The sequence below is a fragment of the Humulus lupulus genome, chromosome 1 (genome assembly GCF_963169125.1).
Source record: "Humulus lupulus chromosome 1, drHumLupu1.1, whole genome shotgun sequence".
Classification (NCBI taxonomy): Eukaryota; Viridiplantae; Streptophyta; class Magnoliopsida; order Rosales; family Cannabaceae; genus Humulus; species Humulus lupulus.
This window is the reverse complement of record NC_084793.1, coordinates 103369728-103441816: the sequence shown is the minus strand read 5'-3', so window position 1 is coordinate 103441816 and position 72089 is coordinate 103369728. Positions and strand designations below refer to the sequence as shown.

At 38.7% G+C, this 72089-nt stretch overlaps 2 protein-coding genes across 2 annotated transcripts; both read left to right on the top strand.

Annotated features, from left to right (window-relative positions):
- The first annotated feature begins 33900 nt into the window (after nt 1-33900).
- Nucleotides 33901-35945, top strand: LOC133819058 (uncharacterized). The gene is made up of 4 exons (XM_062252216.1): nt 33901-34349; nt 34488-34783; nt 34979-35160; nt 35340-35945. Exons 1-4 carry the CDS (start codon nt 33901-33903, stop codon nt 35943-35945), a joined length of 1533 nt encoding a protein of 510 aa, XP_062108200.1.
- A 769-nt stretch (nt 35946-36714) lies between these two features.
- On the top strand, nt 36715-40923 carry LOC133796616 (methylthioribose kinase). The gene is made up of 6 exons (XM_062234211.1): nt 36715-37068; nt 37834-38143; nt 38581-38755; nt 38841-39042; nt 40185-40399; nt 40560-40923. Exons 1-6 carry the CDS (start codon nt 36883-36885, stop codon nt 40726-40728), a joined length of 1257 nt encoding a protein of 418 aa, XP_062090195.1. The 5' UTR covers nt 36715-36882; the 3' UTR covers nt 40729-40923.
- The last annotated feature ends 31166 nt before the right edge of the window (nt 40924-72089 follow it).

Below are 72089 nucleotides of genomic sequence, written 5' to 3'. Positions count from 1 at the left end.
AAGTATCTTAGGAAAACTAGAGAATATATGCTTGTATATTCAGGTGGTGACCTAAACCCCACTGGTTACACTGATTTTGATTTTCAATCAGGCAGAGATAGTCGGACAATGACTTCTTAGTGGACATCTTAGTGGAGCTACTTTGTATAAAGTAGTTATGCATGAACGAGACGCGATATGTTATTAATACTTAACTAAATACCGTTTGTTTTATAAGTACTAATTAAACATATCAATAAGATGATCATATACAAATTAATCATAATCCTAAAGTTATTATGAACTCTTGTTTATGTCATTTGGGTTCTTTGATTCACTCATTATGGTTTGTCAAAATGATCAGGCTGAAAACTTTTGTTTTGGGAACTCATTGGTGTAAATGGCTGGGGACATAATATACAGATATGGAATCTATACCTTTATGAGAGGAATTGAACAATGGTTATCTTAAGGGTTAGCTTTTGGAACTGAAAGGTTATTGAGCTCAAATTCATAAAACATTTTATGAATTCACCTTCACTAGTAAAGTTAATAGTACTTAAGGAAACGCGATATAATTAAAGAGGTAAAATGGTATCTTAACTCTACTTTAATTATGAACCATTAAAAGAGGATTAAATTTTATGTAATAATTTAATCAATGGACGCCTTTTATATTTAAATAGTACTCAATAAATAAATGTCTGTAATTACAAGAGTGCAGTCTCATATTTTTAGTGAAATAATATTAAGATTAATAAATTAATGTTATTATATTAAAGAATTTTAATTAATAATCTAAATTTATCAGAGCTTGAAATTATAGGTCCATCGGTCCCCGAGATGGCTCTATCAACACTATTCAATGTAAGCGTTGAAACTGGGAAAAATCAGGGAAATGTCATATTTGGAAGGAATTTGTTCTTCGGGTCAAATATGTAAATGAGGAAAATTAATTAATATAATTTTTTTTTTAATGAAAATGGTTTTTTTCGAAATTGGAATTTATATATTTAAGATAATTAACTTTGAATTAATTAATTTTATTTAATTAAATAATGTGAAAAGATAATTCAAATGATTCAAAATGAGTTTGAATTAATTTGAAATTTATTCATTAAATAATCTGACAAGATTAGTTATCAAGTTTAGATATTTTTAAATAAATGATTATTAAATAATAATTAAATGAAAGTGGTTAAGACACATATCCCTGAAATTAGGATATGCTACACGCCAATCATAGTAGCACTGTGATTGGCGTGTGACTAGTTTCAAGACCACTCTTATATATTTCTTTTATTTATTTAATTAATTAATAATTTGTTTATAATTTGCTTTTTGAATTTATTATTCTTTTATAAATCTATCTGATAGAAATTTACTTTCTACTAGATTCTAGAGAATTCTAAGTCTTTCACACAAATAGAAATATATATCGTATTATTTTTCTCTACCCTAAAAATTGTCTCAGACTTGAAAAATTCCAAGATCTCATGTGTTGAGAATATCTTGTGAATCACAAAATTTCCACCAAAACTCTACGTGCCCACACGAGTCTTGAGGTCTAGAGATACATCTTGGAAGATCTTGGTTTGAGAATTTTGGAGACTACTTTGGATTGGATGTTCGTAGGAGATACAAAAAGATAGCAAGGATTCTTGATATTTCTACAACTTGTAATTCCTTATCTTTTACTATCTCATTGATTAATGTTTGCATATTAATGGATCCAGTTATTTAAATCTTGCTTAAATAATTTTTTTGAAATACTTGGGCCCACCACCCCTGCATTCTGCTACGCACATGGTAAACCAGTTACCAGCACCTTCTGGCCTTGATTAGATTTCAGCTCGAACAATTAGTTGACCTCATGGGGGGTTGGAGGTTCCCATTTGTGGTGGTAGTATAAGATATATAATGTCGAAATCATTAAGTACCCATTGGGAGTAATTTGGAATGAGGCAATGTCGAAGTACTCTGCTATTTTCCTAAAGTACTCATGAAGTGAAAAGGATGTGCCAACCGGTATTTGAAAGTGTGACCAGACAATGAAGGCTCTACCAGGCAAGTTAGGGTGCTGGTCAGCTCGAGGTGTGACCATGTTAATCCCCCGAATACCGTATTTTTCAGGGTAGTCTTCCAATGTGCTACTTGAAAGAGTGATTTCTGATACTATGTGCCAAGTGACATTTTTATTTTTCCAAGGCGTTAGCTTTACTCGAATTCGAATCATATTTATGACCTCCACTGCTGGTTCAACCCTCATAGGCTGCTCGTTTTGCCCTGGCTAATGATTGTTATTTTTGCTAGTCATTTGCCTTGCGACTTCTGGATCCCGGGATGCCCTCTAGCAGGTGGTTTTCTTTACACTAGCCATATCTGCAGAACAAAAAGCAAAGGTTATAGCTTGTTCAACCATGGAAGATTTGCTCGAAGTGTCAATAGTATTGGAATGAACAATGTATGTCTAATCACTTGGAATGAATTTCCTTATTCCTTGATTAAATGCATCAACCTTACAACGATACTCTTGGTCGGGGTAAAAATGAAAATGATAATGATGATTTTGAACCCCTGGTCAAAAGGATGGTTCAGGATTATCTTGGTTAGAATTTGTCACTAGTTGATTCTAATCAAAGTCATCGACCAGCGTTTGCACTAAATGAGGGTCTATGGAATAATCATTTTCCCATTGATCACGTGGATACATCTTGTTGATTGCCTTTTTTGCTATAAACTAACTAAAATAAGCTTAAAGAAATTGTAAAAAGAAAACACATATTTTAAGTGGTTCAGGTTATTAATTAACCCTAGTCCACGTGTCAAATGTATTAGGAATGCTCTGAAGACAAAAATTGGGGGTCCTTTACAATGTGTGCCCTAGCCTTATTTATAGAGGCTGGGGAAAATTAACTTCCTTAATGGGGATTTGTTAAAAAAAAACATTCTCATTTAATGGGGTATAAATGCTATTAACTACAAAATCCCATGATTAAGGAGATGGTGGGCCCAGGCGTATCACACGGGACTCATTTATGAGGTTACAACCCACAAACGTTTAGGGTAACACATCCCTGATAGTGTTAGGGGATAGCAGGACATTTTACAATATCTAGCGGTGTCGTGGAACATGCCGCTTGTCGCCCGTTCAGACTCGACACCACGACTTGGGTAACAGTAACATGTCAGGCAGCTACTTGTGGTCCAAGGTCGCTATGCTTGACACATGGCACTATGCTCCAATTTTGGAGAATGCTTCTCCCAGACCTGGAGAACTTGGATGGAGGAAACGAAAAACATCATAATTGTTGTCCTTGAGGCATAGCTTGCTTGAAGACCACCTTCTCCAGGGGTGGTGTATGAGGATGGTGAATGGCCTACCAAGGAGCTCTGGCGAGCTCACCATCAATTCCTTAACTTCCACGGAGTTTAATTACTTTCTAATGATTGCCACACATCAATTAGCAAAAACAAGGACAACACATCTGATAAAAAAGTTAAAGGGGAAGTAGGTTATTCGACCGTTGGATCACCTTCAAGTGCCTACTCCCTAGGTGATCAATGATCGAGAATTGATATTCTCCTGCCCATGTACAAGTGTATAAATTCAAGATTCTGCTCTTCATACCCATTTATATTCATTTGAAATTTACACTAGAACTCAGAAACTCCCTTGCCAAAAACTAATTCCCCAAATGGCTAGGATACGAAGTTGCGAGTTTTGAAGCGAAGAAATACCCCAACAAGTTAAAGAACCCTCTTGCCTTGGAGTGCATCGTGAGGCATTATGGGATTGGAGATGACTTTTTGGTGCACCTTTTCCAAGAGTCAAAGAGAGCACATCGTAGTGTGCACGACCTTGAGGCATGGAGCCAATCCCACCAAATGGCAGAAGCTGCCCTGCCGCTGCACCAGTACTTCGTGAACTTTCTAAAGTATGTGGGGATCACTCTTTTGCAGCTGTCCCCCAATGGGTATAGGGTCCTTACGAGCATATATTTCCCATATCGGAGAAAGAATTGGCCAGTACCTTCTCCGACAGAGATCCTATTCTTCTATAGGTTCCGCGCCACACCGAGAAAGAAACAAAATGACCTTGACAGGTACTGCTCATTGATGAAGTACGACCATCCTTCGCTGACATACAAGGCACCACACAACAATGAGAATCTCGAGCAGGACTACAAGGATCACTTCTTTTTCATGAATGGCTTCCCAATGCGTACTAACCCTATGCTTATACTCGAGTTCTCCAAGGTTGGTGAGTATTATCGCAACTAGGCGTTTTCGTTCTTGTTTTCATAGCTTGTCCAATACTCAGTAGTTTTCGTGATATAGGACCTTTTCATCAGACTCCATTCATTCAGGAATACAAAGACCACTAGGAGATAAAGACTTTTCCAGACATTGAGCCTGAATTAAGCTACCTGGTCACAAAGGAGAACTTGAGGGTCATGGGCCAGCTCTAGCCAGGACAACGTATAAGCAACGTGGACTTGACCAGTTTCTGGAACTCCACAAGTCCCATGAACTGGCTTCCCACCACATCAACTACATCGATGGACGGTCCATTGAGATATTCTACCAACGACTATTGGAGGAGCTGTTCGAGAATGTTCAAGTTGTTCGAGCAGATCAAGAAACTCAGGAAGACCAGGATCTCAAGGAAGAGCTTCAGGCAGGGATAGAGAGTTCGTCCCTTGACCAAGGTAAATCTCCCATGACTAGTTATAATGCTAGAGTAGTAGGAGATTGTGTAAGTCCTGAGCACACGTGAGCTTCCCCATCGCTTCTCTGGTGTGGGCTAACATCTAACCACCATTGCACCATGGATGAGCTTCAAGATTATCAAGATTAATCAATGCGTACCTCCATCACCCGCAGAGATACCTACCTCCATGGGGATTTTTGCCCCTAGATGATGTGACATTCTTCCACACCAACTAGTTTTGTCAATATGAGACTAACACTTCTCAAAAGATGGGAATGTTCATTAGGGACTTCGTGCGCTCAGTTCTTCACCTGGAAGAGCCTAGCAGTGGGGCTTCTGAGAAGCCCTCGTGCTCTTGACTTGCACTTTTACTTTTCTGTCTAAATATATTATTCTTTAAATTTTGCAAATGCTAACTGTTTGTTTTGAATGTGCAGAACATATAGGGTTGGTTGACATTGCAGGAGGATCACAGCGGCCTCCCCCCCCCCCCCCCCTTCCGGCCGCCAAGGAGACCCCGAGAGCGAACATGGAATTAGTGACTTATCCTCAACTCCTGGTGTACCATGAGAAGTATGAGGGTGATATGCTTAAGTGCTTCCAGGCCATACTCTAGTATTTTTATGCGCGAATGGAGAAGGACAATAAGGCTCTACACGAGACCACAGAGGCCCTTCGCAGCGACCTCAGGAGGAAGTGGTACCTCCCCTGCTGGCAAAACAGCAACGAACCTCCTCCCCCCAGGGAGAGGTTCCCGGGAAGAGGACACACCCGTGTATGAAATTTCCTCCCCACCCCCCTCTCCAGCTGCCGAGGAGACCCCGGGAGCGAAGAACATGGAAATAGTGACTTATCCTCAATTCCTGGTGTACACATAGAAGTATGAGGGTGAGATGCTCAAGTGCTTCCAGGCCATGCTCCAGTATTTTTAGGTATGGATGGAAGAAGGCAATAAGGCTCTGCACGAGACCACGAAGGCCCTTCACCAACTGAAGCCTTCAAAAGAAACGCATGTCGAGCCACCAATAGGTCACGCTGAACTAGAGACCTTGTTCACTGACAAGTTGGGAGATGTGGTTGCTCCACTGGAGGCGACGCTCCCCAATAGCCACGATATGTTCGGGTATGTTATCTCCTTCCACCAGCCATCCCTTTTTCTATTTTATGATACAAACTAACCAATCAACTTGTCTTGAATGCCAGTCGCCAATGCCTTGGGGATATCATGATGGAGAAATCCTGCGAACTTCAACGAGCCCATACCAGGGTGGCAATAGTGAAGGATAAGGTGCTCCCAAAAGAGTTGACCCATCTACAGATCAAACTAGAGGAGGAGCAAGCTCGCACCCAGGCGCTCAAGGAGGCGGCCGGGAAAACAGCCAAGGAGCTCTAGGTTGCTAAGGAAGAGGCCCAGAGAGCCTAAGAAGAGGCTACCAAGGCCAAGGAGGAGGCAACACGGATTGCGGAAGAAGTCACCAAGGCCCTTAGAGAAACCATGAAGGCCCTTGATAAAGCCTGGGCCAGTGAAGGCAAAGCTCTCCAAGCTTCGGAGAAAACAAAATCCCTTCAGCAGAAAATGGTCAACAAAATTGTAGAAGATGCCTTCTATGTGGCTTGGTTCCATAATCAGGAGATGAGCTTGGAGTTCACCAGGGAGGCGGACAAGACCCAGCTACTCTTTGAGGACGCCTGCGGGCGACGAAAGCTGCGAAAGTTGCCAACACCGCAACCAAGGAATCTGGATTGGCTCTAGAGACAGACTCCATCATCGAAGTCATCGAGGAAGTTCCTCTAGACCAAGGCTAGTCTGACTATCCTTGTTTTAGATTTTAGGCCAGTGCGCTGTTGACGCCATTTTTCGTCAACTAAAATTTGAAGAGCACTAAATAATATTTCAAAAAAGAAGAAAAGAACAATAGAATTTTTACATGGTTCAACATTTAAAATCTGCCTAGTCCACGAGTCAATATTATTAAACTTAACACTCTCTCAAAGTTCTCTTAGAACAATTTGATAGAGTATTCTCACTCTCAATTTCTACATGTCTACAAATTAAAATTTCCAGGCTATTTATAAGCCTGGTTGGGAGAATATCTTCCCCTGATTCAGGGAAGTTACAACCAATTATTCAAATATAAAATAAATGTAAATAAATAATTTATATACATAATATCCCATGATAGTTGGGATTTAATATCAGATAACAACAAATCCCTAAGGAATAGGGATCTCCTGACATCTATTGTGTACAAAACGCATTGCTGACCTCGAATGCAAGGTTAGCACACTTTCGAGATCAACTAATACTTCGAACTTGTTATTCCAGTCAGCCTCCTCTTCAGCTAGTGGTTTCATCAAACTCAATCTTCAAAGACCAATATCTTCGAGCTTACAACTAAGGCTATAAGAACACCCATATGCGTCGAAGAAGATTATTTCTTTCAATCTTGAACCTTAAGCTCGAGCCTTTTAAACTTGTGCTCGATCGCCAACAAGAATAAGTCAGGAATCATGTATATTTATACAAGTGTTCGGCCACTACTTGTTACTTTCAAACTTACGCTTTACTAGCCTACATTTCGAGACTCATTTATTCATCCTTGAAATTCGGGTGTGACATTTTTCCCCCTCAAAAGTGTTCATTTGAATCCTATGAGAAGGAAACTTTTGAACTCCACTTTTGAGAATCGTGTCACCTACCACACTCGAGTGCGGACACACATCACTTGGGGATTGAATACCCAGAGTACTCGAGTACTCTCTTTTTCTTCACACATCCCTTCCAATTCTTTTTGCCGCCATACTTCGGGAATCAAACATGATCCCTTGGATCTTCTTCTAATGCAAACCAATGGTCCAGTTCAACTTGACCTTTGAAATGCTGACTGGGGTATATATATATATATACCCTCTCTTCATCTTCTTCGTTCCCACTTTTACCATTCAAAAAACACGAACCAAAGAAAGAAAGAAAGAAAGAACCAAAACTCTTTCTGCATGTTTTCTAAACCAAAAAAGCAAATCCATTCCAGTACATTCGGCTCCGTGAAATCATTCTTGCTTCCACTACTTTAGTCAACGATCTTATCATATCCACAATCCGATTCGCGTAAATGCTCTGATCTTTCCTGGTTATATACGTATCTTTTCTTATTTATGCATTTCTTTCGTTCGTGAAGATGGCTTTCTGGTTCTTGCCAAATTTTATGGCTACGTTCTTACATTAAGCAAGTTTCCTCCTTCTTCTTTTTCTTATTGGAGTAGATTTGGTATGATTAGGATCACAGTTTAGACAAAAAAAAAATTTGGTGAAAACATGTAAAAATGGAGTTTTTTCTGGTAATAGGGTTTTTTGGTCATAGGTTTCGTGTAGTTTTAAAAATAGGTTTTTGGTTTAGGGTTTTAATGCATGAATCTCGAAAATATCGCCTTTTTGGGCAACTTTCAACTTTTTCCCTGGAAATTTGAGATTCTTTTAAACTAGTAATAACTGTCCCACTCTCGCGTGGGCACAGGCTCGATGCCCAAACTTTGAAATACTTCGAGATAGACATCCGAGTCAATCTCCCCTTTTCCAGCCTTCAAGCTCGATTAGGGTAACCTCGTTATCTTGAGCTTTTGAGCTCGAGTTATCAAAACTTTAAACCCTTTCTCTTTTATTATTTTTTATATAATGGGCCCTCACATTTTTCTTCCTTGCTAGATGTCATAGTACTCTGAGAATTGGTGGGGGCCCAGATTTGATATCCCTTACCACCCATCAACTCCCAGTCCTGAATCGCCTTTCATCCAAAAATAGCGATATATCCGCGAGCACAAAGAACGGTGTGAGAAAGAGGATATACAAGACCACTTTCATTGTTAGATCAACGAGGTTGAAGAGAGAGAAAGGAAGTGACTCCAAGTGGCCGTCTATCCTGACCCAGATCCCAAGATTCGATCTATTCCATTAGACCCGAAACTTACATTTACCATAGCCTTTCCACCTGGTGAACTTGTATTCATCCTTATGGAGGGTCCTTCTAACCAGCATCCCAAAGCCCACAAATCCCTTTCTATCCCGGTCTCAAAGAGTTATTTCTTCAAGGATAAACACTACCAGAGTTCTATTACTTTGACCCAACAAATTTCTGAGCTACTCTCTTGTCATAGGTTGAAGCTTTATGGGAAGTTAGTCTGTCACTCTGCCAGCTACGACGAGAGGAGCTACTCTGCCCCTGGAGAAGACAATCCAGATAGAAAAGTTAAGCTCGCGTCTTGGAGTCATGAGAACTTACGAGCTGGGGCCTTACGGCACCTAAAAGACTACTTCCAAAGCTTTTTGGACTACGCTGGCATAGCTCCATTCCAACTCCAGACAAACTCTTGCAGGGTTCTGTCTGCGTTGAAGTTGTTGTATAAGGAGATGAAGTGGGAGGAGCCCACATCACATGAGATCTTGTACCTTTTTTGCCTCAAAAGCAACCCCTGCAAAGCTCATGGTGGGGATGGGTTCCACTATCTGTCCAGCTATCCAAAGGAGAAACGACTGTTTGAGGACATTCCAAACCATCCTCTGAACTTCAAGATTTGCTTCTTCTGTACTGACGGTCTCACTCCCTCTTATTCAATTCCTTTTGGAGAATTTGTAAGTCCCTTATGTTTTGTGATTAAATTTTCCTTTAATATGTGAGACCCAACTGACTTGCTCAAACCTTTTATATAGCCACCTACCATCATCCCCAGCCTACGGATGCCATGAGGGAGCACAGGGAAGCCATCCTCAAGCTCCCTTATGGTTGACACCCCCTCTCTTATCTTCTTCACGAGGACAAGCTTCGGCTTTGCAACCTTCTAGAAGAAGGTGAGACTACTCACGACTCCAGAAACCAGAAATATGTGAGGTGGGGGGTAAATACCAAACCATGTATAGCTTAAACAAAGTTTGGGATGAGGTAGCAATGCAATACGGCACAAATGATTATAGGGACCTCTCGAGGATGTCCCCCACCTTCAGGGAGGACACTCCCATAGCCTCGTCAGAAGACATGGGAATTTCTTGGTCCCCAAGTTTGAGTTCTAGTGAGTCTTCCTATTAGGTTCTTGACACTTGTAAACATTTTTTTTACTTATAAAAATGTGTATGACTTTTTTCTTTCTTGGCTTGACCAATATACTTCGTGCTTTTCAGGTTCATGGAGTCAGATTTGGACAGCCTCTTGGGACAGCCCCCTAAGCCTCGTGGAACCAAACAAGGTCGCGTAACCTCGAAGAAAGGGGTCGCCTAGAAGTCGGCCAACATCATTGAGGGCTCTTCTCCCTTGATGCCCTCCTCTTCCGAGCCCAAAGCCCAGGCTCTGGTATCCACGAATGTGGCTTCTGACACAGTTCTCATGACCTCAACAGCCGCCACCACTTAACGTCCAAAGGCAATGCCACCTCCCCAACCTTTTGGAGACAAGGGCTAACAAGTCGTGCCTCTGGCTCTCAAGCCTACAGGTGTCCCAATTATGGTTTGCAAGTTTGTGGCATCCTCCCACGTGCGAGAGTACCCTATGGAGAATGTGGCAGGGACCTTAGGAGCCGACATGTGCTCAGATATGTTGTCTCGGGCAGGCCAGGCTTGCAGCAACCTTCGCGCCAATGTGTGGTGATTTTTGAAGGGAAAAAATCCCACACACCTCACTGACCAAATGGTGGAGCTCAGGGTTTCAGTAAGTCTATTTCTCTTGTCTTCTACTTTCTTGGTCATTTGTTTATTTTCTAACCCTTGTAAACATTTTTTGTTCCAGGCCCTTCTTGGTGCTCTTCACCAGAGTTTTATTTTCTCCTCAAAGATGGCGATGGGGAAAACCCTAGTTTACAATTCAAACTAGGCTCGCATTCGAGCTGAAGATGGTCTGAAGGAGGCTAAGGGAGCTTAGGTCAAAGCTGAGGAGGCCCGATCCAAGGCCGTGGAAGCCCTTAAGCTTCTTCAAGCTAAACTTGATTCCTCTAAGGCTACTGCCAACAGCCTAAACCCAAAACTCGACACCAAGATAGCAGATTTTGACGCGACCAGGGCCGAGATCGATCGCCTGAAGGTAGAGACAAGCGTTGCCAAGGCTGAGGTTGAATGCTTGAAGGAGGAGAAGGATTTCGCCTTCAGAATTCTTGAGATGAGAATAAGCGCCTCACCGAGGAGTTCAAGACCAAGAAGGATTGGGCTAATGACCAAGCTATGTACATGATATGGTCTCTGAACCCCGACATTGACATTTCGTTCCCTCAGGATAAAGAAGAGGATTTCATCTCCAAATGGAAGGCTCAGTTGGTTGAGGAAGAGGTCACAGCCACCACCCAGGATGGAGGGAATGGGGATGACAAAGGCGAGGAGGCCGAGTCTGGTTCAGTCGACCAACATTGAGCTATCTCGAATAGGGTTGCGTCCCTTATAATTTTTGTAACTATATATTTTTTGTGTTCTTGGGGCAAAGACAATTTACAGCTCGAGTATGAGCTATTATGATTATCTTATGAATGTTTATATTTTAACAATAGTTTTTATGCTTTTAACTTTCTAGCTCGAAAATCTTTATGCACATTATGTACCTTTAGCTTTCTGTCTTAATATTATACATCATATTACTTTGAGCATGCTATTATTAAGGACTTGCTTTTATACTTGTTTATTCGTACAAATATACGTTGGGTTTAAGTTCGAATTTCAATACATTCATGCATAGTTTATTCGAAATGCCCATGTTCGACTTTGTTATTGTCAAGGTCGAACTTTACTTTTACCACATATTTAAAAAATACTCATATGGTATGTAACCTTGTTAGTCTACTTATATTTTGTTTTTCCAGTTACTTTTCCTCATCCTCGATTATGACCTCAAGGTTGCAAGGTTGAAACTAATTTGTAAAACTTTCCAGCTCTAGTCTTGACTTATGTTTTTAGGTTGGTTTATCTAGAATTCCAACTTTTGACTGTGCCGATTAGGTTTTGCTGGTTTGTTCCAGACTTGTTTAATTCGTGTTTGGTTAATAATCCATACACTTATTTTTTTTCTTGATGTTAGGTTAACAATCCAAACATTGATATTAGAGTTAATTTTTATTTATGTTATATTTTTTTGAGCCTATGGTATGATTGTATATAGCACTTATGCCCCCTTAATATCCTATGATTGCGAGCTTAGGTTATTGAATTTTGTGGGCTTGCAAAAAACTATAACAATTAAAAAAACAACATTTAATGAAATTCAATACTTTATTGACAAAAAGCAAAAATCAAATACACGCTTGGTTAAAACGAATAAACATCATTCCTATATTACTGATAGTAAGGTCATAGATGTTCACTATTCTAATCTCGCGGAACCAATCCTCCATTTAGCCTTGCTAGTTTATAAACTCTGAGTCGAATGATGGACTCGATCTGGTCGGGTCCCTCCTAATAAAGCCCAAGCACCCAACCAGATGGGTCTCATGTGGCCAGAAGCACGTGCCTTAACACCAATTCTCCCAATCCGAATTTCCTATCTCGGACCCTTTTGTTAAAATATCTCGTAGCCCTTTGCTGGTATGCATCATTTTTCAGTTGGTCTTCATCTCGTCTTTCTTCGATAGGTCCAAACATTATTCGAGTTGGGATTGGTTCGAGGCTTGATCATATGTGTCGCGCCATATAGTTGGGATTTCGACCTTCATTGGCAACATGGCCTCACATCCATAAGCCAGGGAAAAAGGGGTATATATGCCCACAGGACTTGGGGTAGTTCCTCCGGCCATCTCCCCTTAGCTTCTTCTAGCCTTTTCTTCATAGAACTCTTTAGAGTCTTATTTACTGCTTCGACCTAGCCATTTTCTTGTGGATGGGCCATAGAGGAAAAGCTTATAATTATCCCATTTTTTTCGCAGAAGTGTGTGAAAAAATCACTATCAAATTGGGTCTCATTATTTGATAGAATCTTCCTAGGCATCCTATATCTACAAATGATGTTCTTTACTACAAAATCTAGGACTTTCTTCAAGGTGATAGTTGCTAAGGGTTTGGCTTCGGTCCACTTTGTAAAATAGTCAACGGCGACTACTACGTATTTTACTCCACCATTTCCTGTTGGCAAGGAGCCTATGAGGTCGATCCCCCATACTGTGAATGGTCATGGAGAGCTCATCATGGTAAGCTCGGTGGGTGGGGATCGCGGTATTGAAGCAAACCATTGACACTTATTACAATGCTTAACGTACTCGAAGGAATCTTCCTTAACTGTTGGCCAAAAATATCCTTGCCTAATCACCTTTTTTGACAGGCTATGCCCCCCGATGTGGTCTCTGTAAAATCCTTCATGGATTTCTTCTAAAATCTTCTTTGCCTCAAGGGGAGTTACACACCTAAGTAGTGGCATGGAGTATCCCCTTCTATACAATTTTCCTTCCAAGAGGGTGTATCTTGGTATTTTGTACATTAGCTTTCTAGCCTCGTCCCGGTTTGTTGGGAGACTCCCGGTTTTGAGGTAGTCAACTATTGGGGTCATCCAGGTGGATTACAAGTCACTCATGTCTACATCTTCTTCCTTAGGCCCAGTTATGCTCGGAACCAGTAGGAATTCTACTGGAAGCATGTTGAGCGTGTCACTTCGTTGGTCGTGGCGAGCCTGGCCAATGCATCTGCATTCGAATTTTGTTCTCGGGGAACTTGTTCTATAGCGTAGAAACCAAAACTCCCCAAATGTTGTCTTAACTTTCTCCAGGTCGGCCGCCATTTTTATGCCACGAGCCTGATATTCACCCAGGACGTGGTTAACGACCAATTGAGAGTCACTGTAGCAGTGGATGGCCTTTGCTTTGAGCTCGGAGGCTATCCGAAGACTTGCTAACAACGCCTCGTACTTAGCCTCGTTATTTGATGCCTCGAAACCAAACCTTAATGCTAAATGGAAGTGATTCCCCATCAAGGTGATCAAAATGATTCTTTCCCCCGACCCATTTTCATTAGAGGACCCATCGATGTAAACGATCCACAGCTCGTGGGTTGGGATTATGACTTCCTCAATTGAGATCCCTGTACATTCGATAATGAAGTCTGCCAAACCCTGTCCTTTGATCGTTGTTCAAGGATGATAGGTGATCTCGACTTGTCCGATCTCGAAAACCCATTTCAACAATCTCCCAGATGCTTCAGGCTTGGATAATACTTGCCTTAACGGTCGATCAATTAACACATGGATAGGATATGCTTGGATATAGGGTCGAAGCTTTCAAGATGCATGCATTAGGCTCCAAACTAGTTTCTCCATTAATGGGTATCTCAATTCTGCCCTCAATAACCTTTGCTGACATAGTATATGGGTTTTTGTATTTTCTTATCCTCCCAAACAAGTACTACACTAATCGCATGCTCTGTTGTGGTGAGGTACAAGTACAAGACTTTCCCTATGAGTGGTTCATACAAGATTGGTGGCTCGTTGAGGTATTTCTTAAGGTTCTGGAATGCGAGTTCACACTCGTTTGACCATTCAAACTTCTTGCCTCCTCTCAAAAGATTAAATAATGAAAGACATCGATTTGTGATTTTGAGATAAACCTACTTAAGGTTGCCATTCGTCCAGTTAGGCTCTGAACATCTTTATGTTTTTTAGGTGAGGGCGTGTCAATTAATGCTTTAATCTTGTCAGGATTAGCCTCTATACCCTAAGCATTCACTATGAATCCGAGAAACTTTCTCGAGGATACTCCGAATGAGCATTTCTGTGGGTTAAGTCTTATATTGTATTTTCGAAGCACAATGAAACATTCAGCGAGATCGTCCACATGGTTACAGCTATGTTTAGACTTGACTAACATATCGTTCACATAAACTTCCATATTATTCCCTATCTGCTCAGCAAATATCCTATTCACCAATCTTTGGTATGTGGCTCGTGCGTTCTTGAGCCTGAAAGGAATTACATTGTAGCAATACAAGCCCTTATCAATCACGAAGCTCGTATGTTCTTGGTCGAGTGCGTGCATGGCTATCTGGTTATATCCAAAATAAGCGTCCATGAATGACATGATGTCGTGACCTACAGTGGCATCTACAAGCTGATCGATACGAGGAAAAGGAAAGCAATCCTTGGGGCATGCCTTGTTGAGGTCTGAATAATCGATGTAGGTTCGTCACTTGTCATTGGATTTCAGAACTAGCACAGGATTGGCTATCCAATCAGGGTAGAAAGCATCTCGGATAAACCAATTTTCCTTTAGCCTTTCAACCTCCTCTTTCAGGGCTTTCTTCCTATCATCGTCCAGGAGCCTCCTTTTTTGTTGCTTCGGAGGGAAGCTCTTATCTATATTGAGTGCATGAATTATAATACTCGGACTGATCCCTACCATATCCGAGTGTGACCATGCAAACACATCCTAGTTTTCTCTCAAGAAGCGAGTTAATAGTTATTTTTCATTTTCGAAAAGATTTCTCCCTATTCTTACCACTCTCATGGTATCTTTCTCATCAAGCTTCACTTCTTCAAGCTCCTCCATTGGTTCAAGATCGGCCCTTTCTTCAACCCTAGGGTCGATCTCTTCTTCAATTTTGAAGACAGATCCGTCCATTTCCCAAATAACTACAAGTGTTTGTGCACTTGTTTGGTTCTTTCCTCTCATGGAAATGTTATAGCATTCTCGTGTGGTGAGCTGGTCTCCCTTCAGTGTCCCGATGTCATTAGATGTTGGGAACTTGATGGCCAAATGCCTAACAGACAACACTGCCCCCAGCCCAATCAGGGCCAGTCTCTTGAGCAGTACGTTGTAGGTCGACGGGGTGTCCACCATTATGAATTCCATCATCTTAGTCACCGAGAGTAGATAGTCTCCCAAGGTTATGGGGAGCTCAATGGATCCCGTGCTAGCAATCCCTTCTCCTAAAAATCCATACAACATCGTTGCACAAGCTTTCAAATCTCAAAGCGTGAGTCCCATCTTTTCTAGAGTGGCCTTATAAAGGATATTGACTGAGCTCCCGTTATCGATCAGGACTCTGCACACCCTTTTGTTGGCAAGCTGAAGTGTGATGAAGTGAGTCATTGTGGGGAAACTGAACATGTGAAGCATCTTCTTCTATAAATGTAATGGGTTGAGATTCAACCCTTTGTTGCTTGGAGCTCGTGGTTCAGGCTCGTAGGGAGAACCGTCTCTAGTCTTGAGCTCGTTCACATATCTCTTTTGGGCATTTCAGCCTGATCCAGCAAGGTGTGGTCCTCCAGAGACGGTTACCACATCTTCCCCATCTTGGGGGAGGTTAATCATCTTCCCTTGCTCGGGAGGTGTTATTCTGTTGGGCAGGTTGCACAGAAGATGCCCTTTGTTCAGCCGACACTTGAGTGATATTTTGGTTTGTAATATATTTTCTGAAATATCCTCTTAAGATCAGGCCTTCGATCTCATATTTCAATTGTTGGCACTCATTGATGGTGTGTCCGACGTCCCTGTGGAACTTGCAGTACTTGTTGGTGTCTCTCTTTGACTTCTGATTTCGCATTGGGTCAGGTCGCCTAAACGGGACCTGATTCTCATTTGCGACAAATATATGCTCCTGAGTTTCATTGAGCTCAGTGTAAACCGTATAAATGGATAAATACTTGTCTCCCTTCTTTTTTTTCCCCCCGTCCACCTCTAAGTTATTACCTTCATTTTTCTTTCTTTTCAAAGGGTTATCTTCTGAGGGTCGAGACGTTGATTTAACATTCGTCGTTGTAGTTATAATGAGCTGAGGGATCAGTTTTAATGCTGACCTTGCCTCTTCTACATTGACGAATCTCTGAGCCCTTTTGTTGAACTCGGTTATTGTTCTTATCGGTTTTCTCTGCATATCATCCCAGAGGGGACTTCCCGGAAATATTCCAGCTCAAACGGCCATAAGATGACCATTATCATCAACATTACAGGCTTGCGACACCTCTATGTTAAACCTCGCATGGTAGTTTTTTAATGACTCTCCCGGCTGTTGTCTGACATTGGTCAAGGTCAAGGCCTCGGGCCTAACGCCTACCATGGCTTTGAATTGTTTTTTATATTCCTTTGCCAATTGATCCCAAGACAAGATCGAATGTCTTCTGAATTTATCGAACCAGTTTTTTGCCAATCCTGTCAAAGTAGTTGGAAATAACATGCATCTGAGCTCGTAGCCAACGTTGCTGGCATGCATGATGGTGTTACATGTGCTCAGATGGTTCTACATGTAACGCCCTGGTTACTCCAAGACCGTTACTGTGAACTTTAAACAGTGCTTAACTTGCTAAATGAGTCATTTGGTTATAAACGTGCATCTAGGTGTTATTAATAGGCTAAGGAGAAAAATCTCAATCAAAAGGAATGGATCTATTTTATTTAAAACATAAAACTGTACATGGGCCCATAAAAATGTTTACAAAGTTATTTACAATCCAAAATGGACATTACAATGTAAAAGTTACAACCCGCCGACCTAAGTGGCAAAAATAGGGTTAACCCCTAGTTCCTCTGAGAAACACCTTGGCCGTGGTGGTCAAGCGATCGCATATGTACACATCGCCACCTAAGCTCTCCACTCAAGGCTGGGTGAGCTTTTCTTTTCCTTTACCTGCACCACATAGCACCCGTGAGCCAAGGCTCAGGAAGAAAACTTATTACTGCATATATGTAATATCAAGATTCTGGTAATCATGTTGGGGCTTGTAGTCTTAATTAGATAAGTGAATAACACTTTAAGATTATGGTAATCATACTGGGGCTTGTATCCCTAATCAAATAAGTGACTATGGAGTCACGAACTTGAACTAGATAAGTGACTATGGAGTCATGAACTTAAACAAGATAAGTGACTATGGAGTCACAAACTTAGGCTCTGCACCCTTAGCCATGTGACGTTGCAGTCACCTGAGCCTTTTGGCCCTGGCTCTAAATAACTAGCCTTTAGACTAGACAAGCGCTTTTGTTTTCATCAAACTTAAGGTCGGTCAAGCATTTCATGCTTATGATGATAATGCTTATGTCGATTAGATCTAATCTTTTTGGCTTGCGTTAAACATGCTAATACTGTTCTTGACTCATAAGCCAATACCATACGACTCGTACCGTTTCCTAACTCATAGGTCAGTGCCATACACAGATAAGCAAAGTTGCTATGCATTTACTATGCAATCAATGTCAATATATAGAGCACTCAACATGATTCATCAATAACCATGCATGTCACATACTGGGTGCAGTTTTCTTACCTCTGGTTCGAGTGTGAAATAAGTTAAAAACGACCCTTGAGAATGATCCCGTCCTTAGGCACTTAGTGGTCACCTAGTCACAAACATAAATGGTGTCTCAATAAGTTTGAATTCCAAAACCTAATCCCAGGACCAATCCCATGCTCTCAAGACCTCCAATTTCACCATACAGGGTGGTGGAATCGTCCCCCGAGCCCTCGGGCCAAAACCTTAAAAAGTACCCAAAAGCATGCCCTGAAAAAAAAAATAGGGCAGCCACTACAGCACTGCCTTCCAGGCGCTATGGCACTACAGACAGAGCTGCCAACACCTGACTAGCGCTGTAGCGCCCTAAATTGGGCGCTACAGCTCCAGAACAAGAGTTCCAAACTCTGGGTTTTTCTCTTTGTGTTCTCCAAGTTTCAAACCTCAAAAAATGACCCCAAACCTCAACCAAACCTACAAATGAACCCAAAACCAGTTCTACATGTCTTAGACATCAAAACCCAAACTTTGAACCATTTAAAACTACCTCAAATAACCACTTCTAAAATTAAAACTTCAAGCTTAAAGCTAACTCAAAACAGAGCAAGAAACTAAAAAATCATGGCTGAAATCTTACCTTAAACTCAGGATTAAACCCCCTTCAATGGCTAAACACTAGCCTAGAACCTCAAGCTTTGATCTCCTAGCTTGAATCCTCAAATAGAGCTTCAAAATTTCAAAGGAAAGGAAAGAAAGAGATGATCAGGAGCGAGCGAAAGATGAGTACTCTGTTTTGGCTTATTCTTCTACAACCATTTAACTTAACATACATCCCTAAGGTCAAAAGACCAAAATGCCCCCCATGCCTAATTATTTCCTTAATAGCCCCCAAGGGCAAAATCATCATTTCCCGTCTATCTCGTTAATTATAATTAACATCCTCCAATTCTCATTATTCCCAATATTCTCAAATAATAATTAAATCATATCCCATTACCCTTTAATTCTCGGTAATGTACTAATCATCAAATTACCCCGAGACTCACCCTGAGACTGGTAAATAACACCGTTATGACTAAACCGCTAACTTACATTCTAAGATTGTCTCATGCCGAATAGCTCGAACATATCCACATAATAATGTGGCCTCATCCATAAATCACCAACATGCATGAAAATATACAAATATGCCCTCAACAGGCCAAATTACCAAAATGCCCTTATAATGAAAAGTGGACCCACATGCATGCATTTATCATCATATAATAATATAACTCATATAAACATGCATATAATCACATAATTGCATAATAAATCAATTATGGCCCTCCCGGCCCCCTAATCCAGGATCTAAGCCACAATAGGGATTTTGGGTCGTTACAGTACGGGTCTGAGTTCCCATCAAAAGGAACTACATGGGGTATCTTGAATCCATAAGGGAATGGTATGTTTGAAATATGTGGAGCGAAAGGCTTAATCTCCTCATCGAAGTCGTTGTTCTTGACCTTGTTCCTTTCATCCTGAAGGAGCCTGAACGCTCTCTCGAGCTAATTAATTCTCTCTTGGACCAAGTCCACTGGAGGTTGAACTTGTGTGTGGGGTAGCTGGTTATTGTTTATAAAATATCCAGCTCCATGTCCTGGTATAGGGTTATACTGGTTCCCATATACTGGTTGCACAGGTTCCTTTCGGTTATTAAGATGTTCATGTAAATCGAGGTTCGAGTGATTGGCTTGCCCCCGATTCTGGTTCAGATGATCTCGAAGATTAGGATTATTGTCATAATTCCCAGTATTCCTAAGTTTCGTATTATATACGCTTACCGTCCTAGTGAGGTCCAAACTCCCACTTATAAAACTAACATTTCTTTCTGGTTGAGGGGTTCGATGGTTGTGAGGCGGATCTTCCATCGGCCCTCTTGCTCTAGTAATTTTTTATATCGACATGTGGCTACCTTCTAGTTAGGCAGTCCTATGTCCTCAGGTTGCCTCTCGCTCGCCCCTATTTTCAGGTCAAATTCGATGGTTCCCATCTCGGCTGCCACTTCTAGATGGCCTTTGTGGTGCATGCTCCCCTGCCCGGTTCCTATCAGGAGCTGGCTGGGGTGCCTCTCGGAGTGGTGAGGGGTGTCTTGTAGGAGACGGTGGAGTTCTTCCATTGTTGGGCCTGGAAGGTCAAGAATTGGCCCGAACTAGTTTCAGGTTATTTCTGGTAGACTCAGGGTTAGTGCTCCGAGCTGCTGGGGGAGCTCGGTTATTCCTTGTTCCTGTAGTTACCTCTACCGTAGGATTACCAACAGTATTAGCTTGAGTATTCCTCCTAGGGAGATTGTCACCAGTATTTTCCCTAGACCTTGGCTAGGTCTGTTGGGCCCCTTGTTCAGTCCTCCTGACGACCATGCTCCCGCGGGGACGCCCTCTTGGCCTCCAGGGTGGCACCTAGACCTTGATGGCCTGCCTAGCCAATTCTTCATTGCATCATGTGGAATCTGTCAATTGTTGGTGCATTTGGCAGTTCTCCAGTTCCACAATGGGGATGTACCTCTCAAGATTATAATAGAGGTCCTCGTCGAGCCTGGGCGCAAGCGGCCCCCTAGAATCAGATGATGCACTCCCCTCATCTGGGTCATGATCTGTCATTGGTTGTTTCCTAAGCCTCTGGCATAATTCTCAGTTTGAGGAGTCTGCTCCTCAAGTATTTGGGGCAATGGTCTCCCACCAGCTCTTGGGTTGTTTGCGGCGGCCATTGATGCAATGCATAAGGTTTGTGACTAAACAATACAAAAGATTTGCTTAATGCTCTCAATGAAAGCACCAAACTGTTGACGTTGTTTTTCGTCAACTTAAATTTGAATAGCACTAAACAATATTTCAAAAAAGAATAGTAGAATTTTTATGTGGTTCAATAGTTAAAATCTACCTAGTCCACGAGTCAATATTATTGAACTTAACACTCTCTCAAAGTTCGCTCAGAACAATTTGACAAAGTATTCTCACTCTCAATTTCTACATGTGTATAAATGAAAATTTCCAGGCTATTTATAAGCCTGGTTGGGAGAATATCTTCCCCTGATTCAGGGAAGTTACAACCAATTATTCAAAATTGAAATAAATGTAAATAAATACATTAAATACATAATATCCCATGATAATTGGGATTTAATATCAGATAACAACAAATGCCTAAGGAATAGGGATCTCCTAATAGATGTTGTGTTCAAAACACGTTGCTGACCTTGAATGCAAGGTTAACGCACTTTCGAGATCAACTGATACTTCAAACTTGTTATTCCAGTCAGCCTCGTCTTCAGCTAGTGGTTTCATTGAACTCAATCTTCAGAGACCAATATCTTCGAACTTACAACTAAGGCTCGAATAACACCCATATGCGTCAGAGAAGATTATTTCTTTCGAGCTTGAACCTTAAGCTAAAGCCTTTTAAACTTGTGCTCAATTGCCAACAAGAACAAGTCAGGAATCATGTATATTTATACATGTGTTCAGCCACTTCTTGTTATTTTCAAGCTTACACTTTACAAGCCTACAATTCGAGACTAATTTATTCATCCTCGAAATTTGGGTGTAACACGCACCATCTCTTTTTTCTTTTATTTCTCCTTGGGGTACAAATAATTTACTGCTCGAGCCCTCGAGCACATCTGTGTATACTTAACTTTTGAGAATGGCCTTCGTTTGCACTATTTACTTCCCTTATTTGCTTTATTTCCTAACACATTTTAATGACTTAGTGTTTAGTAACAATTCAAATTGATCTTAAAATTTACAAGGTTTTTCTCAACTTTTAACGTAATTTATCATCACGTAAAAGATTTTTATCTAACCTCGATTTTCCCACCACTCATTGGCCCTAGCCATGAGACTTAGGTGTTGATTCCCCTTGTTGGTACAAATTGGGACTTGTGCTCGAGTCTTGGCAACTTGGGGTTAGTCTATCTCAAGTTTTTCGACCCTTTAACGCTTAATGTTGCTTCATGGGCACTCAGTCCACGGAAGTAACTTTAGGATGCTACCAAGTGTGAGCACATGATACCTGTACTCAAGTATTAGGTGACTCAGGAGTTAGGAAGTCAAAATAATGGATTCGCGAACTCAGTGTTACTTCACGGGCGCCTGGTCCCCGGGAAGTCACACCAGGCTTTCATTAGCCCAATCCATGGGACTTGGGTCTTTATACTTCTTCTTGGGCATAGACTACTCATGTTTAAACCTTTTATCCTTTTAGAAATCAGGAACTCGTTATCATTCCTCAAGAGATGGGTCGAGTTCTCTCCACCCTAGGTTAAGGTTTGAGATGTTCAAGTTTAGGCAACTCGAGGCTTGTAACCGAGTACAGGCGACTCAGGGTTTTTATTATTTCTCCTCGGCCGCATGGTCTTCGGGAGATGAATAAGGTTCTTTTCCCGTAGGCTACTTAAATTCTTAGAAAGCTCGGTTTACTCTGCTCTTATATGCCTTAGTTCCCTAAGTTATTTTGTTCCCGCGAGTCTTTACACTAGGTTTACTCCGCTCATGATAAGTTTAGTTCCCTAGGTCATGTTTCACGAGCGGTTACCTTACGAGGTGATCTAGCTATGCCCCCAAGTGATTAGAGACTAGTCTGTGTTCACTTGTCCAAGCCAACGAGCATATACTCCTTGGGTATTACAAATAAATAGCTTGGAACATTAAAGAATACAAGCAAATTCTCTGAATTTCATATATCATGTTTTGAACATGTGATTTCCATTAATGTGGTCGGAGGCTACAAATGATTTCAAAATTTAGAAAACCAATGCTCATATCACGAGTAATACCAGCAAAGATGCTCGGCATTCCAGGTGTGGGGCACTAACTCCTCGTTCATTCGGGCCAGTTTGTATGTCCCAAGACACACGATGCTCTCGACTTGGTATAGGCCTTCTCAGTTAGGGCCCAGTACTCCAACCTCTAGATCTCAAGTTGCTTGGAACACTCTTTGCGACACCAAGTCTCTGACCCATAATTTTCTATCTTTCACTTTAGAGTTAAAATATTATGCTACTTTCTGCTGGTAGGATGCTACACATAGCTATAAAGCTTCTCGAAACTCCTCCACAAAGTCTAATGATTCTCGAAGTACAGAATGATTGGTGGTCGAGTCATAAGTATCTCTTCAGTGCATGGAGATTACTGCCACAATTGGGAGCATGGCTTCATACCCGTAGTCCATGGAGAATGGAAAATGGCCAGTAGAAGTCCTAGTAGTGTGCAGCAGCTCCACAATGCCTTAGGCAGCTCCTCAGGCCAGGCATCGTTCGCATGTTCTAGCATTTTCTTCAAAGTGGCTTTAAGCGTCTTGTTGACCACTTCCACTTGTCCATTTTCCTAGGGGTAGCTACGAAGGAGAAGTTCTTCATGACTCCATGCCTTTGAAAAAATTCAGTGAACAACTCACTGTCAAACTGCAAGTCGTTGTCAGAGACTATCTTCCTCAGTAGCCCGTAATGACAAATGATGTTCTTGATGACGAAGTCTAGCACCTTCTTGGAGATGATCGTAGCGAGAGTTTCATCCTCGACCCATTTCTTGAAGTAGTCAATTGCCACAATATCGTACTTTACTCCTCCATTTCTCGTGGGCAAGGATCTAGTTAAATCAATGCCCCAAACTACGAAGGGCCAAGGACTTGTCATCTGTGTGAGCTCATTTGGAGGAGCTCGGTGCATGTTGGCGTAACGTTGGCATTTGTTGCACTTCTTGACATAATCCATCAAATCCACATTCATCGTAGGCCAGAAGTATCCTTCTCTCAAGATTTTCTTGGCGAGGCTTTGCCCCCCAGCATGGTCCCCACAAAAGCCCTCATGCACTTCGCAAAGGATGAGTTTGGCCTCTTACTTGGACACACACCAGAGTAATGGTAATGAATATCCTCACCTATATAACTTGTTGTCCATGATTATGTACCAAGGCGTTTGGTAAAGTAGCTTTCGAGCCACTTTTTTGTTCCGCAGTAAATCTCCATAGGCAAGGTACTTCAAAATTGGTTCCACTCAACCGTCCTGGGGCTGGATCACCTCTACCTCCTCGGGAGTCATGATGCTCGGAGAAGCCAAGTAGTCGATAGGGATCACATTGATCAATTCTGCACCCTAGTGGTAGCAAGCTTGATCAGGGCATCAACATTAGAATTATGTTCCTGTGGCACTTGTCAGATAGTGAACCTCTTAAAGCTATCCATCATTTCTTGGGTCTTGGCTAGGTAAGTGGCCATCTTGGTCCCGCAGCCCTGATACTCTCTGAGGACTTGATTCAAGATGAGCTGAGAATCACTGAAAATATTGAGGCCTTCAGCCTTATGTTCTAGGGCTACTCGGAGTAGGGCTATAAGCGCTTCGTACTCAGCTTCGTTGTTTGAAGCATCAAAGCCAAACCTCAAGGCATTGTGAACCCGGTGCCCCTCGAGGGACACTAAGATAAGGCTAGCTCTGGCTCCATTCTCATTGTAGGACCCATCTACAAACAACTTCAATATGGGCCCCGACAACCTAGGCCTCCTCGAGTCTCTCATGTGTTTCTGTGCACTCGACAATAAAGTTCACTAGTGCTTGTCCCTTTTATGGCTGTTCTCGAATTGTAAGCAATGTCGAACTTACTTAGTTCGACTGCCCACTTGAGAAGTCACCTGGAAGACTCTGACTATTGAAGGACCTTCCTTAAGGGCTGGTTGGTGAGGACCTTAATGGGATGCGCTTGGAAGTAGGGCCTAAGCTTCCAAGAAGCTACCACCAAGAAAAAAGTTAGCTTCTCCATAAGTGAATGTTTAGACTTCGCTTCGAGGAGTCCTTGCTTACATAGTAAACGGGGTGTTAAACGCAGTCTTCCTCATGAACAAATGCACCATTAATGGCGTTCTCGGAGCAACCACGTAGAGGAGAAAGGGTTCCCGTCTATAGGCTTTGACAATATGGGAGGATTCTCAGAGGATGTTGAAGAAAGGAATGAACTTATCGGTGGCCTTGGAGACAAAGCAGTTGAGAGTTGTTATCCGACTAATCAAGCTTTGCACATCTTTGTGCTTTCTAGGGGACGACTTCTCGATAAAAGCTCTAATCTTCTCAGAATTTTCCTCTATTCCCCGTGCGCTGACAATGAAGCCTAGGAACTTCCTGAAGGCCACCAAAAAAAGTGCATTTCTAGGGATTCAACTTCATCCCAAACTTACAGAGGACTAAAAATGCTTTTGCTAAGTCTTTCACGTGGTCGGGGGCTTTCCTCGACTTGACTAGCATGTTGTCCACATAAACCTCCATGTTCCAACCAAGCTGGTTTTTTAACATCTTATTTTCCAACCTTTGGTATGTGGAACTGTTGTGCTTAAGACCGAAAGGCATAACCTTATAACAGTAGATGCCTTTGTCTATTTGAAATTTTGTGTGCTCCTGGTCCGCGACATGCATGGATATTTGGTTCTACCCCGAGTAAGTGTCCATGAAGGACAAGAGCTCATACCCGGAGGTAGCGTCAACCATCTGATCAATTTTTGGCAAGGGGAAACATTCCTTTGGGCAGGCCTTGTTGAGGTTAGAGAAGTCAATACACATTCTCTAGATGTCATTAAGCTTAGGCATCATAACTGGGTTTGACAACCACTTTGGGTACTAGGCTTCTGGGATGAAACCATTCGGGAGAAGCTTGTCAACCTCTGCCTTCAAGGCTTCAACCCTGGTCGAGTGTATAGTTCACCTCTTCTGTGCACGAGGGCAGCACTTAGATCCACATTCAAGGCATGGCAGTTGATATTGGGGTTAATTACTGTCATGTCAGAGTGAGACCATGTCAGAGCATTGTCCTCGGAGAAGGTGATGACCTGATCTGTGATTTGAGGCATCTGTGCTGGTAGCTAGGCTAGCACCAATAGTTTATCATCGTGGTTTAGAGCCTGCACATAGCGATTTTGTGAGCCCCTTGATGTGCCCCCCAGGTGGGGTCCTTCAAAAATAGTCCATACTCTCCCATTCACTGATGGGGGTCCATGGGCTACTTGTTGTTGTGGTGCCACAAGCACTTGGCCTGGGGTCTGAGGTGGCACCACTTACTGCAGAAGAGGCATGATCATGGTCAGAGCCTGGGCAGAGCGTGCTTCGGCCCTGGCATACTAGTGAAGGTGTCCTAGTTTGATGAGATTTTTAATCTCATCACAAAGTTGTCTACACTCATTGGTGTGGTGCCCAACATCATTGTGAAATTGGTAGAACTTCGGCGAATCTATTCTCTCCTGGTCCCTCCAGATAGGCTGAGGCTTCTAGTAGTGGATCTGCTGCTCTGTGGCCAAGAATATATTCGCCCGAGTGTCCACCAAATCGGTGTACTCGTAGTATGGAGGAGTGTATTTCTGCTCAGAAGCACCTGTTTTTTTGGGCTTCTTGCCCTTGCCTTTTCCCCCGCGTTCGCTTCTGCTGGGGGTCTCACTCGGTGCTCTTGATTAGGCTGAAAAGCACTATATCCTGTGTCGGCTGCTCCATAGCCGGACGAAGTGAAACTAAAACCAACTGCTGAAACGGCGAGGTTGTACTGTGGTGCACTCATGACACTTGTTTGCACGGGAGTGTATGGCGAGAACTGGAGTCCCAAAATCATGACATTCAGGAATGCTGAAGTAGGGAAGGAAATTGGTCCTCTGAATGCTCCATTCTAGGCGTCTTCCTAGTTTATATACTCTTGGGCTCGACATATGAATTCATTGAGCTTGTGGCATCCTCTCCATTGGAGGTCATCCCATAGTGGAGAAGCTGCTCGAATGCCAACTTGTAAGGCCATCAGTTGTTGGCCCGTCAACCCTCTTGGTCTTGAGGTCTTCCTCCTTAAAATTCTTGATGTAAGCCTTAAGGGTCTCGAGAGGTCCTTGCTTTATATTGGCCAAACCGTTGACCTCAAAATTCACCTTCTAAGAACCTTTGAATTGTCTGCGGAAGAAGGTGGAGAGTTGTTGCCAGGAGTGGATGGAGCATTGCTGATGCTTTTTAAACCACTCATTTGCTGGTCTCGTCAAGGACAAAGAGAAGACGTGGAATTTGGTGTCCTCAGAGATGCGGTGAACCAACATCAATCGATTGAACTTCGAGAGATGGTCGGTGAGGTCTGTTCCTCCATTGTACAGAGAGTCGTCTAACATCTTGAAGCCTCGAGGCAACGGGGCTTCTACAATGTGGGGAGCACAAGGCTCTCCATCTTCATCCTCCGAATCAGAGTCATGGCCTTGTCTCTGGGCCATCTTCAACATTATGCTTTTTAAACTCTCCAACTCTGCACGGAGAGGGTCATAATCTTGGTTGGCACTCTGTGTTGGACGCGCCCTCTTGTCGGGCATGGCGTTACTCCCTCGAGCATTAAGAGTGTCTTGGAGGTCTGGTTGTTGCTGCCTCCCAGGGATGTCCTTTGGAGTTTCTCATTTCTTGCGTTCAAGTCATCACAGGTCAGGCTGACAGATCTTGCGCCATGTCAGTGGGGTTCTCGGGAGGCTCGGCCACCGGCGGAGCAGGTGGCACTCCAGCTGGGTGCACGAGTTGCTCGCCGGCTGGCTACCTAGGTGGTACTTCGCCATGAGGGTTCACTTCCAGCCACCAAAGTGGCCCTCATGGCGTTAACCACCTCTTGTAAGGTGCGTGACATTCCCCTCCTAGGACTTGATTTTTTATTTTTTGAGGCGATTTGACCCTTAAGGGCCACAAATTCTGGTGGCTCCTCCATGTAAAACGATTGAGAGTAGTCACACTCATAATAGTTGCCTCCATCCTCGATGTCATAATGGGCATCCTCATAGTAGTTGTCGCCTTGAGCCACCTCCGGGTTAGCTGGTAAAGGTGGTCAGCTAGGTTCTCCTCCATCAGCGACGGTGGGAGGAGAGACATCATCGGTTGTGTTCCATCTGGTAGTCACCATGGCTGAATCTTCAAAACTTTCTTCAAGCTCTCAATGAAAGCACCAAAATGTTGACTTCCTTTTTCCCTATCAACTAACTAAAATAAGCTTAAAGAAATTGCAATAAGAACATACGGATTTTACGTGGTTCAAGTTATTAATTTACCCTAGTCCACAAGTCAATTGTATTAGAATTTGTGAAAGCTTGAGAGTTTCAAGCTTTAATGGAGTTAAGGCAGGTTTTAGCAATGCTCTAAATACAAAAACTGGGGGTCCTTTACAATGTGTGCCCTAGCCTTATTTATTGAGGCTGAGGACAATTAACTCCCTAAATGAGAATTTATTACAAAACATTCCCATTTAATGGGGTATAAATGCTATTAAATAAAAACTCCCATGATTAAGGAGATGGTAGGCCCAAGCGTATTACACGGGGGTCATTTGCGAGGTTACAACCCACAAACTCTTGGGGTAATACATCCCTGATAATGTCGGAGGATAGCTGCATGTTTTCCAATGTCTCATGACGTTGTGGGACATGCCTCTTGTCGCGTGTATGGACTCGACACCATGACTTGGGTAATAGTAACATGTCAAATGGCTACTTGTGGTCTAGGATCGCTGTGCTTGACACCTAACACTATGGTCTAGGTCCGGAGAATGCTTCTCGCAGACCTGAAGGATTTGGATAGTGGAAACAGAGGATATCATAATTGTGGCCCTCGAGGCGTAGCTTACCTGAGGACAACCTTCTCCAGGGGAAATGTATGAGGATGGGGAATGGCTTACCTTTTGGGGAGCTCTAGGCGATCTCACCAGGGATTCCTTATCTTTCATGGAGCTTAATAACTTTCTAATGATTGTCATGCGTTAGTTGGTGAAAACATGGACAACACATCTGATAAAAAGTTAAAGGGAAACTGAGCTATTTGACCAGAATATGATTTGCTTAAAGTAGTATGTTGATCGAATAAACACAATGGTTTATTCAACCAAGATTAAAGTTGGATCCAAAAGATAGATGAAAAGTTTTTTCACAAAAATTTTCACTTACCTTTTGGGGGGGACTTTCCCACCATTTTTAGATTCTAAAAATTGAATTTTCTTTCGATTCTATGGATTTTCCGAGTATCAAATAAGAATTATGGTATCCTTAAAGCCTAGAGTATATTTTCCTACTTCCCAAACACTAATTTTCCCAATAATACAAATAATTTTTCTTGAAAAATTCTATGTTCTTACGGTTTACTCAAGAACACTAGGAACCCATTCGTGATCATCACAGATTCGGCGAAGACGAAAGTAAAAAAAAAAAACAAGCAAGTGATCGAGAAACTTACTTGAATGTTGATTTTGAAGAATAAAATACAAAAGAATGAGTCACAGATTCTAGTAATCAAATAAAGAAGCTTCGGTTTTGAGAGGTTTCTTAAAGGAAGAGAAAACTTTAGGGAAGATGAGTAAAGTGGGGAAGAAGGAAAGGCATGGCTATTTATAGCCTTACCCTCGTTCGACCAGCTGACGTCATCAAGGCAAAATGTTATCATTATTTTCAAAATGATGTGACGTCAGTAGCATGAGAAATAAAAAAAGACTATCATTACTTACCTAAAAAGTGGTGTCATTCTGCCTTGGAACCATAAAATCAGCATTTGCTTTATAAAAAATATCATCATTACCTCATAATAATGGTATTACTTTTTTCAATGTGTCAGAATTTGAAGAAGTATTAGCCTAGTCACATCATGCAAGTTTATCAAGTGGTGGTCGCACTAAAATAAACTTGGGGGCAAATGTTTAACCCAAAGTTTGACATGATGATGTTGCATATAAAAATGACACGTGGCAGCATAAGATTTTAAATTCATCCAAGCTGGTCGGTTTTCATGCGCTGGTCGTTCCCATTCAAGAGCAATAGAGGGACTTGCTTCTATCAAGTTACAAGAAGTATTATTAACAAATCATTGCTCGAAAGGTGTCTGGTTCATAGCAAGGATCTGATAGATGGTGTATTAGTTATACAACTTGCTTGAAGGGAGTTCCTGCTCGAAGGATGTTGTACTCAACCATAATGATCTGAATCTTATGAGACATTTATGTAACTGATATTTAAATGTATCTTCCATATCTTTTTATTGTGTATTCAGTTGTAACAAGACCACATTATGTGTGTTGGGCATATTTCATGCTTGTAAGGCTCATGGCCCACCAAGAGACTCTATAAATAAATATCTCTCACAGTCATCCTCTCTCAGGAGCACTTTACATATGAAATCCCTATCAAATTGTATTTTCTCTCAGACTTAGGAAACTCAGTTGAATCTTATTCTTTATTATCTTGAGTTTGAGACCTATTTGATTAATAAAATTGCAAGTGAACGTAGGTCATTACTAACTATTGGGGCTGAATGACTATAAATTCTTGTGTCGTTTACTTGAATTCAACTCTTTATATTCTTAATTGTCATTTAAATTGACTCAGTATCGTTGACTAAATCGCTGGTCAACATATAGTAACCAAACACTCGACAACTTTTGGGTATTTATAGGTTCTTTGAGGAAGTTCGAAGACTGCTGTCGTTCAGTCATTAATTTGATCTACGTGTGCTTGAGTGATCCTGATCCATGCACAGTCTAGGTTCTTTCACTACATTGAACGTGGGCCTTAGTCTAGGCCAAGTATTGGAGAAAGTCAAACCCAATGCTATGTTATTTGAATTGTGGCCCAAGTGATATTTGGGCTTCGTTATAATCGGTTGACCTATTTAATTTGTAGGCCTGTGGTATACTGGTATTTGGACCATCTTTGACCGTGATAATGATCGGTTTGTAATACATATGTTTTTTTTTAATCAAACACAATGGTATTTTTCTTTCCTATTTTATAAAATATAAGACAAATAGGAATTTTATATCTTGAACTATGCCTTTTGTAGAGTTTTGTCCCCGAATAATTTTACACAGCAAAAATCCTCTTGAACTTTTTTGCATGGCCAAAATCACCCCTAAACTGTAGCAACCATGCAAATGTACCCATTTTGTTGCGTTCCATTCATTTACTATAAAATAGTTTGCCAATGTAACATTGGTATGGCACTAATCAAGAATTTAATCAGAAAAATATATACATAGATATTGTTCTAATGATAAAATTTGTGGATATATATTTATATAGGGGAATTCTCTTATAGGGGCTTCACTTGAAGCCCTACTAGTAGGGCTCTCAGTGTTTACAACCTGTGAACAGTTTTCAGTGCGATTTTTTTTATGACCGTATATATTGTAGCTATTTAGAGCATCCTGCAAATTTTTAGAAAATTCCGAATAGTTTACAGTACTGAAAACTAGGTTCAAACATGTTGTTGCACGCGTGACTAATTTTTTTTATGCACGTGGAAAACAACATGTTTGAACCTAGTTTTCGGTACTGTAAACTATTCGGAATTTTCTGAAAATTTACAGGATGCTCTAAATAGCTACAATGTACACGGTCATAAAAAAAAGTCGCGCTGAAAACTGTTCACGGGTTGAGAAACACTGAAAGCCCTACCGGTAGGGCTTAAAGTGAAGCCCCTATAGAAGAATTGTCATATATATATGTATTTTTAAAGCTAACTTTTGTATATTTCGCATTAATAAACTTAATTTTGTATTGCAACAACTATGTCTCTCGGGAATTTTGCCACACAAAAAAAGTTTTGAGTAAATTTTTGCTATGCAAAAATTATTGAGGGCAAAACTCTGTAAGGGCATGAAAAAAATTCTATTTGTCCTAAAATATAAGATCTCGCCAAGTTAGTATAAAATTAAAGGAAAATAGAAAAGTAAAATCAAAGCTTGGGTTTCGGTTTGTTCTCTCCCATAGCGAAGAGGAAGAAACTGATATGTAAGCCTGAAATTAGGGTAGAAGATCAAGAGATTCAGCAGGTTCAGGATGAGAAGGATCCTAGTAGTTCCGTCCCTAACGATCTGGTGTTTACAGGCCCAGTGTCTGGTGTGTTGAACGAAGATGAAGAGGCACGAGAAGAGGGTTTGGACTTCAGTAACGAAGAGCAACGACTGTCTGGGGTTAGAAGATCTCAGGATGAAGGTTTCGCGGGAGATGGGCCAGCAAATTCGATCTCGCATGGAGGAACTTGGGCAGATAAGGTTGAAGAAGGGGATTTTCAAGCTTCAGCTCAATGTCAATGGCAGCAATTTACAGCAAGTAAGCTTTCATTTTCTGATCAGAAACTTGAGTTTACTGAGCCTTTATTCAAAGATGGACGGAAATATGCAAAGGTAGATGCAGAGGAGGTTAAAGTCCAATCTGCGAATTGGAGTTTGGCAGTTATATGTATGGTGCTTGGGGAAAATCCTCCTATGGCTGTTTTTGAAGGTTTCATTAAAAGAGTATGGGGTCATTTAGGGATTGCTCAGATAGCAAGAATGACATGGGGTCTAACCATGGTCAAATTCAATGATGAAGCAACAAGGGATCAAGTTCTTGAAAATGGAATACTTCATTTTGATCGGAAGCCTGTTATTATTCGGCCATGGTCTGCGGATCTTAGTGCTATTTACCTTGTTCGTTCAGTTCCTCTTTGGATTCGCTTGCATGATTTAGGGCTTCAGTATTGGGGTAGAAAATGTCTTAGTGCGCTTGTGAGTACGATTGGTAAACCGATAATGGTTGATAAATTTACAAGGGAGCGCTCAAGAATTCAGTTTGCAAGAGTTCTTGTGGAAATGGAAGTAACAGATAATCCCCCTAAAAGTATTCAATTTCTGAATGAGCTTGGTCAAATAATGGAACAAGGGGTGGAATATGAATGGCTACCTATTAAATGTAAAGCTTGCTCTAGTTTTGGTCATTCAGAGATGGAATGTCGAAAAGAACTGAAAACAAAATGGGTAAAAAAAGAAACTACAACTAAAGAGGAGTTGAGGTTTAGGAAGAATGCTGAAGAGGAAGTGCCTACTGTTGTGGAGCCAGCGGGCTTGGCTAGTGCAGAAATGGAAGGGGGTCAGGCAAATAACGCTGAGGTGGAAGTAGTTCAAGTCTCTACATCAGAGGGCACCTAGTCTTATACTCTGGCAAATACTGATGTTGAAAAGGGCAAGCAGAATAGCAAGATTTGGCTCACTCCTAAACGTGTAGCCTCTCATCTTAAACTTGGTCAGATGGCAGCTTCTACTGCAAAGATTTCAGGACAAGGGCAACAAAAATTCAATCAGTTTAAGGTTCTTCAAGAGCATATGTGTGGAGGTAAAGAAGGTATTCCCTTACCGATTTCTACTAATGGATAATAGCAATATACTCAGCTGGAATTTAAGGTGTCTGAACAGTTTAAATAAACATAAATCAATAGTTAAGGTTACAATTATTGAGGAATCTCATCCATTTGTTCATTACTTGGTTAAGATGGCTGGTCAGAAGCAAATGTTTTATGTTACGTTTGTCTATGGGTTTAATTCAATAGAAGGCAGAAAGAGATTATGGGAGGGGTTACAATGGCTTTCCCTCTTGAAAGAAGCTTGGATTATTTTAGGGGACTTCAATGCCCCTTTTTCTGGTATGGATAGAGCTGGTGGTAACCCAATCTCAGGTGTAGAGTTGGTTGACTCTGTTCGTTGGCTTGAGGAGGCTCATGTTGCTCCCCTAAGAAGTTTAGGTTCTTTTTTCTCCTGGACTAATAATCAAAATGGTCCAGCTAGAATCTATTCTAAAATTGACCATGTTTTTATAAATGAGGCTTGGATTGATCTTTTTCCTCATGCCCATGCTGTCTTTAGATGGGAAGTAGTCTCAGATCACTGCTCTTGTGTTGTTAACAATCAACCTAAGGTGAATTTGGGTATTAAGTTGTTCAGATTTTACAACTTTTGGGCTGATCGTCATAGTTTTACAGAGGTGGTTCGGCACAGTTGGAAGTTGCCTATTCAGGCTACTGGGTTAAGGGCTATTTTTTAAAAGACCTTGAGGCTGAAGCATAGTTTAAAGAAGTTTAACCATAATACTTTTGGAGATATTGGTTTGAGCTATTACATGGCTAAAGAAAAGTACCAGGAAGCTCAGTGAAATGCCCAAGCAAATCCGACTGAGTTCAGATACCACAAAGATGTTAAGGAAGCTGCTGAAGCTTACTTAGTTTAGGAAAAAATGTATCATAGTTTTTTGACCCAAAGAAGTAAAATAAACTGGATAAAGAAGGGAGATATGAACACATCTTTTTCCTATGCTTATCTGAAGCAGAGAAGAGCAGATAATGGCATTGTTTCATTTATTAATGATCAAGGTAATCTGGTGGACAATTTTTCTGAAGTTGTTTCTCATTTTGTTGAGCATTTCAGAGGCTATTTGGGGAGCCCGAGTTCAGCTACAGGTAGTATTAATATGGATTGTTTAGATTTGGGTCCTAAGCTCTCGATGGATCACCAAACAATGCTTTTAAAACCTTTCTCTTATAAGGAAATTCGTAATGCATTATTTGGTTTTCCCATCACCAAATCCCCGAGTCCAGATGGGTATGGCTCTGGTTTTTTCAAGGCTGCCTGGCAAGTTGTTGGGAATGAAGTGTGCTCAGCTATAAGTCAGTGTTTAGAAACAGGGTGCTTTCCTTCAGATCTCCATGAAACTTCCCTGTCTTTAGTCCCTAAGGTGGCCAATCCGTCCTGAGCAATAGACTATAGGCCAATTGCTTGTTGCACAACTTTGTATAAATGTATTGCTAAGCTGTTATGTTCTAGATTGGCTTTGGTTCTTCCTGCTATTATTCAGCCGAACCAGGGTGCTTTTATTAGGGGTCGTTCAATAGCTCATAACATCATGATTTTTCAGGACCTTATTAAAAACTATGGTCGGGCTGTTACTTCCCCAAGATGTGCTATTAAGATTGACTTAAGCAAGGCTTATGACACGGTAGATTGGCAATTCCTAGAGGATCTTTTAAAGGCTCTCTGCTTTCCTATGAAATTTATAGGTTGGATAATGGTGTGTTTACGGAATACTTCTTACTCTTTGCTCATGAATGGTAGAGTTCAAGGTAAATTCAAGGGTAAGAAGGGGCTGCGTCAGGGAGATCCTATGTCTCCTCTTTTGTTTGTTCTTATCATGGAATATATGACTCGGAGACTTCAACTTGCTGCTCTTCACCCTTCTTTCAGATATCACTCTATGTGCAAAAGTTTAAAGCTTATAAATCTCTGTTTTGCTGATGACTTAATCCTTTTTTGTAAAGGTACTCATTCAGCTGTTCTTACTCTTAAAGAAATTGTTGAGGGATTTAGTTCGGCTACTAGTTTGGCTATTAATACAGCTAAGTCTCAAATATTTTTTGGAGGAGTTTCTGCTGCAGAGAGAAAGATTATAGCTCAGGAAGTTCATCTTCCAGAAGGCTCCTTTCCTCTTAAGTACCTTGGGGTACCTATGAGGCCAACTAAGTGGAGACATGAAGACTATGAAATAATTCTTCAAAAATCAGATTAAGACTTCACTCTTGGTCCAGTAGACATCTCTCTTTTGTAGGCCAAATGCAGCTCATACACTCAGTTTTATTTGGTCTCCGAAATTATTGGGTGAGCATCTTTATTCTACCACAGAGTATTGTAAAGGAGATAGAGAAATTATGTCGTAGCTTTCTTTGGGGTAGTTCTGGTATGAGGAGTAAGCCTTATCTTGCCTCTTGGCAGAAGGTTTGCCTTCCTAAAGCTTATGGTGGACTTGGTTTCAGAGATGGAGCTCTTTGGAATATAGCTATTCTAGCCAAATATATCTGGGCTATATCTGAGCAGCCTGAGATTTTATGGGTTAAATGGGTCAATACTATATATTTGAAAGGCTTCAACTTCTGGAGTTACACACTGAAATCTGACTGTAGTTGGTATTGGCGGAAGTTATGTCACATTAGGGAGAAATTTGGTTATTCTGAGATACAGGCAGCTGGTTGTCTTGGGAGATTCCAGCCTTCCAAATTGTACAATTGTGCTTTAAACCAGCAGCTTGTGGGCTACTACCATGCAGTTTGGAGTAAGCTTAACTTACCAAAACATAGATTCCTCCTTTGGCAGGTGATTAATGAACAACTTCTTACCAGGGACAATCTAATTCGATTGCATATTCAGGTGCCAATCCTGTTATGTCCGGTCTGTGGGAGTTATTCCGAGAATCACCATCATCTTTTCTTTGCTTGCAGTCTGTCTAAGTAAGTGCTCAATATCTTGTTTAATTGGTTTGGATTCATTGCTTGGCTGAGTGACTTCACTAGTTGGAGTGTTTGGCTTGCTAGAACTTGGCATGGATTATTGGCAGCCATATTGAACTTATCTGTTGCTGCTGTTACTTACAGTATTTGGAGGAATAGAAACAGATGCTTGTTTGATGGCTATTCGTTGGCAGCCGATTGCCTAGCGAAGGAAATTAAGAATGTAGTTAAATATAGACTTTACTTGGTTAACTTTAGAAAGATTACAATCCAAGAGAAGACCTTTATAAAGAAATTACAATGTAATTAGTGTGAGGTTCTACTGGTTTTTTGTACAATTTTTGCTTTTGAGTGCGTTGCACTGATTTGTGCAGCTTGTTTGTTCAATGAAGTTCCATTTCTTGATAAAAAAAAAAAAAAGTCAAATCAAAAGATTAATATAAAAAGTTAAAATCTAACCACATTTGTTTTTTTAATAATTTTTTTTTAAAATTGACACGAAAGATAGAAATCTAACAATCTGATGGCCGAGATAAACATTTTCTTTTAATTGTGATTAGAAGAGGAAAAGAGAAGAAAAAATCTATCCAAATATGTAATAAACCAATTAACTTTAGAGAATCTTGTACTATCCACGCCACCCACACTCTACACTATTTCTAATCCAGAATAATTGTAAAAATAATAATAAATGACTAGATTCAATGCACCCTAATTCTCATCAATTCTTGATCACCTAATAAGTCTTCTCAAATCTCAAACTTAAACGAATCTCTGTTCAAACGTTAAACAACACGAGTAGGGACGCCTTTTTCTACTTTTCCAGGGTTTTTATAGAGACTTGTCATTGCCTTACAATACTATACAACGCTACTCACTCTTCCAAGCTCTCTCTAAGCTCCAGCTTCGATCTCTCAGCCACCGGTTCTTCGCTTTCAGAGATGGCTTTCTCCGAGTTTTGTCCGTTGGATGAGAAGTCCCTTGTAGATTACGTAAAGGCCGTACCTGCTCTCTCCTCTAAGCTCGGAGACAACCTCGACGATTTGACCATTAAGGAAGTCGGAGACGGTAATCTTAATTTCGTCTACATCGTAATCGGCTCCTCTGGTTCTTTAGTCATCAAGCAGGTAACTTTCTCTTCTGTTTTTATTTTAATTTTATTTTGGTATCATGTCAGAGTTATCGGCGAATGGTTTCATTTCGTGGTTGTTCCAAGAGATTTATAGTATCATTATCCTGTTTGCCAATTTTAGCATTTTCTTTTCGGCTATATGTTTTAATTGTGACATGTCACTAGTGTGATTGAGAATTTATTTAGTAATATTTTGATATGGGGTGGAGCGAATGAAGTGTTTTGATTCTACTTAACTGGACTGGCTGCTATAATCTTCGCTTGTATCTTTGATTTTGAGTGTTGTGGGACTCGTTGTATGTGTCTGCCAGTGGTAGTTTTTTTTTTCTTTTACTTTCTAATTTTCTTTTATAATTTTTTTAATTAAATGCTATTATTATAATTATTTTTGTAATTGAGAGTTTCATAAGCTTTATGAATTTGACTGTCTAGAGTTCCAAAGGTTGAAGGTGTAAATTATGCAGCTCTTGTGGAACATATTCGAAAAAGGAATGGTGTAATGCTTCTTAGCTGCAATGGAATATTAGCTGAGTAGATATTGCAAGCAGCAAGCCATAGTCATTGATGATCAATTGCTCTCTCTTTGAACTTTACTAGTTTTGCACGCTCTTCTTATTCCACAAAATGCTTCTTAAATTCATTGAAGTGTTATAGTAAAAGGATTTAAATTGGGTGACCAGTTGAAAAATTAAAGTGCTATAGTTTTCCATTAAGCTTTTTCAATGTCTTATTTTATGTTTCTTTCTCCGTAACTGTAAAGGCTCTGCCGTACATACGCTGTATAGGGGAGTCATGGCCAATGACGAAGGAACGAGCATACTTTGAAGCAGTGACATTAAAAGAGCATGGTCGCTGGTGCCCGGATAATGTTCCCGAAGTTTATCATTTTGACCGCACCATGTCTTTGATTGGCATGCGGTATTTGGAGCCTCCACATATAATCCTAAGAAAAGGGTTGATTGCTGGAGTTGAGTACCCACTGCTGGCTGAACACATATCAAATTACATGGCTAATACTCTTTTTTACACATCACTCATTTATCGTTCCACAACAGAGCACAAAAATGCTGGTATTGAGTTAAACTTCATAATTCTATCTTTTTACTTGTTTTGAAATGTACTCTGTGTGTGAAATATTAATCTTTTTTAAGTTAGTCTCTCTAATATTGATTTGGGGTAAGAATACTCATTGTTTTTCAAATTGGCTCAGCAAGTTGGACCTATAGGCTTTAATTTTCAAATTAGCTCAGCAAGTTGGACCTATAGGCTTTAACAGTTGCTAGAGTCTAATTTGAACATTATGAGAAAATTTACTTTCCTGATATACAGCCGCCTAAACCATTTTTTCATCTACAACAAAATTTGCATTTTGAAGTTCTAATATATCGATTGTTGGTACATGTATTGAAATGAAATTTAGTTTTGTGGCCCTTAGTGATTCTAATTGTTATGCATATCAGCTCCTTGTTGGCGTGGACTTTGCTCATATGCTTCTTACTTTCTGCAGTTGCTGAATTTTGTGGGAACGTGGAGTTATGCAGGCTCACTGAACAGGTTGTTTTCTCTGATCCTTATAAAGTGTCTGAATATAACCGCTGGACTTCCCCTTATCTTGATCATGATGCTGAGGCTGTTCGGAATGATGATGTTTTGAAGGTTGAAATTGCTGAGTTAAAATCCAAGTAAGTACTTTCAATCTTAGCAGCAAAATTTCCCACATAAGTACTTCTTTATTGTAAACATTTATTAGAGTTTCCTTTCCTGTAGGTTCTGTGAGAGATCCCAAGCGCTAATTCATGGAGATCTTCACACTGGCTCTGTGATGGTCACTCATGACTCAACTCAAGTTATAGATCCGGAATTTGCCTTTTATGGACCAATGGGTTTTGATGTTGGTGCCTTTTTGGGGAACTTGATTTTGGCTTACTTTGCACAAGATGGACATGCTGCTGGTGAAAATGACCGTAAGGCATGTCTCTTTATTCATCTCTTGTTCAGTAATTTCAATTGTTCTAGTTCTTCATGAAACAACATTTTGATTATGTTTTAATTTCAAAATTTCCTTTTATTATTTATCTGACTGAATAATACTACTTGGAGCTTTATGTTTGTAAAAGAGAATTGTTAGTTCTGATATGTTGGCATGAAAAATTATCATTTTTTTAAAACTGATTTTCTTAATTTCGTTGGTGTAATTGTACTGTTTATTTGTTTTGCTTTCATGTTCCATCCTATGTTCTATTAAAGTTCTGGAAGGAGTACCAGCACACTGCATGGTATTCACGTTAAAGTAAATGAAATTTTCATTGCATAAGCCAATAGAAAGGGAATTGATGATAGACAAAACTATGACAGCTTTGAATAAATGTCAATAGATAATTGATCATTGATCTTGATGCTAAGAGAAACTTTGTATATTATGAAATATGTTATTAAATATGGTCTATGTAATTTCGAGCAATGTCATGGCCATTTGCGGTGTTTAATTGGGAGGTTAAAGTTGTCATGGACTGTGGTGTTTAGTAGAGCTTGACCGGGGGGGGGTAAGTTTGTGGTGATTTCACATATCCTTTACTGTAGCCAAATAAGTAATTGATACCTGGCTAACCATCTACTTTACGTACTCTAGGGAAAAGATCACTTAGTACTTAGCTGAGGTGGCAGGTTAGAAGTTAGAAGGGGAGTGTTCAGAGAGGATGAGGGTGCATAGAATGTTCTGAAGCGGATAAGAGGGTATGAGAGAGATTGTAAGGGGAATCTTGTTGAGTGAATATCAAGGATTGGGTACTGAGTATGTGCATTAGATATCGTATCATTACACTTCAACACTTTCTATTATTTTTGTAATTTTATCTAATGATATTTTTTTTGGGTGTTTTCAAATATAGTAAGATACTAACGTAATTTGCATAAAGACACAAGTTTCTTATCATATCTTCCAACTGTACTATTCGTGAAGTTGGAAATGTTTTTACATTTTTGTAAAATGGAACACAGGCAATAGTGAGTCTTAATGCTTTCTTTTAGCAACTCATAAATCACATCCTTTCTTCATCTTTTTCTTAAGGTTTACCAGTTTTAGAGAAAATCTGACATTTCTGAATGATTCAGAATTACAAGGAGTGGATTTTGAAGACAATCGAGGATATGTGGAATCTTTTCCGTAAGAAATTCACAGCTCTTTGGGACAAGCACAAAGATGGTTCTGGCGAGGCCTATCTTCCTGCAATTTATAACAACTCTGAGGTTCAGCTCCTTGTTCAAAAGAAGTATTTTGACGATTTGTTCCATGACACACTTGGATTTGGTGCTGCAAAAATGATAAGGTGAGGAAATATTACAGAATTTTTTCAAATCTTTCCAACATATTTGCATAACCTTTTCAAGATTTATTGTTCTCATATTTAGTTGTGGTGGAATATTCTGCGAACTTCAAATGTTTTTACAACGCTCTTAACATTTTCTTTCATCTGTTTTGATCGACAGGAGAATTGTTGGTGTGGCACATGTTGAGGATTTAGAATCAATTTCTGATCCTAGCAAACGAGCTACATGTGAGAGGCGTGCTCTTGATTTGGCAAAGCTGCTTCTGAAAGAAAGGCATAAGTTTCACAACATTGCTGAAATTGTTTCAGCCATTCGGAGCGTCCAGTAATGACCAATTTCTAAGCATTACGGAAACAAAATATAATGATAACTGGCATGAAATATCTGTTCCGATGGAAATGATTTTGAATGCCCGAATATGAAGCTTTGCAAAATAATAAAATGTGTAAGCCTTTTTTTTTTTTTTTGTTATTAGTGTTAAATGGAAAGAAATCTGATTATTGGTCGTTGGTTTGATTCTCTATTTCCAGTGTTGTCTTTTTATGTTGGAATAAGAAAATCAACACTGTCCGTGTTATATAATAATTATCAAAATTAAGATCCCATATAATTTGTTTTTTTTTTATATAGTAAGATATTATTATTATAATCAAAATTAAATTCACTGAAACTAACGGTATTTGAATTAGTTCCTTTACTAATTTAACAAAAAAAAAGATTTAATTTATTTGTACAAGTTTAGTTTTGATCACATAAAAAAACGTACTCCATATTTATGTTATTTTATTCTATAAACCGAGAAAGACAAACGAATATATCAGAAAAAAATAACTTTAAATTTTCATTTTCTCAAATAAATGAAAGAGTGAAATAAGTCAGTGGCCTAATTGCCATAAAAATTAAAATCATAACTGTTTATTTTTTTAAATATAAATTGTTCGAAAGAAATACACGTCATTCAATTAGGAGGAGAGTGCAAAAGATAGTAGGTTAGAGAATTTCACTAGCACTTCTCCTTTCCTTTTTATTTATTTTTTATTTTTATAACTTTGACCAAAGACTTCTTCTAAGAGATTTTAAATAATAATTTTATTTTGAGTCATTAAATACAGAAACCATTTACTTTAAAAAAAATTCAAAAACTTAAATGGCAAAAAACACACACACAAATTTGAAAACAAGTTAGTGCAATATTTAATTCTTATCATTATGTTTTGCCAAAGGGAGATAGTGGGTGTTGACGGTGAGAACTCGTCGACTATGTTAGGTTGGAAAACTCAAAGTTTAGTAAGAAAATAACTAAGTAAGAACTTAGAATAGACCGAGGAAAGATAAATGTAGATTAACAATGAAGTAAAAACTCATATATTGCTTAATAGCCTGAGTATACAATGAATTTTCCAACCCTCATCAATGATGAAGTGATGTCCTATTTATAGGTGAGCTCTAATGACTCTTAGCACATTGTGGTCCTGAAGAGACAAGGAGCGGCATATCCAGGCTGCAAGTGGTAGTGGTGTTGGAGGAGTGGTGGTTGGCTATAGTATGTGTTAGGGGTCTGCAAAAGTACTCCTACCATGGTACCATGTTGTACCTCCACTACTTGTCGGGTATGAACCTCACAGGTGTGCTTGGGGAGTCCTTGCTATGTACTATTCTTGTACTGCCACTACTTGTTTGGTATGAACCTCATAGGCATGCTTTGGGAGTCCTTGCTATGTACTATTCTTGTACTGCCACAACTTGTATGGCATGGAAATTATGTCCTTACCCTACCTCCTCTTGGTTTGTAGGTGCATTTTTACTTGTACGAACTCTTTGAGTCATACGTAGGTTCTCACCCTCCCAAGATACATTGTTCCTATGAGCTTCAAGTATTGGAATCCTTATATGTTATCACGGATGACACACTTCGTTGTATCCACCTCTTCTGACTTAATACTGAATCGTTGCGAGGTCCTCTATCACCTTCCTCGAATGCATGTTCAAGAGGTCCTTGACTCTGCATCTTGTAAGACCCCCAAGGAAGGAGGTGCCTTATTGGTGGCCCTTATCTTAGGGAGGGAGATAAGGCTTCTTCAACGAGGCTTGCGGTGTATGCTATGAGACATGATGCCCCTGCGTAAGACGCCACTAGCGCGAGGCACCCTTCTAGCCGAGAGGCACTCTCTTGGCGCGAGGCCTCTCCAAGCGCGAGGCTTCTCCTGGTGCGAGGCTCCCTCCTTGCGCGAGGCACCTTCCCAGGCACGAGGCGCCCTCCTGGCGCGAAGGGCCCTCCTGACGCGAGACCCCTCTAGGAGTAAGGCACCTTCCCAGGCGCGAGGCGCCCTCCTAGCGCGAGACCCCTTCAGGCGCGAGGGGCCTTCCCAGGCACGATGCGCCCTCCATTGCACGAGGCCCTTCCAGGCGCAAGGCGCCCTCCATGCCCAAGGCGTCTTCCCAGGCATGAGGTGCCCTTCTGGCACGAGGTGCCTCTTTGGCGTGAGGCAACGTGCTTCGCAAGGTGCTACCATTGATGTGAGGCCACAACCCTCGCGAGAGGCCACGTCCTTTGGTGCTACTGTTCCTTGGTGCGAGTTGGCTTGTTGATGGAGCATGATACTTTGAGTAAGGTGTCAGGTGACCTCGCGTGTAGTGCACTTGGTGACGAATTGTACTCTTTTGTTTCCTATGCTTATCTGATGCCTTGGGGACATGTAATGAACGTCTTTTAAGAGTGGGAGTTTTGTGGCATCCACACTTGGTTGTTGGGTCAATTCTTTCATGTTCTCAGACCTTTACTTATTTCAACATGGGATCATATATTTTTCCTTGTAGATTTTTGGCATCCACAGTGGGGATATGAAAAGCATAAAAAACAAGTCGATTGTTGTATGGGGTATTTTCATAAATACAATATTTTTTATATTTTTTTTTTACTTTTTTACGACTCTTAACCTTTTTTTTAAATTTTCCTAACACAAATTTTCAAAAATATGATTTTAAAGTGTTATAATTACAAAAATATGATTTTAAAGATGTTGTTCGTGTTTTTACCAGTCGACATGTGACATTAATTAAGGAGCATTTTAAGACTCCACAAGAGCTTAAACCTAGTTTCTTGTTGTGACGCCCCTAAGGTAGGGTACGTTTGCCACATACTCGTAATTCCAGGGTTTACGAGTATGTTAAGTGATAACTCTTCAAAATAGAGTTATTTTACCATTTTTTTATGTGCTAATTATTGCTTAATTCTTGAGATTTTAATTGATTTATTAAGTTTTAAAGTAATTTTGAATTTATTGGGTTTATTTTAATTTTATATATTTTTGTGTGTTTTTATAGGTATTTTGTTGTAAAATGTTGTAGTTAATTATTTGAATTATTGTTGTTTAGTTTGAGGTAAAAAAAAAATAGTTGTATTATTCAAATTAAATGTTAAATATAAATTAAGTTATAATTAATATTTTCAAAGAATTAAATTGAATTATTTTATAGTTGAAAATATTTTATTATGATTTATTTTATATTTATTTTGTAGGGAATTTATGACACTTTTGCTCTTGAAAAGAAGAGAAAAGAAAAGAAAAGTAATAGTTTTGAAAGAAAAGAATGACAAAATGGTGAATTAGAAGGCCAGCGTTGAGCCTGCCTCCAGAAGCCCATGCCTTCATAGCCCTTCCTCCAGCCACCTGATGCAATCTCCTTCACCCAGCCATTCCACGCACCCTCACCAAGTTTCCTCCAGCAGGCCCACCACGTGGCCCAATTCCCACCAAAAGCCACAGCAGCCTTCAGCCACCCAACACCCATACTCACAGCCACCTTCACCTTTTTTCTTCACCCTTATTGAGCCCAACAAAATGCATTTTGTCCCATTGTCCATTTGTCCCAAAATACCACATTTTTTACCCAAACTTTTCTACATATTTTACTCCAAAACATCATAATTACACCTTATAATTTACCCCTATTTTCCATATTATTATTAATTTAATTAATTTGAATTGATTATTTTAATACTCTCATTTTGGCTATAAATAGGGAATTTTCAAGACCATTTAGGGGTGCTTATTTTGGGGGAGCTTACACTACACATTCTACACTTTCAAGACCTCTCCATTCTCTTTATCTTTTTCTTCTTTTTGGTTAATTTTCTATGTATTTTTGGAGGAACAATTTGGGGGTTTCTCCTCCAAATTTTCCTATTTATGTTTGTAATTTTTTTGTTTGTAATTTCTATTCTAGTTATGAGTTTCTAATCTTTTTAAGATTATTAAGGTGATGATGAAACAATATGTAACTAGATAGTGTTTATTTTGTATGTTGATTTCCCATTTTGTGCAATAAAGTTTATGAATTTTCTTCAAATATTTTCTTTCATCTTAAATATCTTGTATTTTAGATTGTTAGAGCATATTTACACTTTGTTCTTCATTAGTGCAAAAACATAATATTCTTTGTGTAAGATGAGTCATTAAATTGTACACATCCAATGCTTAGAACAAAAATATTATGTTTTGCCTTATAAATAATATTCATTGATTTATTTGTTATTTCATTAGATTGATTTACATTAAATACTTTGAAATTATAATTTTGAAAAGTGAATATAGATCCTATATTTTTATAAAAACTTGTGCTTAAATAGAATATCTAATTTGAATAAGTGATGGTTTGATTAATTTCTACTATTACTAAAACTTTAGAGTCAATGTACTTTTAAATATTATTGAACTTATATTTTGTGGATTCTATTATCTTAATAATCTTTCTTTTACCATATTGATTTCTATTATTAGTTTATGTTTATATATTGTCTTTAATTTCTTTACTATTATCTTTTATTTTATTTTAATTATACAAAAATCTCATCAATCTTTGGAGCTAGGTTAGAATTTATTAATTTTGGTTTTAAATAGTTTTCTTTTCGATTTTAGACAACTCCTTTGGGTTCGACATCCTTGCTTACACGATCACTATTCTATATGAACGATTCGTGTGCTTGCGATTTATAAATATTTAAAATATACTCATTTTGGGCCCACAAAATGATAGTATGAAATATAGAAAAATTTATAACTTTTTATAATCTTATTATAAGAAATTATTACATGTATGAATACTTTAAATTTAAATATAGCAATATGAAAAACCCTAAATCACTATTGCATTGCTACTGAGTCCGTACTCCACAAGTTGCCCAACATCTAAAGCCACACCTGGAAAAATGCTGGAAAATAACATAATGAGCTAACGCTCAGTAAGTAAATCTTATACATACACATACACATGAATGTCGTGACTTTGAAGTACACATATACTCATATGCTGACTTATAATCCACTTTCAAACTTTACTTTTATGCTTTTTCTTTTTACTTTCACATTTTTACGAGCCCATTATCTTTTGTGCACACTATTCGATTAAGCCAATGCCTGCAGGACTTGAACACATGTAATATAAAATCTCATGGGTTCTCCTCCGGCTAACCATCATCGCAGCTGGCTCATCATACTACTCATTTCATCATTGTCATAGCTGTCATACTTATTACACATATAAATGGAGGAGAAAACGGGAACATGGCAAACATATCTGAATGGTCAACTATGACCTAGCCCACTCTAGTGCGCTGCCACTATAAGCCTTATAGACCTCTGTCTTCTATACTGAACTTAATTGCTTCCTCGAAACAGTGGCACCCTTTTTAAACATCTTATCATCACTTTGATTAAGCCTCGTTGTCAATAAAATGGTCAACTCTAAATAAAACTTTTCAAGGCATTTCATAACTTTTCTCATATTCTTATGCATGGTCTTATATCACATAATAATGTATCACATAACTGTACATGCCATGCATACATGCTGATGCTGAAATGAAAATGTTCATGTTTGATGATATTCAATCAAGGCACTGCATCCCATTGTTGGAAAAAACTTATACAGGATCTTTATTTATTTTCATGTATATCTAATATTAAACAAATTAATACGAGATAGCCTAAAACATGTTTCTAAAATTGAATTCAAAGAGAAACAAAAATAGAATACTTACAGTATACGCAGCGGAATTAAGAGTCCTTCCTTCAGTTTCTCTAACTCTTGTATCCTCTCTGTCGCAGAGTATTATCAAGAAACTGAACCGATCTTCTATTTTCTTCACGATCTTCCAATGTATCCTTAGAACCACCTAGACTAGTGTGGGCAATTCTCAACACATGAGATAGATATAGAGAGAAGAAGAGAAAATACAAAGAGGCTTAGAAAAGGACTTGTGTTTAGAGAGAATATAAAACTATCAGAAAATCTGACTTATCAAAAAACCATTTTTTTGACTTCTCTATAAGCACTCATTTTATAGACTCAATTAGGCCATTTAATTTAATTAAAAAATCAATAAAATAGCAGCCATTTTGAAGCCCTAGGTCGAAATTATCATGGGCTATAGGCCCGTGAAATTTCCCATTTGATTATAAGCCCATTGGACTTAAAATCAAGGCCTGTATTATTTTCTATTGATTTAATTAATTAAATAATTATTTAAATCCTTTATCAAATTAATTATTTATAATTTGAACCTTGATTTAAATTTATTTATTAATTTAGATACCAATTTATCTTAATTAATAAATCTGCCATAATTTCTCTTTTCTTCTCAAAATTACACAACTCTGTGAAACTATCCAAAATTGACCTGGTCAACTTTGATAATTCTAATTGATGATTAAATCAATTAATTGAGACTATCTAGATGATTTTATCCAAGGTACAATGGGGACCATGGGCCTATGAAATCAAGCTCCAATAAGTTATCATAAATCTAACAAATAAATTTACTAACTTATTAATTCCTCGTGACTCCACTATAGACTTGGAATTGCACTCTTGAATTCATAGAACGCTCTATAACAAATATAGATACGCTATTAATTATCCATTGTTACAACCATAATTGTCACTCAATCCTCTATAGACGGTCTACAATGAGATAGGACTAAAATACCGTTTTACCCCTCATTGTATTTTATCCTTAAAACACTTAATTCCTTGTAAATGATATTTCAGTAAACTAATTTAATTACTGAAATGAGATCTCTATCATTTAACACCTTGAACCAAACTAAAAGGAAACCATCGTTTCACTTCTTCATCAGAAGCTATAGATGTTCATATCTATGATTAACACTCCCACTCAATTATACTACCGAGTTCCCAAGATGTAAGTATGGGCTAGTCCGTAGGGTAAGCTGGTAACGAACAAGTCAAAGAACTCAAATAATACAATCAGTTAGAATACTAACCACTCAGAATTGAGATTGAATTGACCTATGGTCAACTATATGATATGACTAGAATAGATAATAACGGTATGTTTACTTATCTTATCAACTGTCAATATCGGTCCTGTCCGATGTAACAAATACATCCGATCTTATCTATTTTGCTAATGTTCTGGAAAGAACATAACACTGTAATGTGTAAGTAGATCATATCGTAGATTGGCAAGTCAGTGTAAATCCGGTGCACTGACTAATCTTAGGACTAACTTATTTTTGAACATATAATCATATTTATATTCTACTGTGATTACGTCACTATAAATAAGATTAGCTATATGCTCGGCATTTAATAGAAGTTTATATTAAATAAATAATCATGAAAATAAAACATGTGAGCAAAGTGATTGACCAAGTCAAAAAATGATTTCTATTCTTTTATTGATAATAAAATGAGATTACAAAGAATTTGGGTTTTAATTAGGGCATAAAACCCCAACACCCATCTCATATAACTCAAAACATCTTTAGTCATAATATATGAAGCTGTGGGTTGGTGGCATTGTTATACCTTAACGTAGTGCTATGCCTCAAGTCTAAGGTTTCCAGCCTAAACACTTAAAGGCTTCATATATCATAACATGTAACAAAATCATGAACATAGAAGGTAATCCACATATTCATCAACATGAGAACACATACTTGTACATAACTCATATCAAACTTAACTAATTAAGACAACTTTCATATATCGCGAAATTCATCTATTATATGTCGTACAATCCAATTATGGTATTCATACCACACATAACTCATATAACAATTCATCACATACTCATCATATGCATCATCATCCCATACTTAACTCATCAAACATACACAATCAATGTAGTCATGCATCTCACACTTAAGCACATAAGGTGAAAATTTACTTACCTTAGGTCCTTAGCTTATTTTAAAATTGCTCACTAAGAGTAAATCAATCAAATCCATACAAATCCTACTCAAGGTGCATCATTTATTAAATTCAATAAAAATCGTAAATATACACTATTGATGGTGTATATTAACAATACAAGAAACCACATAAATGATAATAATAATTATTATCATCATAATGCTAATACTCTTCATACATCATAATCCTTTTTACGAAACACTGCTTTAAACCTTGCTCATAATATAATGTACTTTAATAATAATAATAATAGTAATAAATAAACTTATTTCAATATTAATTTTTTTGAACATATTGATAATATTAATAACAAAATACATGAAATTGTAATCATTTTATAAAAGAAATCATATTTTTAATATAAAATTGTAATAATCGATATAATGATAATAATATAAATATAACTATTTATATTACTATTAGTTAGCTATAAAATTGATCACATTGATAAAATAAATATAATTTCTAGAAAATTCAATGTTCTTACAAATATCAAGAATTGTATGAAAATAATATTTTATATTATCTTAGTATTCAAATATTCATCAAAATATTAATACATCATAATAAATGTTAATTAATAGTTTAACCACAATCACAATTTCCATATAAAAATTATATTCTTGATTTACCAAACAAAATTATTAAATTAACTATTCATAATAATTTCCATATTAATAGAAAATCAATTAAATATGTCTTTTTATAATTTATTTAATGTCTAATATTTTCTAGAAAATTGGACAGCACAATGGCTATAAAATGGACAATACCCAAATCAAAACCTGTATCAGAAATACATATAATCCCAGACAACTAGTATAATTATAGAAAAATATTCAATGTATCAAGAATATATAAAAATATATACTATCGGTACACATAATAATAATTACTCTAATCAATCACAATTAAATAGCATTATATTGGTCAAAGAAATTACACCACAATGATCGGGGTTTCAAAACGAGTTAAATGATGATTTCTGAAGCTCAAAACGAACTCCGGAACCTCGAAACTAAGTTTTGACCGTCGGTCTACGGTGGATCGCGGTGGCTCGTGGTGGGCCTGCCACCCAACTATAGTAGACGTGGGAATAATTTATTGGGTTTCGAAGCCAACAACACGATGGTGGTGACAGATCAGCTAACAGATGCTCGAGGTGGCCGGATCGTAACTTTGAAGTCGCGCGGTGGCAAAACTTAAATCCACTAGTTGAAGTACTTATCTGGTGCGTGAGTTCTAGATTCTCGCGTGGTTGATAGTTAGGAGGATTTTGTGCATTTTTTTCAGGCGAGTGTCTATATGTGGCGGCTGGAAAGTGGTTGTTTCTCTTCGGCGACATTAGCATACAAAGAGGAAAAAGAGAAAGAAAGAGGAAGAGAAGGATAGAGAAAGAAAATAAAATTTCTTAGAAGAGAGAGAGAGAGTTACGGGAAAAATAAGGCTGAATCTTTTTTTTTTTAATTACATTTGGACTAAAAATATTAAAATTCTTTTCAAATAAGCCATTTAGCAAAACTTTCTTAATTTTATAAAAATCCCCAATTAAAATTAAATGACATTTGGGTCCAATACTTGACTACTCAACTTTCTCTCTCTCTTTAATCTCGTTAATAACATAAAATCATATTCTAAACACTATTTTTTAATTACTATTTCTTAAATTTGTAAACTTGTACATTTTATGTATTGAAACTCTAATTTATAATAAGAATGTATTATGAAAATGTTGGGGTTACAATCCTTCCCCCATTAAAATAATTTCGTCCTCAAAATTTCAAAATAAATTGGGTAGTCGGAGAAGAAAAACTACCATTACTAATAAGCAGAACAACATCACACTGCACAAAATTTGACACACAACACTTACTTTCACCCCACAAAAACAAAATTCATTCTTGGTTCGTAATCCTTATCATATATAAAAGATGAGGGTGTATAAACACCTCACATGTGAATTACAACATGAAAAGAAAAGAAAATAGCTATAAAAGAGTATACATTTCAATAAATGTTTACGAAAATTCAAAGGAATCCTCATCATCTATACTTCTATACACATACCACACAACGTAAGAAGAGAAAACAACAATTATCATGAAAACATCCATGAGATTCATCTTTTACAGTCAATTTTAAAGCAGATGCAATTGACTGGTTATACTTTGATGATAGAGGCTAAATTGAGCAACGAGTTTGTTCAATATGGAGTTTATCGGCATAAAAAAATTGGATAAATAGAAAAAAAATGTATAGCCAATGGAGATTAGTCTTTAAAACCAAGTCTCTGTGAAAACCTTCCATTGTCAAAACCGACTTCTTGCCCTGAATGAGAAATAGTGAGATAGGCAATCCATTGGGTACTAGTTCACAAAAGCCCGACTCTCATTATTTCTCTAAGAAAGCATTTAAAATAAAAATCATTTCCAAAATGTATAAAAATAATAAGGGGTGTATTGATACTATGCTAGAATGCAAATAACCGTGGCCACTAGGAAATTCACATACTTAGCTTAGTATCCTATCATTGAATAAAACATGGGATAAGTCTTAATTGACATATCCACCACCCCATTCACGCAAAATATTTTCCATATGTCTAACAAGATAGGCGTGTCACATTTCAACACCTATAGCAATAATACTCAGTTATCACTTCACAAAAGAAATGCATTAACATACTTTCAGAATAATGCAGATAAAAACTATAATTTAATCGTTGAAAGTAATTCACACTACAGAGTAATTCAGTAATTAACATTTATCACCTCAATTCATTCAACAATTCATAAACTGTTTCCATGTTCAAATGAGGATCACAAAATCAATAGAAGTGATTCCTTTGTCGACAATATTTAATAAGTTTGACTTTCATCATCAGAGAGGATAGTGTAATACATATTAGACAAGATAAAATTTGTGATATCCATCTTGAAAACAACCAGATTCAAGGATCCAATGATCAAACAGTTTAACACATGTTTCTATAATTAAATTCATCACATACACACTAGAACACAATCAATCTCAAGTTTTTGAAAACCAAATCATTCTTACTTCCTTCCATTTCCCAAGCTAAGCTATACATGGCATCCTCATCATCTTAGATGAACTTAGACCTAACCTTAGCTTTACCTGAGCCAAATTTACCCACTTTCAAACCTTCGCCAAAAAATTCGAAACCCCTACCACAGCCAACGGTGTATCCTACTATAAACATCACAGAACAAAAGACTCAACTTCCCAAAGTTTGGCGTCCCAAATTTTACTCTGATAGTGGCCTTGTCACAGTGGAGGATTCAGTTATGCTCAATAACAAGGTGGCCGTTAGTATAGGTCAAAGCATACTCACCCCTAAAGACCAAACAATTTTATCTCATAGGTCAGACCTATAAGCAGTAAAAGATTCCTTAGTCTTTACAATTCAGGCTGCAACATCGCTCTCAAACCTAGGCCAACAGATTCTAGCAAAAGCACAGGAGGTTGACCACTTGAAAATGTATATAGAAATGCATAAACAAGAGATGCTAACCATTAGAAAGGTCAACAAGAGATTGACTCAAGTGAACCAGAAGTTGGTTAAGGAGAATGAGTCTTTAACTAAACTTGTGGCTAGCTACTCAACCGATATAAGGGAAAAATGTCAGACACTTCAAACTACTGGGAAGAAACTTATGGTTGAACAATGAAAGTTGATCATCGAGGTAGAACGTGTCCAGAACCCCAATCCCTAATGTGACTCCCAAAACTTTGAATACATTACGTACTTTATTTATATATATACTACTATTTTCTAATTCCACTGAAGTTTCTTATTGTGTGGGCTCTAAGTGAAAACTTAAAACTCTGTTCTCTAAAACACTAACCTGACATATTAACCCTTTAACATACTCACTAAACTGATAGGTCACTTTCAAAGCTTGAGAATATCAAATAACAATCCCAAACATCGACATCGATATATCATCAATTATTTATCACATCAATAACAAAGGCATGCATTCAGATAAATAACGAATTTCAGTTTCTATACCAGGCATGGGAATAATCATTTGATCCAAACTCATGCTTATATCATGGAAACTCAAACACACAATGAGTTTCTAATACAATTATAAAACATAATAAATTAACTAAAATATTTATATATTATACTAACCATTCATGCGTGGCTTGTCTTGTGGTGGAACTCAGTAGCATTTTGGATCCCAAAATTTTATAACATAATGAATATACGACATCTACAACCTAAAGTCTCTGATATCATCTGTGACGCCCCTAAAGTAGGGTACGTCTGCCACATACTCGTAATTCTAGGGTTTACAAGTATGTTAAACACTTGATCAAACAAATTAAATAAAATGATACTATGAAATACAAAAAAATTTATAACTTTTATATAATCTTATTAATATAAATTATTACATGTATGAATACTTTAAATTTAAATATAGCAATATGAAAAACTCTAAACCACTATAGAATTGCTACTGAGTCCGTGTTCCACAAGTTGCCTAACATCTAAAGCCACATATGGAAAAATGTTGGAAAATAACATAATAAGCCAACGCTCAATAGGTAAATCTTATGCATACACATACACATGAATGTCATGAGTTTGAAGTGCACATATACTCAAATGTTGACTTATAATACTTATGCATTTCATTTATTAATCACCCACCTTTAAACTTTACTTTTATGCTTTTTCTTGTTACTTTCACATTTTTATGGACCCATTATCTTTTGTGCACACTGTTCAATTAAGCCAATGCCTGCAGGGCTTGTCACACATGTAATATAAAATTTCATGGGTTCTCCTCCGACTAACCATCATCGCAGCTGGCTCATCATATTACTCATTTCATCATTGTCATAGCTGCCTTACTTATTACACATATAAATGGAGGAGAAAGACGGGAACATGGGAAACATATCTGAATGGTCAACTATGACCTAGCCCACACTAGTGTGCTGCCACTATTAGCCTTATAGACATCTGTCTTCTTTACTGAACTTACTTAATTGATTCCTTAAAATAATGGCACCCTTTTTAAACATCTTATCATCACTTTGATTAAGCCTTGTTGTCATTAAAATGTTCAACTTTACATAAGACTTTTCAAGGAATTTCATAACTTTTCTCATATTCTTATGCATGGTCTTATATCACATAATAATGTATTACATAACTGTACATGTCATGCATACATGCTGATGCTGAAATGCCAATGTTCATGATTCATGTTTGATGATATTCAATCAAGGAACTGCATCACATCTCATATAACTCAAAACATCTTTAGTCATAATATATGAAGCTTTGGGTTGGTGGCGTTGTTATACCTTAACGTAGTGCTATGCCTCAGGTCTAAGGTTTCCAGCCTAAAAACTTAAAGGCTTCATATATCATAACATGTAACAAAATCATGAACATAGAAGGTAATCCACATATTCATCAACATGAGAACACATACTTGTACATAACTCATATCAAACTAAATAATTAAGACAACTTTCATATATCGCGAAATTCATCTATTATATGTTATATAATCCAATTATGGTATTCATACCACACATAACTCATATAATCATTCATCACATACTCATCATATGCATCATCATCCCATACTTAACTCATCAAACATACACAATCAATGTAGTCATGCATCTCACACTTAAGATCAAAAGGTGAAAATTTACTTACCTTAGGTCCTTAGCTTATTTTAAAACTATTCACCAAGAGTCAATCAATCCAATCCATTCACATCCTATTCAAGGTACATCATTTATTAATTTTAATCAAAATCGTAAATATACACTATTGATATTGTATATTAACAATACAAGAAACCACATAAATAATAATAATATATATTATCATCATAATGCTAATACTCTTCATACATCATAATCCTCTTTACAAAATACTACTTTAAACCTTGCTCATAATATAATGTATTTTTATGATACATTAATAATAAGAATAATAATAATAATAATAATTGTATGAAAATAGTATTATGTATTATCTTAGTATTCAAATATTAACCAAAATATTAATACACGATAATAACTATTAAATAATAGTTTAACCACAATCACACTTTACATATAAAAATTATATTTTTGATTTACCAAATAAATTATTAAAATGAACTATTCATAATAATTTTCATATTAATAGAAAATCAATAAAATATGTCTTTTTACAATTTATTTAATGCCTGATAATTTCTAGAAAATTGGACAGCACAACAACTATAAAATGGACAATCCCAAAATCAAAACCTGTACCATAAATACATATAATCATAGACAACCAGTATAATTATAGAAAAATATTCAGTGTATCATAAATATATAAAAATATATACAATAGGTACACAAAATAACAATTACTCTAATCAATCACAATTAAATCATAATATATTAGTCAAAGAAATTATACCACAATGATCGGGGTTTCAAAATTCGTTAAATGATGATTTTTGAAGCTCAAAACGAACTCCGGAACCTCAAAACAAAGTTTTGACCGTCGGTCTATGGTGGATCGCGGTGGCTCGTTGTGGGCCCGCCACCCAACTATAGTAGATGTGGGAATAATTTATTGGGGTTTGAAGCCCACAACACGAAGAACATGATGCTGGTGATGGATCAGCTAACAAATGCTCGAGGTGGTCGAGTCACAACATCGAAGTCGTGCGGTGGCCGAACTTAAATCGACCAATTGAGGTGCTTAACCGACGAGTGTGGTCGATAGTTTGGAGGATTCTGCGCATTTTGGTCAAGCATGTGTGTATATGTGGCGGCCTGAAAGTAGTCGTTCGTCATCGGCAACAGAAGCACACAAAGAGGAAAAAGAGAGAAAGAAAGAGGAAGAGAAGGACAGAGAAAGAAAATAAAATTTCCGAGGAGAGAGAGAGAGAGTTATAGGAAAAATAAGGCTGAAGCCTTTTTTTTAAATTACATTTGGATTCAAAATATTAAAATTATTTTCAAATAAGCCCTTTAGCAAAACTTTCTTAATTTTATAAAAATCACCAATTAAAATTATATGGCATTTACGTCCAATACTTGACTACTGAAGTTTCTCTCTCTCTTTAATCTCGTTTATAACATAAAATATTGTTTTAAGCACTATTTTTTTTTCATTACTATTTCTTAAATTTGTAAACTTGTACATTTTATGTATTGAAACTTTGACTTATAATAAAAATGTATTACGAAAATTTTGGGTGTTACACTTGCAACGGTTACCACTGCGGGAGTAGTGTATCTTCTGAAGACATTACCTCCAGAGAACCTAGTTGGGAAGTAATACTCCAACAACTCTTCATGTTTTGGCCAACTCCTCCAAGTGTATTAGAACCCTCCTCTAGAGTAAAAGAATAGATGCCAGGTGTCACACAAACAATTATTTGACTCCCAATGGCGACAAAGATTGTGTTGCCGATCTTGTACAAGCGGCAAAAATATGTCTCACGACGCCACCTGACATGAGAAAACATGCAGCTACCACTATGACATTGTTAATGTTATTTTCCCCAATAAAGCAATAGGTTGAGCCTTCTCGTATTGGGCCCACTCAAGATACGTTGGGGCCCATAAGCTTAGCAAATGCAGATTGTATTTATTTATGTAATAACAAACATCGTTAAGGAATGAATAATTGTAATCAGCTCCAATTAATGAGCTTAATCTTCCTAGCTACCGATAAATAGGGCTAGGACACACTTTGAAAATGATCTGAAATTCCATTTTTACTATTCAGAGTGGGCACATACGTTGCCTGAATACCAAGAGAACTAGTGCTTTGCAAGTTCTTATTCCTAAATACAAATGATTCATGGACTATGGTTAATTAAAAACCCGGACCACGTAAAATCTGGTGTTCTCATCCAATCAACAAAAGACATCAACCCCACATCCATACAGTATGGGAAAAGCAACTACAAATTAACTAGACATCAACCAAAAATAATCTAAAAAACAACAAAAAAGAAACCTCGAAAAACTTATTAGTGCATTTTAAAATGTGTAAATAAACTCAAAATATATCTCAAAACAACTAAACACATACAAAAAATCTAAAATACAACTTGAAAAACATTACCATTAAACACAGATTATTTTTTAAAATATAAGTATACCTAAAATATAAACTAAAATTAAATAAAAAATATTCTCTATTAGTAATCAACCCAAAATATACATCAATACAGCTACACATATACCTAAAATAAACAGTGAAAAAATCATTGAAAATCAACCCACACAATAACAAAAATTAAAAATATATTCACCCAAAGTACTCCTAATAAACTATATATATATATATATCCAAAATATACTGAAAATAAACCAAAATTTTAATCAATTAGAAATCAACTAGACATTAACTCACTACTTACTAAAATATGCTAAAAACAAAAATCCAAAAATCAATTGAACATATACTTATAATAAAGTAAAAATTAACTAGAAATTTGTTTACCAAAAGTAGGCTATTTAGGATTTTTACCCCCCGAGCTATTACCACTACCGTATCGTGCCCCCTAATTTTTTCAGGCTGTTAAAAATTCCCCCCGAAATATTCACAGTAGTGTAAAGAAGGACTTCCGTTAACTTTCAACACATGTGGCTAATAGAAGGCTGACATGGCTCTTTATATGCTGATGTGTCTTGACCATGTCAGCGCCATGTGTGTAATTTTAAAATTAAAAAATCTATAATCATATTAAAAATTAATGAATTAAACACTAAAAAATAGAATTAATAAATTAAACCATTTTTTATACATAAAAAAAAAATAAAAACCATATTTAAAAACAATAAAATTACACACATGACGCTGACATGACCAAGACACATCAGCATGTAAAGAGCCATGTCAGCATTCTGTGTTGAAAGTTAACAGAAGTCCTTCTTTACATTACTGTGAATATTTCGGGGGGAATTTTTAACGACCTGAAAAAATTAGGGGGCACGATACGGTAGTGGTAATAGATCGGGAGGTAAAAATCCTAAATAGCCCCAAAAGTATGATTTAGTCAATCAAAAGCTTGTGTTTCTAGACTATTTTGAAACACACTTATTCACGAACAATGTTGTATGCATGCATGGAGGTTCGAAAAACGTATATAATTCATGTATATTATAGATATATTTACTCTATGTTAATTATAAAGGGTCAAATTCTAAACTAATTATTGGCTTAGAAAGCTTACATGACTGTCCCTTGTTGATGTAGGTCATGGATTGCATGCAGGGTACATGCCACCTGTACACCCCGAATAGTTCACTCCACGCGAGTCGCTTTGTGGAGTGGTTTCAATTCTACACCAATATGCAAGAACAATTAATATCATAAGTATATATTAATATCAAAGATGACGATCAAGAAAAACTAAAGATTATATATATTTATAAAGAGAGATCAGGTACTTTTAATATCTCATGGCTCAAGCTTATTGAGAACGATAGTGCGTATGATGTCGAGATCGATACTCTAGTTGGAGATCTTCTTCTTCAAGTTGTACTGCAAAAGCTCTTCCTTAATTGGATGGAATAAAATGAAGCCAGGAGGGACTTGAGATTGGCATTGGTCGTTCATAGATATACTAATACTGTCAGGCATTGTATATTATAATTTTTTTTAAAAATTGTCTCAAAAGAATGGTGATGATGGTGATGGTGATCAATTTTCCCAAAGTAATCCAAACAAATAGTAAGATGATCAATTCCTCCCAAGAGTTCCATAGATGAAAACAAAAACAATCCGGAGCAGCTTCTTCCTTTCAAGAACCAAAAGCAGCTTATTCATCTCTGGTAGGTGCAAGGAGAAATCAACGTATATATGTGTATATATATATATTGCCTGTGTTTTATCAAGTAACACGTGGCAGTCATTAAGGATTGATTAAGCTTCGCGGAAGGTAACGAAGCCTTCTCAGTTTGTATAGAGCTCATCGGAAGGAAGGTCTTACCTGTGTTAATGATGCATCGCCTCCGAAGAAGTATGTCCTCTAGGAGGACTACTTCCCGAGGACTATGATTAAGATGTCCTCCAGGTCCTTTCCATTCAATTCATCTGGGTCTGAGAGGACCATCCTCGTGGCCTAGAATGTAGTGCCAGGTGTCAAGCAGCTATTTGACATGTTACTGTTACCCATGTTATGGTGTTGGGTCTGTACAAGAAACAAGCAGGATGTCTCACGACGCTGCCTGACATAGGAAAATGAGCAGCTACCTTCTGACACTGTCAAGGACATGTTACCCCATAAATTTGTGGGTTGTAACCTCGTAAATGGGCCTGAGGAGATACGCCCGGGTCCACCAGCTCCTTAGCTATAATAATGTGTATTTATTAGTTGTTAAGACCCCATTAAGGGAGAATGTTTGTATTAAATTCCCATTAAGAGAATTAATTATCAACCATATATAAATAGGCCTAGGGCACACTTTGTAAATGATGCATGATTGAATCCTCACTTTTGTATTCAGATCATTGCTAAAACGCTGCTTGAGCTCCATAGAAGCTTGAGCCAAGCTTCCCAAATCCTAATACAAGTGACTCGTGGACTAGGGTTAATTAATAACCTGAATCACGTAAAATTTGTGTTCTTTATTGCATTTTCTTTAAGCTTGATTTAATTAGTTGATAGCGAAAAATGCAGTCAACATTTTGATGCTTTCATTGACAGCTGGAAAAAAGCTTTGAAGATTCAGCCATGGTGACTACTAGACGAAATGCCAGTGAGAAAATCCCTCCTCCCACCATCGTTGAGGGATGAGAGCCCAGTCGACCACCTCCACCAGCAAACTCGAAGGTGGCCCACGACGACAGATATGATGAAGAAGACAGATATGATGGCGAGGACAGAGGTGACTACTTCGAGAGTGAGTACTTTCAATCATTCTACACGAAGGAGCCACCAGAAGTGGTGGCCCTCAAGGGTCAAGTTGCCTCCCAACAATATAAAATAGAGGACCAGGAAGGAAATATTGCCAACTTACATGAGGTGGTTAGCGCCATGAAGGTCACTTTGGCGGCTCAAGGGCTGCAAGTGGACCCTAATGGCGAAGTACCACCTAGGCAGCTAGTTGGCTTGCCACTCGCACACCCACCTAGAGTGCCACCTACTCCACCAATGGGCATGCCTCCCAAGTACCCCACTGATATGGCGCAAGATCTGCCAGTTGGCATGCCACCTGTGCACCCAATTGGAGTTGGAGCATCCCCCACGCCTCAAGCTCGTGGGAAAGAAAATGTTGAGCCCTCTCAAAAGAGATAGAGGACTCGTCGAGCTTTCGAGCCCATTCATCTCCCGAGGAGGGCCAACGATCTTGTGTGTCACAGTGCCAATGGACACCGATAGACCGCTAGTGTCCATGGAGTCCAGGGACTTTCGCCCAGGTGCGTTGAGACAGATCGCTTCAAGCTTGGATGTGGTGTCCCACCAATGCCTCGCCAACCCTAAAGGAACCTCGGACAAGGGTCTAACAAGAGAAATGTCTCCAATAACCGAGGAAAAGGAATTAGTATCTTGGTTAACAACGAATATGGTGATTCCAAAGGGGAAATAGAAGTAGGATTCCCCAAGGAGGGTTGTTGCTGTAATGCATAGCCCGACCTGCGAGATGACCTGAATTCTCGCAGGAATAGAGCAACTCTCGAGGACCTCTCTAGGAGACATCCATAACATGACCTCCGAGACAATCTTAATGCTCAGAGGAGAAAAGCCATGCCCGACCAGAGGGCATATCTGGCACAAAGTGCCAACCAAGACTACGACCCTTTCCACGCTGAGTTGGAGAGTTTAAAGAAAATAATGCTGAAGATGGCCCGAAGACAAGGCCACGACTTCAACTAGGAGGATGAAGAGGGGGAGCCATGTGCCCCCCCATATTTTCAAAGCTCCATTATCACGAGACTTCAAGATGCCATATGTCACTCCCTACATCAGAGCCACAGACCCTTCCACCAATCTATCTAAGTTCAACAGAATGATGTCGATCCACCGTGTCTCCATGGATGCAAGATGCCACGTCTTCCCGTTAACCTTGACGGCACCAGTAGAAAAGTTGTTTAAGAAGAACCGGCTAGGATCTATCCATTCCTGGTCCTAATTCTATGCCTCCTTCCAAAGATAATTCATAGCTGCTCGGAAGGTACACTTCGAGGTCAATGCTTTGGCCAATATAAAGCAAGGACCTCTCGAGACACTTAAGGCATACATTAGATGCTTTAAGGAGGAAGAAACGAGGACCAAGAGGGTCAATGATGGCCAAAAATTGATGGCCTTAGAAGCTAGCACCCGACCAGGTTCTCTGCTATGGGACGACCTTCAGCGGAGAGGATGCCACAGGCTCGATGACTTCATATGTCAGGCCCAAGAGTATATTCACTGGGAAGATGCCCATATTGGAGCATTCAGAGGGCTGATTTCCTTCCCCGCTCCAATAGTCCCAACTGTCGTAGCTCTAACACCACTGTTCTCACCATACACTCTCGTACAAACGAGTGTCATGAGTGCCCCTAAGTAAAGTCTAGCTGTTCCCTAGGCTGGTTTCAGTGTAGGTCCTTCTGGGTATCGACAAATCCCACTGGACACAATGCTTTTCAGCCTGCGTTCAGTGTTGGAACAACGACTCCAGCCCAGTTAGCAACACCCAGAGAGGGCCCCAGCGGGAGAAAACACAGGGGGAAAGACATGGGCAAGAAGCCCAAGAGGACTGACACTCCCAAGGAGAAGTATACTCCTCAGTGCTCTGAGTATACAGACATGGTCGATACTCGGAAAAATATTTTCCTTGCCACAGAGTAGAAAATCCTCTACCGGAAGCCTCAGCCTATCTAGAGGGACCATGAGCAAATTAACTCCACAAATTTCTGTAGGTTTTACAATGAAGTTGGACACCATACCAACAAATGTAGACAAGTTCGAGATGAGATTTAGAATCTCATTAAGTTGGGTCGGTTGGGAATACATTTTACATGATCATAAATATTTTCATGTTTGTTTCATATATTAAACAAATTAACATATAAAACAACCTAGAAACATGTTTCTAATGAATTTCATAAAGTAAACCAAATAACATAGTTTAAGAATCATACTTTTATGCAATGGAGATTGAGACTCCTTCCTTCACTCTCTCTAACCCTTGTTCTTTTCTGTCGTAGAGTAATGATGAGAGAGTAAACTGGATCTTCAAACTACACAGTCTTCCACAATTACCTATGATCACCTAGACTAGGGTGGACAATTCTCAACACATGAGATGGGAAAATTATAGAGCACAAGAGAGAAAAAGTGGGCGACCACATTAGGTCTTTTGAGTCTAGGTTTTTTCTTTTTCAATACTTTAGCTCTCAAAACCCTGAACTTGAGTAGTACCTATTTATAACAACATTACAACCTTTAAATTTAAATACTATTATTTTCTATAATTATATAATAAAACAAACCCTTATTAATTAAATAAATAAATATAATATAATATAATATATATTATAAACAGATTTCGTTATAAACGAAATCTTATAAAGTCTTATTAAAACTTTATATACATATATATAATTATAATTATATTTAAAAAATAAATAATTAATTAATTAAATCATTTACTAAAATCAACTACTTATAATTTGAACCTTGATTTAATACTATTTATCAATTTGACACCAATTTGTCATAATTAATAAATTTTTCCAAATTTCGCTTTTCTTCTCTAAATTCCATATCTTAGTAAAATTGTTCAAAATTGACAAAAAATAATTTTGACAATTCTAATTGATATTTAAATAAATTAATCAAGACTATCTAGATGATTTAATCAAAGGCATTGTGGGGACCATGGACCCATGAATTCCAGCTCCAATAAGTTACTGTAAAATTATTATCGAATAATTTCACTACCTTATTAATTCTTCGTGACTCCACTAAAGACTCGGAATTGCACTCTTGAACTCATAGAACTCCTTAAACTCAAAGTAAATACGTTATCCATTGTTACAAACATAATTTGTCATTCAATCCTCTATAGATGATCTAAAACGGAGTCTTGTATAAATTACCTTTTTGCCCATCATTGTATTTTATCCTTAAATACAACTAAGTTCCTTGTAAATGATACTTCCATGAACTTTAATCATAGAAATGAGTACTCAATCATTTATCGTGTTGAACCAAGCAATAAGGTGATCATCATTTCACTTCTTGCTAGAAGCTATAGATGTTCATATCTATGATTAACACTCCCAATCAATTATACTACCAAGTCCCCAAGATGTAAGTATGGGTAAGCTAGTAACGAACAAATCAAAGGACTTGAATAATACAACAAGTTAGAATACTAACCGCTCATAATTGAGATTGAATTGACATATGGTCAACTTTATGATATGACTATATCATAATAACTGTACATTTACTTATCTATCTAATGCCAATATCAGTCCAGTCTGATGTAACAAATATACCTGATCTTATCTACTTTGCTAATATTCAGGAAAGAACATAACACTACAATGTGTAAGTAGATCATATCATAGATTGGCAAGTGAGTATAAATCCTGTGCATTGACTAATCTTAGGATTAACTTATTTTTGAACATATAATCATATTTATATTCTACTGTTATTATGTCACTATAAATATGATTAGCCATATGCTAGGGATTTAATAGAAGTTTATATTAAACAAATAATCATGAAAATAAAACATGTGAGCAAAGTAATTGACCAAGTCAAAAATGATTTCTATTCTTTTATTGATAAAAAAAATGAGATTATAAAGAAATTGGGTTTTAATTAGGGCATAAAACCCCAACAAACTCCCACTTGCATTAATTTAAACTAATGCCTTAATTATACTAATCTCATTTCCTTGATATGCTTATCAAATGTAGCTTCTAGAAGTGTCTTCATAAACGAATCCGCAAGATGGTCTTCAAATGCAATCTTCATAACCTTCACTTATCCCTTGCCCACATATTATCAAATTATGTGATACTTCCTTTCTATATGCTTAATCCTCTTATGACTTTGAGTCGAGTTGGCTATCGCTCCTGTGTTGTCACAAAACAACATGAGCGGTTTATCCATATTTGGAATAACACCAAGGTCTGAATAAAACTTTTCTAGCCAGACTATTTCCTTAGTCGCTTTAAATGCAACTATGTACTCAACCTCCATGGTGGAATATGAGATTGCAGACTGCTTTACGCTTCTCCATATCACAACTCCACCCCAAGAGTAAACACCATTCTAGAAATAGACTTCTTGTCATCGACATCAGTTTGGAAATCTGAATCGGTGTAGCCTACAGGGTTCAGAAAACCACCCTTGTAGACTAACATATAATCCCTAGTCCATATTAAATACTTCAAGATATGCTTAACTGCTAGCCAATGTTCCAGTCCTGGGTTTGACTGATACCTGCTCATTACCCCCATTGCATAGCAGATATCTGTTCTAGTACATAACATAACATACATCACAGTTTTGACTGCAGATGCGTAAGGAAATTTTCTCATTGCATCTTCTTCTTCAGGAGCCTTGGGAGACTGCTTCTTTGAAAGATGAATTTTATGGCGGGACAGTAGACGTCCTTTCTTGGAATTTGTCATTGAGAAACGTTCAAGCACTTTATCAATGTAAACTGCCTGAGATAGAGCTAAAAGTTTGTTATTTCTATCCATAATGATTTGGATACCTAGAACATAACTCGCTTCACCCAAATCCTTCATCTAGATTTGAGTGGTCAGCCAATTTTTCACATCTGATAATTTTCTTAAGATTGTTTCCAATGAGTAAGATATCATCTACATAAAGAATCAGGAATACCACTATTTGAATTACCCTTAGTTGGAAAACACAAAGCTCATCAATATTTTGTTCAAAGCCCTAGGTTTTGATTATCTCATCAAACCTTAGATTCCAAGAATGAGAAGCTTGCTTAAGTCCATAAATGGCCCTATTCAACATGAAAACTTTTCCTTCTTGTCCAGCTACTTTAGTTCCTTCTGGCTGATCCATACAAATGACTTCGTCAAGCTTCCTATTAAGAAAAGTTTTCTTGACATCCATTGACCATATCTCATAGTCGAGAGCGGCTGCTATAGATAGGAGGATGCGAATGGACTTGAGGATGGCTATTGGACTAAAAGTTTCCTCATAGTCCATGCCTTCTCTCTGGGTATAATCCTTTGCCACTAATCGAGCATTATAAGTTCCGATCTTTCTGTTAACTCCTTGTTTCTTCTTGTAGAGTCACTGGCACCCAATGGCCCTAAAGCCACTAGGTGCTTCCACAAGATCCCAGTCGGAATTTGAGTACATGGACTCCATTTCATGTTTCATGGCTTCGAGCCAAAGTTCCTTTTCAGGGCTAGCCATTGCTTGTTTGAAATAAAATGGATCATCTTCACCAGTGTCACCAACAACCATATTGGTTTCACCATCCAAACCATAGCGAACTGGGTTCCTAGAAACCATCCCACTACGACAAAGCTCTGTGACTGTTTGCTCAGGAATTGTGGTACTTTCTTCATTTAAATCAACTTACATCGGTTGAACATGAAGAATGTGAATATCATCATCAACTTGCGTTGATGATGAGTCAATTCTTTAACCATCTTCTCTAAAACTATTTTGCTGTGCGGTTTGAAGTTTTGGACATAGTCATTTTCTAGAAAAGTAGCATTCGTAGAAGTAAACACTTTCTTTTCTAAATGACTATAGAAAATTCCTCCCCGAGTTCCTTTAGGATAGCCAATAAACATGCAAACTTCAGTTCGCAGTTCTAGCTTTCCTTCGTTTTTCTTCAGGACATGGGCGGTACACCCCCAGATTCCATAATGGCGTAAACTAGGTTCATGACCATTCCAGTGTTCTAATGGTGTTTTGGGGATTGATTTGGACGGCACAACATTTAGAATTTCATTTGCAGTTTCAATCGCATATCCCCAGAATGAAGTTGGCAGAGTTGAGTAACTAAGCATGAATCTAACCATTTCCAATAAAGTCTTGTTCTGGCATTCTGCTACACCATTTTGTTGCGGAGTACCTGGGGTAGTAAGTTGAGATAAAATCCCAAGTTCAATTAAATGATCTTTGAACTGGATATCCAAATATTCTCCACCCCTATCAGATCACACGATCATGAACGTTTTACCTAATTGGTTCTAAGCCATAACTAGGAATTCCTGAAATTTTGAAAATGTTTATGATTTCCTATGGATTAGGTAAAGACACGAGTATCTAGAGTAATCATCAATGAAAGTGACAAAATACTCAAAACCACCCTTGGATTTCACATTCAGAGGTCCACAGACATCATAATGTACTATTCCAAGTGGTTCTTTGGCCCTCTCACCCTTTGCAGATGCTTGGTCAGTTTAACTAAGGTGAGTTCCCTCAAAGGCCCGTCCTTTGTAAGTATTTGAATCCCATCATAGTCAGTGTGACCTAGTCTCAAATTCCATAAATACGTCGTGTTATTGTTATCAGTATTTTGACTTTTATTGGTCCTAGGTTTGGCTACTTTGAATAATTCACTATTAAACACGAGGGGTTCGTTAGGTCGCAAAATATAAAGCCCGTTTTCAAAACATGGAATACACAATTGTGATTCATTGAAAGAAATAGATATATTCGAACTTGTAAAAGTCATAACAAATTGTTCTAATTGCAACATGGAAACTGAAATTAAATTTCTACTAAAATTCAGAATAAAAAATATATCATTTAAAATTAAATATTTATTTCTGAACTTCAGGTGAGCTCTTCCTCTAGCTTGGATTGCAACAAACGCTCTGTTCCCAACTCTAAGCTTTAAGCTGCCTTCGTCCACCTCCTCCCACGATTAAAAATGTTGTAAAGAATTACAAACATTTTTAGTAGATCCAGAATCAATAATCCAAACAGATTTATCATTGTCTAAAACACATGTTTCTAAGATAAATAAACTATAATCATTTTCTTTATTTCTCGCTGCTAGAAACTTGGGGTAATCCTGTTTCCAACGCCCTTTTTCATTTCAGTGAAAACATTTACCTTTACCTTTCTTGTTCTTATTTTTCTTCCCCTTAGGCATCTGTGCATCTAGTTGTGCACTCGTGTGTAACGTCCCTTGTTTTGAATACACGCTAGTAGCCGGTTGGAGTCGGTGAAGAATTATGTGAAATATTAGTTTGATAAATGATATTATATGACTTTGTGATGATTCGTAAATTTTTAAAGCCGTTGTGATGATTTGGTAAATGATCTAGCTTTATGGAAAGAAAGATTGGTCTCAAACCAAGGGTAAACCCTAATGAGAAAAAAATCTCGGATTACATAAAATAGGAAATACTATGGCAGAAAAATATTAATTTTGTCTGGCAACTGGGAATTTATAGTCGAGCCAATAAATTTAAGAGAAATTTATTGAGGTTTGAATTCCAATAAATCAGGCTTAAGAATGAGTATTTCTTGCTCGGGCTTCTAAGGGCATTGTAACGCCCTGATTAACCAAGGCTGTTACACTGTGTGTTAAAAATAGTGCTTAACTCGCTAAGCGAGTCATTTGGACTTAAATGTGTAATTAAAGACTAAGTCAAGGTCAGATATCAAAAGGTTTGGTCAACAAAATGATTATTTTTCATTAAAAATATTAAGTTTATACACGGGATCCTGAAAATTGGTTACAGACTGATAAAAGATAAATGTAATACAAATCTACCATCCTAAGCGGCAAAACAAGGTTAGACCCTAGTTCCTCCCAGGCTATCTCGACTATGGCGATCGGCTAGGTTGCATATGTACACATCGCCCCTGAAGCTCTCCAACTCATGGTTGGTCCGACTATCCCTTTCCCTTACCTATACCACGTAGCATTTGTGAGCCAAGACTTAGAAAGAAAACTTAAACCAACATGCACAACTAGGCAACAATATAAAAGCAGCATAAAAAACTAGATTCAAGCATTAATAGGATATAAGCAACCAACCAACAGTAATATTCAACTCAGTCAAATGCATAAACCAAACTCATCAATCAATAGAAATAGTTAAGTGTAAACCACACTTCTGTTTATTGTATAATGTCCACACTCAACGCCCTTAGGCTGAGTCCTTTGGTCTTATAGCCAACTTCGGCACCCTTAGGCTGGGTTGCGTTTTGCACGCTTGCTATCAGCCCCCAGCACCCTTAGGTCGGCTTGTAAACAGATATAATCACAAATGCACAATGGACAACAAGTAGTTAATGGCAGCGTATATAAGCATGCCTATCCAGATATTCTCAGATACAGATATGTTCACATTCATAACATATTTATTAACAGGGGTTTTAGCACCAATCACAGCTCGAGTGTAATTTTCTTACCCCAAGTCCCGAGTAGCTAGCGTATGGCAGCCCCGAGCACGATCCCTATCCCTAAGCCCTTGCGGTATAACCTAGTCACATCGTATTAATAAATAACCATTAAAACCTAAACCGATTACATCCTTCAAAATAACATTCTAGTCTTCGGGACCTCGAATTCTACTAAACCAGGTATGAGAGTCCTTCCTGAGCACTTAGGTTTGAGTTCCCAAGCTTGAAGATCTATATTGGCTACTTTCTTCAATTAGGGCTGCTTCCTAGGCCCCTAGCGTCACGACATGCCTCAACATGCACCGCGACGCCTGACCAAAAATCAGAGGCTCCCAGCCTCTTCATACCCACAAACCGCAACGCCTGAAGAACAGGGCCGCGGCTCGAGCCCGAAAACCCATAATTTCCTCACCATTTTCCTGCGTTTTTCCAAGCTTATCTCACCAAAATTCATCATAGTTCAAAACCTAAACCAAATTATACCTCACAAATATTTCCAAACATTGTAAGTAGCATATAACCCTAAAAAATCAAACCAAACCATTACCACAACCTAAATCCCAAACCTTGAGTTTAGAACTCAAGAACACCAAAACCAAGTTTACAATTCAATCAAGAATAGAGAAATTCACTTACCCCCACTATAGATCATGACCCTGAGTTAATCCTTTAGTGATCCTGGCTCCAATTCCAACTTGAATCCACAAATTCCAAATCTTTTTCTTCAACAATTTCCCTAAGCCTCCACGCACAAGAGAGGGAGAGAGAGAACGTGAGAGTGAGAGAGAGATAGAGCTTAATGTTTTGTTTTCTTTCTGGTTGCTTCCCAAGACTACTCAGGTCTATCCTAACCTTCTACTGAAGTCTAGAGTCTAAGAGTAGGTTCCCTCTTGGCACAAAAAGACCACAAATGCCCTAATAATAACTCAACTCTTTATTGCCCATAAGAGCAAAATGATCATTTGCCCAGTTTCTCGCTAATTCCTCAAGTCGTCCTATAAATTCCCAATCAATCCCTATGTGCCCAACTAATCACCAAATATTTATCCGTTAGCCAACAAATCCCAAATATACGTTAAGTTCACCAAAATACCCCTAGGATCGCCCCAAGCTGGGTATTAGACCCTGTTTACCCGAAAAACGGCTGCTGATGACGTGGCAAGGATTTCTCACACGTGGTTGACACGTGGCGGAAGTGCTGATCGACTATCGACCAGAGGCACATCGCTTCGTCAGGGCTTAACTATTAGATACGACCAGGCTGGTCATATAATCTGATTTATTTCCTTCTAAGATTGTAATCCTATAATAATTGCATTGAATATATCCTCTTTATTACCTTGATACGCGGTTATTAAGGAAAGTTAAGGCCCATTGGCCCATGTAACTCTCCTTGAGCCTATAAATATGCATGAAATAGCTCAAGGAGGGGACTTTTTTTTTTTTTTTTATCTCTGAATCTTTTTGCGAAGTATTGAGAGAAAGAGAGCTATAGTGTGATTATTCATCATTTGATTGTAATTCTTTCAAGGTTTGTGAAACTCAAGAACCCTAGTTCTTTGATCATGACTTTGAGATTCAATATTAATAATAGCACTAAGTGGACGTAGGTCATTACCATTCTTTGGGGCCGAACCACTATAAATCATTGGTGTTTTCTTCTTCTCGATTAGATTAAATTCTTAATTGTCGTTTTATCTTTTGTCGTACATTTGACTCCGCGTCGTTGTCCAAATAAAGGGTCAATATTCTGGTGCTCTCGTTGAGAGTTTGACGAAAAATTGTAAGAAAATCTAATTGCAAAAACATCTAAGAAGACTGGATAGGCCGCTGGTACTGCACCATCCCAACCTCCTCCCCCAAATGTGGCTGAGAATGAACCACATTTGGAGTTTGAAGAGGAGGAGTTAGATTCTGAAATGTTGATGGCAACGCTAGAGGTGTTGCAGAATGAGTTGGCTAATTTGAGGGCCAATCAGGAGAATGCTGCAAAGACAATGGCGCTGCAGCAAAGAGAAATAGAACGCCAGCACTAGGAGCTGAGTGAGCGGCAGGCGGAAATGGATCGTCGGCAGAGGGATGCCATGGCTGCTCTTGAAGTAGCCATCCATTTGGCTTGGAGTCAGGCTGCGCCAGCCTCCTAGCCAGATCAGCCGCCGAATGTGCCACCTCAAAGAGGTCCCAATCCTAGCCCTCCACTCCAGCCTGCAAGCCCTCAAAGGCCAGAGCAGCTGCCTGTGGCTCAGGATGATGTCCCACCTAGGGATCCGGAGTAGTAGCCTCCATCTCAGACTTGTCGAGGCAATCCCCAACGCCCAAGGCAGAATAGGGTCGGGCAACCGCCCCGCAACCCTAGATGCCCAGGGGATGAAGAGTCGAATCTACCGAGCAGAGGACAGCGTCCTTCCACCAACAGAAGGAACATCGAGTCGGGCTCTGCGGTCAGGGGCCCCCCATGGCATAGGAATGCACGAGGACCCAACGACCAGCACAGGCCTCTCCCTGACGCTTGAGAGATGCCAGCTTGAAGAGGAAATAGCGTGAACAGCCGGTCATACCGTAGTCAGCCACAATTTAGAGATGGCCATGAATATAATGAAGCCAATTCTGGTAGAGGAAATGCTGATCGGAGAAATGAAGAAGGAGGTGGAGGCAGAAACCCCCCACCTAGAGAAAATAGGCCAGTTAGCCATAACGCTGGGGGGCAGCCCAGGCAACAAAATGTCTTTGATCGGCTAGGAGTTAATGAGCAGAGACATAGAGACGATGATTTAAGGGACGTACTTAACGACTACCGTGAGAGGCACAACGAGTATGCTCCCCTGGCACCGGTGGCCCCAGCAGTCCCAGAAGCTGTTCAAGTTCAAATTGATGCTCTGAACCAGGCGGTACAACAACTGGTCGGGGGACGACCGTCCCATATTGAGTATGATAGGAGGAGGGGCACTCCCTTTGTACAGAGGATTGCTGCGGCTGAAACCCCCAGTAAGTTCAAGATGCCAACATTGCCGAACTTTGACGGGTACGGAGACCCAGTATCTCACGTTAATAAGTTTGAGATACAAATGGATATACAGAAAGTGTCGGAAGATGCCCGCTGCCGGATCTTTCCAGCGACACTGTTTGACACCGCCTAGGAGTGGTTCTTTAAGTTCCCTCCTGCTAGTATAGTATCTTGGGAGATGTTCGTAAAATAATTTTACGGACAATTCTACGCGGGTCGTGTACACCCCACAGAGGCCAACCAGCTGGTCGAGATACGCCAGAAGGAGGGAGAACCCTTAAAGTAATATGCCCAATGCTTCATGCGAGCAGTAGCTGGAGCCAAGACGGTGGGTGATGAAGGTAAGATGATGGATCTAACTGCTGGGGTTACGCGCCATTCACCCCTCTGGAGTAGCCTCAGAAAGAATGGGGTAAGAAGTACCCAAGAGTTTTTGGATCGGGCTGATCGATATATCAAGCTCGAAGACATGATTGCCAACGAAGGGAAATCGCTAACAAAAGACAAGGGGACGAAGGAAGAACCCGCCAAAGCCGCCAACAGGTCAGAAAAGCCGAATGGCAACGGCAAGGGCAACGGTAATGGCAATGGTAGGAACGGTGGAAAATGGACGAACAATGAACCCTCAGGTTCTGAGAGTAAACACCCCAAAGGCAGTCGATACGAGCCGAGATTCACCAACTACACGACCCTTGTCGTAAGCCGAGCTGAAGTCAACCAGGCGACCAACTCAAGCGTGCCTTACAAACGACCTGCAGCTATAAGTAAAGAGATCTCCAAGAGAGATACGACGAAGTATTGTCGTTTTCACAACAACTACGGGCACGACACCAATGAATGTAACCAGTTGAAAGACGAGATTAAGTTCCTTATCAGGCAGAGACATTTAAGAAGATATGTGCGAGCCGTAGGAGGGTCTCAGCGAGAGGCTCAAGGTGGCAACGAGCAGGCGCCTGCACGCCAACGCTCGCCACCTCTACAGCTAGCTCCTGTGGCAGGCACTTTACTCATCATCTGCGGAGGCCCACATCTTGCAGGAGATAGTGGGAAAGCAAGGGAACGATATGCTCGAACCCTACCCCACGACCAGGA

What these genes read in the sequence shown, in the direction of transcription:
- LOC133819058 (XM_062252216.1), top strand. Translation starts at nt 33,901, where the DNA reads ATGTATCATAGTTTTTTGACCCAAAGAAGTAAAATAAACTGGATAAAG. An exon ending in AGTCAGTGTTTAGAAACAGG is followed by an intron (nt 34,350 to 34,487) that starts GTGCTTTCCTTC and finishes GTTATGTTCTAG; the next exon opens with ATTGGCTTTGGTTCTTCCTG. An exon ending in TTCCTCTTAAGTACCTTGGG is followed by an intron (nt 35,161 to 35,339) that starts GTACCTATGAGG and finishes ATTCTACCACAG; the next exon opens with AGTATTGTAAAGGAGATAGA.
- LOC133796616 (XM_062234211.1), top strand. Translation starts at nt 36,883, where the DNA reads ATGGCTTTCTCCGAGTTTTGTCCGTTGGATGAGAAGTCCCTTGTAGAT. An exon ending in AACAGAGCACAAAAATGCTG is followed by an intron (nt 38,144 to 38,580) that starts GTATTGAGTTAA and finishes TACTTTCTGCAG; the next exon opens with TTGCTGAATTTTGTGGGAAC. An exon ending in ATTGCTGAGTTAAAATCCAA is followed by an intron (nt 38,756 to 38,840) that starts GTAAGTACTTTC and finishes CCTTTCCTGTAG; the next exon opens with GTTCTGTGAGAGATCCCAAG.